This window comes from Paroedura picta, chromosome 16 (assembly GCF_049243985.1).
Source record: "Paroedura picta isolate Pp20150507F chromosome 16, Ppicta_v3.0, whole genome shotgun sequence".
NCBI lineage: Eukaryota > Metazoa > Chordata > Lepidosauria > Squamata > Gekkonidae > Paroedura > Paroedura picta.
In genome coordinates, this window is record NC_135384.1 from 10,575,268 (window position 1) to 10,647,356 (window position 72,089).

A 72,089-nucleotide genomic window follows, 5' to 3' on the forward strand; every position below is an offset into this window, starting at 1 on the left:
TACATCTTAACACTGAGACCCTAATGTGTGGCTTTGTTTCCCTTTTAAAATTAGGTTCACCCCTTCCTACAAGCCATTATGTTCAACAACTCAGCTGGAGAAAGAGTGTCTTTTAATGATAACTGGGAAATGGAAGGTGGATTTGACATAATGAACCTGATCACTTTTCCAAACACATCATTCCATCAGGCAAAAATTGGAAGGGTTAATCCTAATGCCCCTGAAGGACAAAGATTTGTCATTCATGAGGATTGGATTGTGTGGCAAGCCATTTTTAATGGGGTAACTATCTCAGTTTTCTTTTCTTTTTTTTAAGTTTACTAAATGGAATATTGAGGCTAGGGAGGAAGAGCTGTCCTGGGGAATAAATAACATACGAGCTGGATGTCCAACCTAGTAGATATATTTGATTGTACCAGAGCACAGATGCAGTTAAGATAGGTGATCCACTGACTGGTGTAGGGGAAGAATGGGACTTTGCGATCTGATGGAAATTTTAAGATTGTTTTAGTATTTTGCTGGGGATTAATTGAAGGGGGTTTTATGGCAATTGTATTTTATTATTTTATCTTGATGTAAGCAAGGCATAAATTAAAATATAAATAAATAAATGTGTATGCCTAATGCACATTCTTAATTATCAGCCTTGCATGTTTCTTTCCACCTCAGCTGCTGTGCTATAATGTCTAATGTCTTCATTCCCGAACTCCTTTCATCTCTTTTTCCCAAAAGGTGGCACCCCTTTCTGTCTGCAGTGATTACTGTACCCCTGGCTATCATAAGAGAAAGAAAGAAAGGGAGAAGTTTTGCTGCTATGATTGTGTGCCTTGCCCAGAAGGGAAGTTTTCAAGTCAAAAAGGTAAGTGACATCACATGTCCACATTAAGAGTCAGTTCAGATTATTGGATTCTTACATGTTGATGGAGCCGGAAGAAAAATTGTTCCCCATCAAAAACCTAGGTGGAACTCAGAACAAGATCTTGGGAATCTGACACCTTTGGGAAGTTTTGCAGCTCTAAAGATGCCATTTTCTCAAAAGCATCTGTGCCAGTCCCCAAGTGCTGATCAAATAATTTAGGAGCAAGTAGCGCACTGCAGGACAGTGTTTTTCAAGATGTTTAAGGATACTTTATCCCTGGGTTCAGCTGGGTAATCCCATATGACTGAAGCCCATCATCTCAATCTGTACCTTCCAAAACTGATATGGAAGGCACTCTTCCTACATGGAACTCTGCTGGCAAAATGTCTCCCAGAAAATCCAATGTGTTTCTAAAGCAGGGTTTTTCAGCTCGGGTACTGGGATACAACTGTGTAACTCAAGAGTCCCTCCGATGTACCGCAGCTTGGGAGATTTTGAGGAATGGCTTGTGAGAGGTTGGTAACAAAGCGAGGGGATTGAATGCCCATGTTTACAAGGTAATTGAACCCTTTAGAACTCAAGGCAGACAACAGATTGTAATAGTAAAATAGTGAGAAATCTTTATAAGAAAATAAAAAGAAATAGACAAACAAATATCAGGTACACTAATAGTCAATTGGATAGGAAATTCAAGAGGGAAAAGGGGTTTAAGTAAGTATATTTACCAGTCCTGGAGAGAAGAAAGGAAGAGAGATGACACAACCGGCCAGCAGCGGGAAGGGTGATCTGAATGGATCTGGATCAGAATCACCATTTGGCTTTGTAAAACCAGAGTTTTTTATATTTTTTTGAGAAAAGGGGTCATACTTCACACATGATGGGAGTATTGATGAGGGCATGGTAGAGGCATGATGGAATTTTCCAGGAGTGAGGCATTAGGAAATGCCCTCGTTGGGTCTGGAAATGGGTGAGGATGGGCTTAAAGAAAGGAAACCATCACGTCTCAATAGGTCTAGCTTTGGGGTGGGGGAGCATTTTCCCCTAGCAGATTAGCTTAGCTTGAGTCAGAAGCTAAGGAACTTGCTTAGAAGCCTCTAAGCAAACTCGACTCTGCCAGCCACTTAATGAGCAGTACAATGGGGGTGGGGGAGAATTATGATGTGTTTCAGACTGCAGCTGTCAGGTCGATCCTGTGGCTTTGGTCCAGGGCACCATGGGTCATTGAACAGACTGTGCCAGTCCATTGCTCAGAAGCTCTGCCACACTTAACCATTTCAAGATGGTTTCTGCAGAGAGCCAACAGCCAGCAGCACAGAAGTCCTGCTTCTTCGCCTGCAGCTGTGGTGAGTAGGCTCAGTGGGTCTCTTGTTTCGTGCTGGAGCTGTCCTGAGTGGGAGAAGGCATCTTTTTTTTTTAATTTCAATTTTTATTTTATTTTGCATATGAGGCATTGCCGGCAAAGTGTGGTAGGTTGAGGAGATGGAGTTGCTTTTTATGTTTCTTTGTGAAGAAAGCATCAAAAACTGTGCTGTCCAAGGCTTCCTACAAACGTGAAGAAGATTCATTGATGGCACGACTTTTTGTTATCTTTACTATCAATACTGTGATGACAAAATAGTCACCAACTTGTTAGATGCTTTAGAGTGGTATTATAATTTCCCTCGCTTTAGATACTGTTCTCCTAGCAATGCAGCCCAATATTGCTGCCATATTGTACTCCTGGTTGTCTCTGAGTTAAGAGGGTCTCCTCAGAGTAAAGAGGATAACAGAAAGTGAAAGAGGGATGAGTAAGTGTTTCTCTCACTTGCCATCATACAAGGGAAGAACTTGCAAGTTGCAATTCTCAACCAGGGAGCAACTTGGAGTAATATATTTAAATCCCCAGGCATATTGTACCAGCAAAAAGATAAAGGGAGCTTTGACTTCAGGAAGTGTGTGCCTGGAAGATATTGTTGGCCTTTAAAGTGCTCATGGTCTTGAACGTGGCTCACTGTGAAGACCAACTAGCTAAAATCATCTTGGGGGGGGGAACAATTGCAAGAAGAGTAAAAGTAGGAATTATAAGTCAGTGAAAGGTATTAAACAGGAAATTAGGAGTATCATCCATGTACCAGTAGAAGAAATTTAAAATGAAGAATGCTCTTCACATCACATAATTCCAAGTTTTTTTTTAAAGGGCCAGGAAACCTACATGAAATAACATATCAATTGCCAATGTGATTGTCTCACTTCATCTTTTTTTCCTCCCAGATATGGATGATTGCATAAAATGCCCAAGCGATCAATATCCTACCAAGAAACGAGATGGATGTATTCCAAAGACAAAGAACTTCTTATCTTTTGGAGAACCTTTAGGAATTGCTTTGGCTTTCATAGCTGCTGCTTTAGTTGCCATCACTACGTTTGTGTTAGGAATTTTCATCAAATTCAAAGACACACCCATTGTCAAAGCCAACAACCAGAATATCACCTACATCCTTCTCATTTCTCTCCTGCTCAGCTTCTTCTCATCTTTACTGTTCTTTGGCCAGCCAACAACAATCACTTGCTTCCTCCAGCAATCCACCTTCAGCATAATCTTCTCACTAGCTATATCTTGTGTGCTGGCAAAAACCATCACTGTGATTGTAGCTTTCATGGCCACCAAACCAGGGTCCAGCATGAAGAAATGGGTGGGGAAAAAACTGACCCGTGGTGTTGTGCTGTTCTGTTCCCTCATTCAAGTAGGCATTTCTGTGTTCTGGTTGGGAACCTCAGCACCATTCCCAGTTTTTGACTCGCACTCATTGATGAAAGAGATCATCATAGAATGCAATGAAGGATCTAAGACTATGTTTTATATTGTCCTGGGCTACATGGGATTTCTGTCCTTCACCAGCTTGATCGTAGCTTTCCTAGCCAGGAAGCTGCCAGACAGTTTCAATGAAGCCAAGTTCATCACCTTCAGCATGGTGATCTTTTGTAGTGTTTGGGTTTCTTTTGTCCCAACTTATCTGAGCTCCAAAGGGAAATATATGGTTGCTGTGGAGATCTTCTCTATTCTGACATCTGGTGCTGGGTTACTGTGCTGTATCTTTTCTCCGAAATGCTATATTATTTTGTTGAGACCTGAGCTGAACAGGAGAAAGGAACTCATAGGAAGAAAAACCCACTAGGGTTGTGATTCTAAATATCTGTCTTTCTTCATTCTTAGACACTGGGCCTATATTATCAGTTGGAAAGTCAAGAATTCTTTTCTTATTCAAAGGGAGGAAAACTGCACCATTTATTTATTTTTATTTTATTAGATTTTTATACTGCCCTCCCATAGGGCCCAGGGCAGTTTACATGATAATGTTGTGGGATACATAGACCATCATACATTAATAACAGTCATAACATATCAATAACAATTATAACACTAAATATAAGTATAACTTGCTGAGCAATTTCAGTAGAAAAACTTTAACAGAACCGCTAGGGAGGTCAGAAATGTTCAGATTATGGGGGGTATGACTTGAGGGAGACTACCAGATATTTTAGGTTGGAGTAACTTCAGTGGAATGCCTGGTGGAGGAGCTTCCTTTTTCATGCCCTTCAGAAGTCTGGGAGTTTGATCAGGGCCCTGATCAATTCAGGGAGCTCATTCCACCAGGTGGGGCCAGTACAAAGAAGGCTCTGGCCCTTGTTGAGGTCCGACATGTTTCTTTGGGTCCAGGGATTACTAGCCAGTTTGCAGTGGCAGAGTGTAGTGCTCTTTTGGGGGGTATAGGCAGAAAGACAATCTCTCAGGTACAGTAGGCCCAGACCACATATGGCCTTGAAGGTAATTACCAGAACCTTCAGCCTAATCTAGAATTCAACTGGGAGCCAGATGTGGGTTCTCCATGGTGTATTTGTGAGGATCCTGGGCATGGATTTTATTTATATTCTGAGGCCTCTGGGCAGACTACAGCGATAAAATAGAATCACATATGTAGATCTGAAAGATTGAATGGAATGGTGAGGTGGTGGTGGTGGTGGGTAACCCTGAGGAAATTAGCAACCAACTGACTCTAAGTAGACGTGAATTTTGATGGGAGAAGGGGGATCCTGGATTAGGTGGGGAGTCCAGTAGGGACTCTTATGTAAGATTTAATAGATCTGGGGTTTGGATGCCATTCCTCAATGCTAACTAATGAATGAGTTTACATCTGAAATGCTGACAGAACAAAGTGGTCACTGTTATGCATAATACACCTTTCTGCTCTTGTAACTGGGTCAGCTATTATTGTATTATTATAAACTAAGTTATTTGTAGATATTAAGGTGATAAAAATATAATAAAACAATGTTAAAAACAATGCATTGTTGGAAACAAATAGTATGTAATTGTAGATAGGGGAGAAAGGATTATAACTTGTAAAGAAGAAGTAGGGGGAAGAAACCTCAAGGTAGTTAACTGCAGGGACAAGGAATCAATACATCTTCTTGAACAGTCCATTAACCCAAGTGATAAGATGGCTTATCCATTACCTATCCATTACTATTGTTATTTGTATTGTTCCTGTTTGATGTAAACCACCCTGAGCCTATGATCATAAAATAAATAAAATATATTGTCAATGACAACAACTGGGATATCACCAGCACTGGTCTAAAATCTCTAACCAGTGCACTGATTTCAAATGCAGTGCACCTGCAACCAGTACAATGACTGGGATATCACTATCATTATAGATCAGTGCCAAAGAATCACCAGCACAACTCGGCCTTGGTTTTTGCTCTAAAAGAGATCAACGGGGACCCCAACATCTTAACAAACATCTCTTTGGGCTTTGATATTAGTCTGGTGGATGGAGAAGCAGTTAGAAGCAAAAGGAACATAATGTTAAGAGAGGTAGCCCAAGGGACAAGAGACTTTCATATGTTCATGTTGCAATGGTAGAAAAATAACCAGAGGCCGGACAAATCAAGGTACAACAGGGCAGTACTGTATAGGTCTAATGCCCAAGAACCAGGAGTTGAAATTCCCTGGTACTCATCACACCCAGCCTCAACTAAACACCTGGTGGAAGAGCTCCATTTTTGAGGTCCTGTGGAACATTGATAGTTTCGACAGGGCCCACAACTCTTCATGGAGCTCATTCCACCAGGTAGGGGGCAGGACTGAAAAGGTCCTGGCCCTGGTCATGTCTAGGCACACCTAGAGCCCTGGGACCATCTGCAGGTTCATATCCACAGAGCAAAGTGTCCTGCGGGGGAGGCATAAGGAGGTAAGCGGTTCCGCATGTAAGTAGGACCCAAGCCGTGTATAGCCTTGAAGGTGAAAACCAGAACCTTGAACTTTATCCAGAAACAGACTGGTAAGCAGTGCAGTTGCTTCAGCAGAGGCTGGACATGGGTCCTCCAAGATGATCTAGTGAGCACCCTAGCAGCTGCATTCTGTACCAGTTGTAATTTGTGGATCAAAGCCAAGGGTACGTAGAGCAAATTAATCTGAATACCAGATTTGGAGCGTTATGAATAAGATTTTCCTGAGGAGGCATCACTGACAGTTTAGCCTCTGCTAAAGTCAGGTTTCAAGTTCAACATAAAAGTTCAATTTTCCATCAGAGGACATTAGCCAATAGTAATGCTTTGATACCTTCCAGGACCTGTTTCACTTATAATTACAGACCAAGGGTCACTTGGGGACATACATCAGAAAAAACAGAAGTTGTCTAAATTAGCCACAATGAAAGGGTTTGATGTCTTCACAGACTTTCCCCCTCAATTTTTACAATGGCTTAAACATCAAAATAAATTGCAACCATTTCAAATTGCCATTTGAGACCAAGGCCAGGGCCATCAGCACCACTATAATTAGAAGAGTATGCCACAGTCATTACAGCACTTTCTTCTGCTTGACTAAACTTTTCCAGGGACTACTAGGAAAGATTCCCTGTATATAAAATCCCCATTAATGAGCAAGGTTTCGATGCATAGTAAGAGGGGGTTCAATCTGTAACGTTTGATCTAACGTATATTTATAAGTAAGGTAGTTTCACACTTAACCTGATCTTGATGGCCTAGACTAGCCCTGTCTTGCTTGTTCTCAGAAGCTAAGCAGAGTTGGTCTTTGTTTGTCCATGGATTGTACACCACCCAGAAAGTCCATGATTGTTCAGAAGAGGAAGGCAATGGTAAACCACCTCATGTCTTATCATGAAAACGCAATGGGATTCTCGGAAATTGTGTTCAGCTTGACTGCACCATCTTCCACCATTGTTTTAGATTGATTGCCTCACGAATATTAAACCTTCAAAATACTGGAAACAATTATGCTTGTATCCAACCAGAGTTCCTTCTGGTGAAACATATGGAGGCTTCATTTTTGACTACACATAAAGGTTATGTTGAGAGTCATGGGACCTACATGAATAAAAGCCATGTGAGCTTGGAGCTGTAGTACAGAAGGACCCTGTTAAGACTGAGTGCAGATTGGAGGGAGATTCAACATCTAATATCTTCTCTTTCCCTCATCCACTTCAGTTTGGAAACAAAGATCATAAAAGTTTACCACCCAACTGTAGTATGTTTTGTACTTTTGGAGCAGTGAGGAGAAATTAACTGCAACATTTTGGCCATACTCAGTCATCTACTCCTTAGGCCACCAAAGTTTGCTTTACAATTTACAATTTAGAAAGAGATTCCATTTCAGCCAAGGTATTGGGATAAAGCTGTTTAAGAGTGAGTCTGGACAAAGAAACAGCTTGTTCATCCAGGAATGAGAACAGGAGAGAACATAGTAATCCTATTGTACAAAGTCATGAAGGTCAAGGGACAGAGGCAAGCAACCACTACCTGAACTTTCTGTTCGTATTTCCAAATAGGTTAAAGGAACTCCAGTTGTACTTACATCTATTGATCACGGAAAAGTCGACTGATACTGATAACCCAGGAGAAAATGAAGGAAAAGATGTTCTCACGGAAGTTGCTGCTGCTTTTATTGCTGTGCCATGCGACGTGCAAGAAATATCCCATGCAGTGTGCCACAGGAGTTGATCTTCTCCCAATTCCTCATGCATTTTATCAGCCAGGTGACCTGATTGTGGGTGAGATTGTTTCTCAAGTCATGTACATATACAGCATCCCGTCATTTACTGGGCAGCCCACCAACTTATCCCTTTCTGAACCTATGTAAGTCTCACTTCCAAACTCTCTGTATCTTTTCTTTATTCAGCTAAATATCCAGGTTTAGATTTGAGCAAAGCAGCACCAAAGAGGCCAGCAACGGTTTAAGTGTATCTGCTTTTGAAAGCTCCCTTCGTGTATGGTTTTTTTTTTTTTTTTAAGACAGGGAAAATAAGGACTTGTTTTGTGGAATGAAATCTCTAATATAATAACTGGCAGCAGAAGGAGCAGAGGGAGGTGGAACCCAGAGCAAAAGAATGGGGGAAGGATGAGTTTTTTGAGCCATGATCTGGGTTTGGCTTAGTAATGATTTGAAGGGTCATGTCCATAATTTCACCGAAGAGGAGGATTTTGGAGATGCTTCTGAAGCAAGTGAAAGAGCTGACATAACTCTGGCGGGTCAGGGAAGCAGACAGAGGAAATAGGAACGTTATATTAAGAGTGGTAACCCAAGGCAGGGGTAGTCAACCTGTGGTCCTCCAGATGTCCATGGACTACAATTTCCATGAGCCCCTGCCAGCAAACGCTGGGAATTGTAGTCCATGGACATCTGGAGGACCACAGGTTGATTGCCCCTGACCTAAGGGACAAGATATAGTTGGATGGTTCCAGTTGTAAAGGTGTAAAAATAACCACTGGAGGCAGGATACACCACGGGACAGTAAAGCAGGGTAACGAGAGGTAGGGAAGCAATGAAAGATCCTAAAGGTCAAGAAGGCTTTCAACCACATCTGTAATTCTCATTGTAGATCAGTGCCAAAGAATTACCAGCACAACTTGGCCTTAGTTTTTGCCCTAAAGGAGATCAATGAAGACCCCAACCTCTTACCAAACATTACTTTGGGCTTTCGTATCTTCAATAGCTACTTCAATGCAAGGATGACCTCTAAAGCTACCTTGAGTTTGATTTCTTCACAGCACCAGTTTCTCCCCAATTTCAATTGTGAGACACAGGGCAGTCTCATTGCAGTCATTGGAGGGTTGACTTCACAAATATCTGCCCATATTGGCACCACACTCAGCATGTATAAAATACCACAGGTAGGTCATCCGTTCAGAGCTATGGAAATTCCACTGCTTCAACATATGTTTCAATGGTATATTTCATTCTATCTGAACAAAAATTATATATATTTTTTCCCTAGCTCACTTACGGATCATTTTCCCCCATGCAAGGAGACCAGTTGCTGCTGCCTTCCATGTATCAGATGGTCCCCAATGAAGCCACTCAATATATGGGGGTCATCCAGCTCTTTCGCCACTTCAAATGGACGTGGATTGCACTCTGTGCTATGGATGATGACAGTGGGGACACGTTCCTGGAGGTCTTGGTGCCAATGCTCTCTGAGAATGGCATCTGTGTTGACTTCACTGCAAGAATTCCAGCACATAATTATATTGCAAATGATGGGAATGACTTTTTAAGGCACAAAGAGTTCCTTACTTCTCACTTTAAAACCAAAGCCAATGTATGTTTTGTATATGGAGAGGACTCATCCATGTTATGTTTGAGAATATTGTTGCTTGTAGGTCCTATGATTTCTTTTCCTCCCATGCATAAGGTGTGGATAGTGACATGCCACTGGGACTTTGCATCAGTGTCTGCCCAAAGGGATTGGGATATAGAAACCTTCCATGGTGCCCTATCCTTTGCCATTCACTCCAATCAGCCACCAGGATTCAACAGGTTCCTGCAGTCCATAAGTCCCTCCTGGGCAGAACGAGATGGTTTTATCCAGGACTTCTGGGAGCAAGCATTCAGTTGTGCACTGAAATTGGCTACTGTTCAAGGGGACAGCAAGGAAATGTGCACTGGAGAGGAGAAGATAGATTCCATTCCAGCCATTTTGTTTGAAATGAACATGACTGGCCACAGCTATAATGTCTACAATGCTGTCTATGCTGTGGCACATGCTTTGCAGGCCATCTATGTATCCATATTTAAACACAGAAGAATGGAAGAGGGGAGGATTCTAGAGTTTTATGATGTGCAACCATGGCAGGTAATTCCTTCTGAAGGATTCCATTTCAAATAGATTCAAGTAGATCACCGTACTGGTCTGAATAGCACAAGAAAGGTATAGTTCAGTAAGACCAAAGATGATTTATTCAGGGCAAGAGCTTTCAAGTACATGCACGCTTCACAAAAACATGGGGACATAAAAGTGTCAAGGTTAGTAATTAATGGCAGACACTTTCCAGTTGTGGAAAGAAATAATTAAAATAGATGGAGCATGCAACTAGTCTTTTTTAATTATTTCTTTCCACAACAAAGAAAGTTTCTGCCATTAATTACTATCCTTCACACTTTCGTTTCTTCATTTTTTTAATTACAACTGAACCAAAAGGACTGATTCGCTTTTTTAGCAAAGAAGTATCGTATTGCATAATTTGAAATTTTAGACACAGTTTACTATTTTGCCCCTAATTTGCTTTTGCCTTAGGTCTGTACTCTCGTGACCCTGTTTTGTCTGAGGAAGAGTGCATGCACTCAAAAGCTCATTCCTTCAATAAATCTTTGTTAGCCTTAAAGATGCTATTGGACTCTAATCCTGTATTGCATTTGAAAGGAGCCTTGTTATTTCCACAACAGACTTCACTTGCTTATAAAGGCGGTGAAGACTTAACTGTAGCCGCCATTGACATGGCGGAGGAGCCAGTGGATGGAAGATGTGATGGGGAAAGAGCCCGGACTGTATGCGGGGGGGGGACCCCACTCATGCCCGTGTTAGGCTCATGGTGCTTAAAAGGCACCACATGTGAGGGACCTACCTCCTTGTGCCAGATGCACTGCCTGAACAGCTTTCCTTCCACCCACCATGTTTCGTTGGCTAATATGTTTACGTCTGAATGGCCACTGTAAAATTGCATTTCAACACAGCTGATGGTTTTGGCATGGGATGGAGCCATTTTGGGGAGAGTTCAGTTTGCGCATCAGACTCCCCAATTTTACAGTGCCGTTTGGCCTGGAGCGGTGCCAAGTGAAGTATGTGCTTCCTCTTGGCACGCTAGGTGGACACTTCCCTTTGGTGGGAATCCAGCCGAATAATTGTACAGAGCAGACCACCTAAAATCAAATTCCTGCAATAATTAAAACATCAGTATTGAAAGGAATATTGAGTTCCTTCATTGTGCAGAATAAATCCATTTTTTGCCCCAATTTGGTTAATATCATCTATTCATCTATTCATGAATGCCCACATTTGCTATTATTATTATTATTATTATTATTATTATTATTATTATTATTATTAATCCTCCAATCCCATAATAGGCTCAGGGCAGGTTACACAACAGAAAAATAATTATTAAAACCACCTCTTCTTTCTAAATCAGATATTACCCAGGCAGGGAGTCCATGTTGGATAGATTTCAGTTAATTGGATGGGTTCTCATGTGTCTACTTGATGCAATTTCCTGGCTTCAACCCAAATCCTGGTGGGACACTTCTATCTTACTGGCCCTACAGGAAATTACGGGCCCTGATCTCACTTGGAAGAGAATTCCACCAGGCTGAGGGCAGGGTCAAAAAACACTGGGCATGGTTGAAGCAAGTTGTACCTCCCTGTGACCCTTTCTTTCTCTGGTAGCTGCATCATTTTCTAAGGGGCATCAAGTTCAACAACAGTGCTGGAGAAACTGTGTGTTTTGATGAAAATGGGGAACTCAGTGTTGGTTTTGACGTTACAAACTGGGTAACATTCCAAAATGGCTCTTTTGCAAGAGTGAAAGTGGGAAGGCTGGATCCTCACGCTCCTCCAGGCAATGAGCTGACCCTTAATGAAGATCAGATTGTGTGGCACGGAACCTTTAACCAGGTAAGACAAAGGGGCAGATTCTTGAGTGCATGAAAAGTAGAAGATCTTATACATCATCCATTTTAGGCCTGTCAATTCAACCCCATTTTATTAGATCAAGGTGGCCCTTGATCTTGGACACATCATGCGATCCAACTCGCTAGAAAAATCATTAATGCTTGGCATGGTCAACGGCAAAAAGAAATGTAGTCACCAAAGGATCTGATGGCTAGACACGACAGGGGCGTGGTGTGCCTTACACGGATGTCAATTTTAGACATTGTCATTCCACATGTGGGGAAGGCACTGGCAAACCACCCCGTATTGAGTCTGCCATGAAAACGCTGGAGGGCGTCACCCCAAGGGTCAGACATGACTCGGTGCTTGCACAGGGGATACCGTTACCTTTACCTTTACATTCCACATGGGGATCTGTCATTCCAGTTTCAGAAAACATCTGCTACTCTTAGGAGATAACATTCCATTCTGGTGGCTGACATTTCAGTCCCAGAGCAAATCTGCAACACCAAATAATCTCCTTCCACTATAGGTGATGACAGTTACAATCCCAAAATACTTCTGTGACTACCAGGGACCATCATTCTACTGTGAGTGAGTGTGTGTGTGTGTGTGTGGGGGGGGGATGTCATCATGCCAGTCTCAGAATACTTCTGAAATGCCAAGATTCAGTAATTCTGCTACTGCAAGACATTATCATTCTACTTTGAGGATTGTTATTCCGAGCCCAGATTCCTTCTGCTACTCCCTGGGTCTGTTATTCTACTCTGGGACCTCTTATTGCAGTCTGAGGACAATTGCGCTATTCTCAGGGACCATTATTCGACTCTGTGGGCCATCATTCATAAAGGAGTCAATATGGGCCCAGAATCCATCATCCAAAATCCATTCTGCATTTGAACCGCAACTTTGTGTTCTATATTTTTCATAAACTATTTCAATGCAGCTGTTTTTTAATTTTATTTTAGTTTATTCATGAAAGGATAAAACTAGATACAGGGGTTGGCATACATTCATCTTTAACTTGCAAATAAATAAACTGAAGGGCACTATGATGGCTGCTGTATCAAGATTTGATCATTCATGCAATTCTTTTTTCTGAAGATTGTCAAGAAAGAAAGTGCTGTGAACCTCTTCTGGACAACTAGACCTCGGTGCTGCCATCTTTCTGTGCAAGGGTGGCCAGAATAACTTTGGTTCTCGGTGAATATGTACATGGTTCTAATATGGCTTTTGTATTATGGCCAGGTGGTGCCCCTTTCTGTCTGCAATGAACGTTGTCAACCTGGCTACAGCAAGAAAAAAAAGGAAGGGGAGAAATTTTGCTGCTATGATTGTGCTCCGTGTCCAGAAGGAACCATTGCGCAGGATCAGGGTAGGATGCATAACGCATGGAGATATCCTTCATAAGAGTATGTTCAACTAAAGGGTTATAATGAGAAGTTGTATAGCGCTGTGATATTGAAGGAATGGGAATGCCTGTCAGTTAAACATCTTCATTAGGATGTGTACTAATCTATTGTGCAACTTCAGCTTATAAGCATGAAATGGTAATTCCCATTTCATTGTGTCTGAAGAAGTATGCATGCACACAACAGCTTATACCTGAAATAAAATGTAGCTTGTATTAAAGTGGCCATTCAACTAAAATTTATGCTATATTACAGATGTAATAGTACAAAGGGAGAGTGTTGATTATGTCATTCCAAAGGCTGCTTAGAAAATGCTTGACAAAAAGAGATCTCAATGAAGGCCTTCATGGTTCTTTGGAAATAGTAATGATAATTCTTTGATGTTATATAATGCCATTCTATAACCTCTGTTCAAATTCATTAAATATCAACCTTCCTTTTCAGATATGGTTGCTTGTATTAAATGTCCACAAGATCAGCATGCCAACAACAAGCAAGATCAATGCATCCCCAAGGTCCTCAGTTTCCTCTCCTATGAAGAACTATTAGGAATCATCTTAGCTATGTGGTCTATTTCTTTCTCTCTGATCACAGCTTTGGTGCTTAGGATTTTCATCAAGCATCAGGAGACTCCCATCGTCAAAGCAAACAATCGGACCCTCACCTACATTCTCCTCATCTCCCTTCTTCTCTGCTTCCTCTGCCCCTTGCTCTTCATTGGAAGACCTTCCCAACTGACCTGTCTTCTCCGACAAACTACATTTGGCATTGTTTTCTCTGTGGCCCTGTCCAGTGTGTTGGCCAAAACCATCACTGTTGTTTTGGCCTTCATGGCTACCAAACCAGGATCCAGGATAAGGAGATGGTTTGGAAACAGAATGGCAACTTCTGTGGTCCTTTTCTGCTCCTCTATCCAAGCAGGCATTTGCATGCTTTGGCTAAGTACTTCCCCTCCCTTCCATGACATGGACATGCATTCAACTCCAGGGGAAATCATCCTGCAGTGTAACGAGGGCTCTGCTACCATGTTTTACTGTGTCTTGGGCTATATGGGACTCCTGGCCAGTGCCAGCTTCACTGTGGCTTTCTTTGCTAGAAAGTTACCTGACAGTTTCAATGAAGCCAAGTTCCTCACCTTCAGCATGTTGGTCTTTTGCAGTGTTTGGGTGTCCTTTCTTCCAACCTACCTGAGCACCAAAGGGAAATTCATGGTGGCTGTGGAGATCTTTTCCATATTGGCCTCCAGTACTGGCTTACTGGGTTGTATCTTTACCCCTAAATGCTACATCATTGTTCTGAGGCCAGAGCTAAATGTCAGAGATCAATTAATGAGAAAAAAGTGATAAGAATAGAAGAATATTTTAAATTTCATAATACGGTAGCCAACTGTGGGTTGGGAAATTCCTGCAGATTTAGAATTCTAGACTTGGAAGGGGCCATACAGACCAGTTAGTCCACCCTCTGTTCAATGTAGAATCAGCCTAAGGCATCCATGATAAGTGGCTGCTTGAAGGCTGCCTGCGAACGGGAGTTCACCATATATACTATACTATACTATATTACCTGAACATCTGAAGGAAGGAAGTGGAATGATTCAGTATCTTGAAAAATATCCCCTTCTGTTGCTGAGAACATCTTCTTTGATCACCCATGAAATCTTTGCTGTCATATGTTCTTCATGACCAAAAGCCACATTTTATATAGGTGGTCAAATAGAAAGGATTTAGTAAAGATTGAATTTAAAATGTCACTGGTTGAACCATGATGTCTATAACTGCGTATCTATCTCAACCAAGAATTGTCAATTCTGTTATCAGAGGGTTACTGGTTGGATGCCGTTATTGGTTTAGCTGCTAATGACATTGTGACATCACTTCTGGTTTTCCTAGACATTAGATCCATTCTCTCTAGAAATCAGTGGCCATCCTGTGGTTTTATCCATGGTAGATTGTGAAGTGAGATGTCTCATTAGTCTTCAAAAAAGTGACATTACAATGTTGTCAATGATGATTTTTCAAAATTTCGATTTCTGATCATATATGCCTAATAAATGCTGGAGGGCATCACCCGAAGGGTCAGACATGAAAAAGGGGATACCTTTACCTTTAACTTATGCCTACTATATGGGAAAGGTAGATGCTTGTGTACCTACAGACAAGAGAGGCATGGCAACCATCCATTCTGCATTCAAAATCCATAGTATAATGTGTTTCCACTGCATGCTGTACACTCAACACAGGAAGAGCTGGATATACCCTTGTAGCAAGAAATACCAACTGATATGCAGGCAACATCAGGGGCCCTTAATAGAATGTCTTTATGTTTATAGTTTTGGTCACTTTGTGTTTTCTAATATTTCAGGTTTGAAATATATGTTTCAAAATGGAAATGAAACATGCAACTTTATAAAGAGCAGAATGACTTAATTATTCAATAAGTCAATGGGAATGGACATATGCACTGTACGGAAACATTCTGCCTCATGTGACTGGGGGGAGTGTTAGGTGTTTGGTTGGGATCTTTCCTATTTTGTCTTGGAGTAGAAATATTATTCCAAGTACAATGTGCATCATTTTTTTCAGTTGTTGGAAGGTTAAGGCCTAGTAATTCTAATGCCTGATCTTATCCATTATGCAGAAAATGGCTTCAAAGGATGTAGATTCTGGTGGTTAGATTTTAAGTTCAACACAAAAGTTCAGTTTTCCATTGTAAGATATTGGCTTTGATCCCTCCCAGGACCTGCTTCACTTATGATTCCTAACCAAAGATCACTTGGGAAACTCAGAAGAACCAGAAGCTGCCCAAACAATCCACAATGAAATCATTGCAGATTTTCCCTTAAATTATTACAATTGCATGTATACATAACAATTTAAATGGTGACAATTTGAATGGCCATCTGTGACCAAGGACACCAGTATAATTAGAAAGGCATGCCATAATTATTAAAGTTCCTTCTTCTACTGGACAAAGCATTTCTGGAGGCTGTTAAATAACTTGTGCCTAATAAAATCCCCATCGATAAGTAGGTTTCCGATGCAGGTATAGAGGGAGTACTGTAAATTTTCTATATCATTATATGTATGATACATTTGTAAGTAGAGGTAGTTTCCCACTTGCCCTGATCTGGATGGCCCTGACTAGAATGCTGTCGTTAGTTCTGAGAAGCTCAGCAGAGTTGGCCTTTCTTACTGCTTAGTTTGTAGACCACTCAGAAATTCCACAGTTGCTCTGCAGAGGAAGGCAATGGTAGAACGCCTCTCTCCTTGTCTGGAAAACTCAGGGGGGTTCTCGGAAGTTTGTGCAGCTTGACTGCACTATCTACCACTATTGTCTTAGGCTGATGGCCTCACTAATGTTAACCCTTAAAATGTGCAGAGGCATGGCATCTCCAGGACCAAAAGCCATGTGAGCTGGAAGCGCAAAGGTAGAATGAACTAGGTGAGACTGAGTGAACACACAAGGAGGATTGAGCATCTGATCTCTTCTCTTTCCTCCTCTGTCTTTCACATCCACTTCATTTTGGGGAAAAAGGACCATGGCAGTTTCCCCACCAACTGTGGCATATTTTGCAACTTGGGAGGATTGAGGAGAAACACTCTGCAAGATCCTTCGTCAACTCATCTGCTACTTAGACCACCAAAGGTTTACTTTACAATTTACCTTATACATAATATATGTGTATAAGAAGAGGTAGTTTCCCACTTGCCATGAAAATCAGTTTCAGCCACGGGTTTGGGATAAAGCTTTTTCAGAGTGAGTCTGGACAAAGGAACTGCTTGTTCATCCAGGGATAAGAACATAGCAATCAAATTGTACAAAGTAATGAAGGTAAAGGGACAGAGATAAGCAACTACTACCTGAAAGTTCCGTTGGTATTTCAAAATAGCTTAAACAAACACAAGCAAAGTTGTGCATACATCTACTGATTGAGGAAAAGTCAGAGCAAAATTGATCCTCATAATCCAGGGAGAAAATGAAGGAAAAGATGGTGACAGGGAAGTTGCTGCTCCTTTTATTGCAGTACCATGCCAACTGCAAGAAGTATCCCTTGCAGTGCACTACAGCAGCTGATCTTCTCCCCATTCCTCATGCATTTTATCAGCCAGGTGACCTCATTGTGGGCGAGATGGTTTCTCAAGTCTTATATGTATACAGCATCCCGTCATTTACTGGACAGCCCACAAATTTATTCATTTCTGAACCTATGTAAGACTCACTTTCATACTCTTTGTTTCTTTTCTTTATTCAGTTAATTATCAATGTGTAGGTCTGGATTTAAATTCAGCAGCACTGTGTACAAATAACCACCAGAGACAGGATACATCAGGGGACAGTAAGGCAGGGTAACGAGAGGTAGGGAAGCAATGAAAGAGCATAAAGGTCAACAAGGCTTTCAGCCTCATCTATAATTCTCATTGTAGGTCTGTGCTAAAGAATTACCAAAACAACTTGGCCTTAGTTTTTGGCCCTAAAGGAGATCAATGAAGACCCCAACCTCTTACCAAACATCACTTTGGGATTTCATATCATCAACAGCTACTTCAATGCAAGGATGACCTCTAAAGCCACCTTGAGCTGGCTTTCTTCACAGCGCCAGTTTCTCCCCAATTTCAAGTGTGGGGCATTGAACAATCTCATAGCAGTCATTGGAGGGCTGAATTCACAAATATCTGCCGATATGGCCACCATACTCAGCATGTATAAAATACCACAGGTAGGCCATCCATTTAGATCTATGGAAAAGCCACTGCTTCGACATATGTTTCAATGGCATATTTCATTCTATCTGAACAAAATTTATATATATTTTCCCCTAGCTCACTTACGGATCATTTTCCCCAGTGCAAGGAAACCAGTTGCTGCTTCCGTCCATGTATCAAATGGTCCCCAATGAAGCCACTCAATATTTGGGAGTTATCCAGCTATTTCACCACTTCAGGTGGACGTGGACCACACTCTTCGCTCTGGATGATGATAGTGGGGACAGGTTCATGGAGGTCTTGGTGCCAATGCTTTCTGAGAATGGCATGTGCGTTGACTTCACAGCAAGATTACCAGCACAGAATTATATTTCAAATAAGCCAGAGGATTTATTTAGGCAGGCAAAGTTGTTTGCTGCTTATTTTGACAGCAGGGCCAATGTATGGTTTGTATTAGCAGAAGGCCTATCCATGATGGATTTGAGAGTCTTGCTGTTTGTAAGTCCCCTTTTTTTATTACCTCCCGTGCATAAGGTGTGGATTGTGACATGCCACTGGGACTTTGCATCAGTGTCTGCCCAAAGGGACTGGGATATAGAAACCTTCCATGGTGCCCTGTCCTTTGCAGTTCACTCCAATCAGCCACCAGGATTCAACAGATTCCTGCAGTCCTTAAGTTCTTCCTCGGCAAACGGAGATGGTTTTATCCAGGACTTCTGGGAGCAGGCATTCAGTAGCTCACTGAATATGTCCACTGTTCAAGAGGACAACAAGGAAATGTGCACCGGAGAGGAGAAGTTAGATTCTATTCCAGCCAATTTGTTTGAGATGAGCATGACTGGCCACAGCTATAATGTCTACAATGCTGCCTATGCTGTGGCACATGCTTTGCAGGCCATCTATGTATCCCTGTTTAAATACCCAGGAGTGGAAGACGGGAAGATTCGAGACTTGTATGATGTGCAACCATGGCAGGTAATTCTCAAGGCTTGCATTACAAGGACAACTTGCCACTTCCACAGCAGTCTTCAGTTGTTTATAATTTTCTTATTTCATTTCTTATTTCATTTGGAGTATCTCTACATGTCCATTCAAATGATTTTTCCAAATACATACTTCATATAAATGATAGATTCAAGCCGTATTGGTCTGAAGTATCACAACAGAATCAGAGTCCAGTAGCGCCTTTGAGACCAACAAAGATTTATTCAATAAATAAAAACTTTTATTTCTCCATTTTTAAAAACTACAATTGAACCAAAAGGACTGATTCGCTTTAATAGAAGAGAATTATCATATTGCCTAATTTGAATCTTATGACACAGTTTACTATTTTGCCCCTAATTTGCTTTTGCCTTACGTCTGTACTCTTGTGACCCTTGTTCTCTCTTGTCTGAGGAAGAGTGCATGCACTCGAAAGCTCATTCCTTCAATAAATCTTTGTTGGTAATAAAGATGCTATCATGTCACAAATCCCTTTTCCGAATTTGGTTAACATATACTAGCCAAAATAATCTATTCATACTTGTCCATCTTTGCTGCTGCTGCAGCTGCTGCTCTTCCTCTTCCTCCTCTTCCTCCTCCTCCTCCTCCTCCTCCTCTTCTTATTCTTATATCCACCGATCCCTTAATGGGCTCAAGGCAGGTTCCACAAAGTTAAGCAGTCAAGAAGTTTCCATTTATATAATAAAACATTTATAAATCAAAGGCTGAATAAAAATTTAAAATTATTTAAAACCTGGCCACTGAAATTTAAAAGATTTTAAATAAAAATAATTATTAAATTTATTTTTAAAACCACCTCCTCTTTCTAAATCAGGTATTAACCAGGCAGGTAGTCCATGTTGGATGGATTTCAGTTAATTGGATGGGTTCTCATGTGTCTACTTGGTGCTATTTCCTGGCCTCAACCAAAACCTTGGTGACACACCTTTGCCTTACTGGCCCTATGAGACATTATGGGCCCTGATCTCACTTTGAAGAACATTCCATCAGGCTGGGGGCAGGGTCAAAAAACACTAGGTATGGTTGAGACCAGTTGTACTTCTCTGTGACCATTTCTTTCTTTCGTAGCTGCATCATTTTCTAAGGAGCATCAAGTTCAACAACAGTGCTGGAGACACTGTGTATTTTGATGAAAAAGGAGAACTGAATGTTGGCTTTGATGTTACAAACTGGGTAACATTCCCAAATGGCTCTTTTGATAGAGTGAAAGTGGGAAGGCTGGATCCTCAGGCTCCTCCAGGCAATGAGCTGACCCTTCATGATGATCAGATTGTGTGGCACAGAACCTTTAACCAGGTAAGACAAAGGGGCAGATTCTTGAGTGCAGGAAGAGTAGAAGAACTTACACATCATCCATTTTAGGCCTGCCAATTCAATTCCAATTTATTAGATCAAGGAGGCCCTCGAGATAGTTATAAACACATAAAGCTTTCTTGGTGAAAAGATTGTTGTTTTTTTTCTGAGATGACTGTTGTTTCTGCTGCTTATTTCTTTCCATCAGACTTTGGTATACTTATCTCGGGAACCATTGACTTTTCTGTTTGAGGATAGAGGCTTTCTGAGGTTAAGAGGTATGACTTGACATGTTGGTAAGGATCGTAAAGATGGTTGTTACTAATGATCCTTTCGTATTATGGCCAGGTGGTGCCCCTTTCTCTCTGCAATGAACGTTGTCCTCCTGGGTATAGCAAGAAAAAGAAGGAAGGGGAGAAGTTTTGCTGCTATGATTGTGCTTCATGTCCAGAAGGAACCATTTCACAGGATGAGGGTAGGAAGCATAACACATGGAGATATCCATCATAAGAGTCTGTTCCACAAAATGGGTATAATGAGAAGTTGTATAGGTCTGTGATATTGAAGGAATGGGAATGCCAGTCATATGAGGGGGTGATTTTCTTTCCAACCTAAAAGCCAATGAAAATAAATTTAGGCAATTCCTAGTTTGTATCCACCTCTGATCAAGTGTATTACTGTACAGCCTGGGAATCTGTTAAACATCTTCGTTATGATGTGTACTAATTTAATGTGCAACCTCAGCTTAAAAGCATGAAATGGTAATTCCCATTTCATTGTGTCTGAAGTATGCATGCACACAACAGCTTATACCTGAAATGTAGTTTGTATTAAAGTGGTCATTCAACTAAAAAATATGTTATTTTACAGATGTAACATTACAGATGGAGAGTTTAGATTATGTCATCCAAAGGCCGCTTAGAAAATGCTTGACAGAAATGAGATCTGAATGGAGGCCTTCATGGTTCTCCTGAAATAGTAATGATAATTCTTTGGTGTTATATAATGCCATTCGATAATTGCTGTTCAAATTCATTAAATATAAACCTTCCTTTTCAGATATGGTAGCTTGTATTGAATGCCCACAAGATCAGCGTGCCAACAACAAGCAAGATCAATGCATCCCCAAGGTCCTCAGTTTCCTCACCTATGAAGAACTATTAGGAATCATCTTAGCTATGTGGTCTATATCTTTCTCTGTGATCACAGCTTTGGTGCTTGGGATTTTCATCAAGCACCAGAAGACTCCCATTGTCAAAGCCAACAACCAGACCCTCACCTACGTTCTCCTCATCTCCCTTCTTCTCTGCTTCCTCTGCTCCTTGCTCTTCATTGGAAGACCTACCCAAGTGACCTGCCTTCTCCGACAAACTGCTTTTGGCATTGTCTTCTCTGTGGCCCTGTCCAGTGTGTTGGCCAAAACCATCACTGTTGTTTTGGCCTTTATGGCTACCAAACCAGGATCCAGGATAAGGAGATGGTTTGGAAAGCAAATGGCAACTTCTGTGGTCCTTTTCTGCTCCTTCATCCAAGCAGGCATTTGCACTATTTGGCTAAGTACTTCCCCTCCATTCCATGATGTGGACATGCATTCAGCTACTGGGGAAATCATCCTGCAGTGTAACGAGGGCTCTGCTGCCATGTTTTACTGTGTCTTGGGCTATATGGGCTTCCTGGCCAGTGCCAGCTTCATGGTCGCCTTTTTTTGCTAGGAAGTTACCTGACAGTTTCAATGAAGCCAAGTTCCTCACCTTCAGCATGTTGGTCTTTTGCAGTGTTTGGGTGTCCTTTCTTCCAACCTACCTGAGCACCAAAGGGAAATTCATGGTGGCTGTGGAGATCTTTTCCATCTTGGCCTCCAGTACTGGCTTACTGGGTTGTATCTTTACCCCTAAATGCTACATCATTGTTCTGAGGCCAGAGCTAAACACCAGAGATCAATTAATAAGGAGAAAAAAGTGACAAGAATAGAAGATTATTTTTAATTTCATAATACGGTAGCCAACTCTGGGTTGGGATATGCCTGCAGATTTAGAATCCTAGACTTGGATGGGGCCATATAGGTCACTTAGTCCTCCCCCTGTTCAATGTAGAATCATCCATGATAAGTAGCTGCTTGAAGGCTGCCTGCAAAGAGGAGTTCACCATCTCCTGAGGCAGTAAAAGGTAAAGGTAAAGGTATCCCCTGTGCAAGCACCGAGTCATGTCTGATCCTTGGGGTGACGCCCCCTAGGGTTTTCATGGCAGACTCAATACGGGGTGGTTTGCCAGTGCCTTCTGCAGTCATTACCGTTTACCCTCCAGCAAGCTGGGTCCTCATTTTACCAACCTCGGAAGGATGGAAGGCTGAGTCAACCTTGAGCCGGCTGCTGGGATTGAACTCCCAACCTCATGGGCAAAGCTTTCAGGCGGCTGCCTTACCACTCTGCGCCACAAGAGATTTTAAATATAGCCTGGGGATAGTGTGGTTTGTGGACAGGCATGACCTTAGTGAGGTACAATACCATAATTCCACCATCAGAGCTGCCATTTCCACCAGGTAAACTCATCTTTCTTGTCTTGAGAACAGTTACAAATTAGGGAGCTCTTCAGCCCACACCTAGAGACTGGCTTCCCTAATTCTGAATTATTCGTACAAAAGCTCAAGAAATCACCCATCCATTTGAGGCTTGTAAATAAATATGTAAATAAATATAATAAATTATCCCCTTCTAAATTAAAATATAAGCTATAAAAATTAAAACATCCCCTTCTATTGCTGAGAAGGTCTTCTTTGATCACCCACGAAATCTTTACTGAGTGTCATAAGTTCTTCAAGACCAAAAACCACATTTTATATGGGTGGTCAAATAGAAAGGATTTAGTAAAGGTTGAATTTAAAATGTCACTGGTTGAACCATGATGTCTATAACTGCGTATCTATTTCAACCAAGAATTGTCAATTCTGTTACCAGAGGGCTACTGGTTGGATGGCGTTATTGGTTTGGCTGCTAATGACATTGTGACATCACTTCTGGGTTTTCTAGACATTAGATCCATTCTCTCTAGAAATCAGTTGCCATCCTGTGGTTTTCATCACAATGTTGTCAATGATGATTTTTCAAAATTTCGATTTCTGATCATATATACCTAGTAAATGCTGGAGGGCGTCACCCTAAGGGTCAGACATGAAAAAGGGGATACCTTTACCATTACCTTATGCCTACTATATGGAAAAGGTAGATGCTTGTGTACCTACAGACAAGAGGGAGCATGACAACCATCCATTCTGCATTCAAAATCCATAGTATAATGTGTTTCCACTGCATGCTGTACACTCAACACAGGAAGAGCTGGATATATCCTTCTTGGAGAAATACCAACTGATATTCAGACAACATCTGGTGCCATAAATACAATGTCTTTATGTTTGAAGTTTTGGTCACTTTGTGTTTTCTAATACTTCAGATTTGAAATATATGTTTGTTTCAAAATGGAAATGAAACATGCCACTTTATAAAAAGCAGAATGACTCAGTTATTCAATAATTAAATGGGAATGGACATATGAACTGTACGGAAACATTCTGCCTCATGTGACTGGGGGGAGTATTATGTGTTTGGTTGGGATCTTTCCTATTTGTCTTGGAGTACAAATATTATTCCAAGTACAATGTGCATCATTCTTTTGCAGTTGCTGGAAGGTTAAGGCCTAGTAATTTTAACGCCTGATCTTATGCATTATGCAGAAAATGGCTTCAAATGATGTAGATTCTGGTGGTTAGATTTTAAGTTCAACACAAAAGTTCAATTTTCCATTGTAAGATATTGGCTTTGATCCCTCCCAGGACCTGCTTCACTTACAATTCGTGACCAAGGGTCACTTGGGAAATTCAGAAGAACCAGAAGCTGCCCAAATCATTGCAGATTTTCCCTTAAATTATTACAATTGCATGCATACATATCAATTTAAATGGTGACAATTTGAATGGCCATCTGTGACCAAGGACACCAGTATAATTAGGAAGGCATGCCATAATTATTACAGTTCCTTCTTGTACTGAACAAAGCATTTCCGGAGGCTGTTAAATTAGCTTGTGCCTAATAAAATCCCCATCGATAAGTAGGTTTCTGATGCAGGTAGAGAGGGAGTTCTGTCAATTTTCTATATCATTATATGTAAGATACGTTTGTAAGTAGAGGTAGATCCCACTTGCCCTGATCTGGATGGCCCTGACTAGAATGCTGTTGTTAGTTCTGAGAAGCTGAGAAGTTGGCCTTTGTTACTCCTTGGATTGTAGACCACCCAGAAAGTCCACAGTTGCTCTGCCGATTGCCTCACAAATGTTAACCCTTAAAATGTGCAGAGGCATGGCATCTCCAGGGCCAAAAGCCATGTGAGATGGAAGCTCAAGTGTAGAAGGAATTAGGTGAGACTGAGAGAAGACACAAGGAGAATTGAGCATCTGATCTCTTCTCTTTCCTCCTCTCACATCCACTTCATTTTGGAAAAAAGGATCATGACAGTTTACCATCCAACTGTGGCATATTTTGCAATTTGGGAGGATTGAGGAGAAACACTTTGCAAGATCCTTCATCAAGTCATCTGCTGCTGAGACCACCAAAGGTTTACTTTACAATTTACATTATACATAATATATGTGTATAAGTAGAGGTAGTTTCCCTCTTGCCATGAAAATCAGTTTCACCCACGGGTTTGGGATAAAGCTTTTTCAGAGTGAGTCTGGACAAAGGAACTGCTTGTTCATCCAGGGATGAGAAGATGGCAATCAAATTGTACAAAGTAATGAAGGTAAAGGTTCAGAAGCAAGCAACCACTACCTGAACTTTCTGTTGCTATTTCCAAATAAGTTAAACAAACACAAGCAAAGTTGTGTATACATCTACTGACCGAGGAAAAGTAAAAAAAAAATTGATCTTGATAACCCAGGGAGAAAATGAAGGAAAAGATGGTCACAGGGAATTTGCTGCTCCTTTTATTGCAGTGCTATGCCAAGTGCAAGAAGCATCCCTTGCAGTGCACTACAGCAGCTGATCTTCTCCCAATTCCTCATGCATTTTATCAGCCAGGTGACCTCATTGTGGGCGAGATGGTTTCTCAAGTCTTATATGTATACAGCATCCCGTCATTTACTGGACCGCCCACGAATTTATTCGTTTCTGAACCTATGTAAGACTCACTTTCGTACTCTTTGTCTTTTCTTTATTCAGTTAATTATCAATGTGTAGGTCTAGATTTAAATTCATCAGCACGGTGTACAAATAACCACCAGAGACAGGATACATCAGGGGACAGTAAGGCAGGGTAACGAGAGGTAGGGAAGCAATGAAAGAGCATAAAGGTCAAGAAGGATTTCAACGTCATCTATAATTCTCATTGTAGGTCAGTGCTAAAGAATTACCAAAACAACTTGGCCTTAGTTTTTGCCCTAAAGGAGATCAATGAAGACCCCAACTTCTTACCAAACATCACTTTGGGATTTCATATCATCAACAGCTACTTCAATGCAAGGATGACCTCTAAAGCTACCATGAGCTGGCTTTCTTCACAGCGCCAGTTTCTCCCCAATTTCAAGTGTGGGGCATTGGACAATCTCATAGCAGTCATTGGAGGGCTGACTTCACAAATATCTGCCAATATGGGCACCATACTCAGCATGTATAAAATACCACAGGTAGGTCATCCATTTAGATCTATGGAAAATCCACTGCTTCGACATATGTTTCAATGGCATATTTCATTCTATCTGAACAAAGATTATATATATTTTCCCCTAGCTCATTTACGGATCATTTTCCCCAGTGCAAGGAAACCAGTTGCTGCTTCCGTCCATGTATCAGATGGTCCCCAATGAAGCCACTCAATATTTGGGAGTTATCCGGCTATTTCAACACTTCAGGTGGATGTGGACCACACTCTTCGCTCTGGATGATGATAGTGGAGATAGGTTCATGGATGTCTTGGTGCCAATGCTTTCTGAGAATGGCATCTGCGTTGAATTCACAGCAAGATTACCAGCACAGAATTATATTGCAAATAAGCCAGAGGATTTATTTAGGCAGGCAAAGTTGTTTGCTGCTTATTTTGACAGCAGGGCCAATGTATGGTTCGTATTTGCAGAAGGCCTATCCATGTTGGATTTGAGACTATTGCTGTTTGTAAGTCCCCTCCTTTTATTACCTCCCGTGCATAAGGTGTGGATAGTGACATGCCACTGGGACTTTGCATCAGTGTCTGCCCAAAGGGATTGGGATATAGAAACCTTTCATGGTGCCCTATCCTTTTCAATTCACTCCAATCAGCCACCGGGATTCAACAGATTCCTGCAGTCCTTAAGTCCTTCCTGGGCAAAAGGAGATGGTTTTATCCAGGACTTCTGGGAGCAAGCATTCAGTTGCTCACTGAATATGTCCAGTGTTCATGGGCACAACAAGGAAATGTGCACTGGAGCGGAGAAGCTAGATTCTATTCCAACCCATTTGTTTGAGATGAGCATGACTGGCCACAGCTATAATGTCTACAATGCTGCCTATGCTGTGGCACATGCTTTGCAGGCCATCTATGTATCCCTGTTTAAATACCCAAGAGTGGAAGACGGGAAGATTCTAGACTTGTATGATGTGCAATGATGGCAGGTAATTCTCAAGGCTTGCATTACAAGGACAACTTGCCACTTCCACAGTAGTCTTCACTTGTTTATAATTTTCTTAATTCATTTCTTATTTCATTTTGAGTATCTCTACAGGTCCATTCAAATGATTTTTCCAAATACATACTTCATACAAATGACATATTCAAGTGGGTAGCCGTATTGGTCTGAAGTATCACAACAGAATCAGAGTCCAGTAGCGCCTTTGAGACCAACAAAGATTTATTCAATAAAAAAAACTTTTATTTCTCCATTTTTAAAAACTACAATTGAACCAAAAGGACTGATTCATTACGCCAGTTTGGTGTAGTGGTTAGGAGTGCAGACTTCTAATCTGGCATGCCGGGTTCGATTCTGCGCTTCCCCAAATGCAACCAGCTGGGTGACCTTGGGCTCGCCACAGCACTGATAAAACTGTTCTGATCGAGCAGTAATATCAGGGCTCTCTCAGCCTCACCCTCCCCACAGGGTGTCTGTTGTGGGGAGAGGAATGGGAAGGCGACTGTAAGCCACTTTGAGCCTCCTTCAGGTAGGGAAAAACGGCATATAAGAACCAACTCTTCTTCTTCTTCTTCTTCTTCTTCTTCTTCTTCTTCTTCTTCTTCTTCTTCTTCTTCTTCTTCTTCTTCTTCTTCTTCTTTTATAGAAGAGAATTATCATATTGCCTAATTTGAATCTTATGACACAGTTTACTATTTTGCCCCTAATTTGCTTTTGCCTTACGTCTGTACTTTTGTGACCCTTGTTCTCTCTTGTCTGAGGAAGAGTGCATGCACTCGAAAGCTCATTCCTTCAATAAATCTTTGTTGGTAATAAAGATGCTATCAGGTCACAAATCCCTTTTCCGAATTTGGTTAACATATACTAGCCAAAATAATCTATTCATACTTGTCCATCTTTGCTGCTGCTGCAGCTGCTGCTCTTCCTCTTCCTCCTCTTCCTCCTCCTCCTCCTCCTCCTCTTCTTATTCTTATATCCACCGATCCCTTAATGGGCTCAAGGCAGGTTCCACAAAGTTAAGCAGTCAAGAAGTTTCCATTTATATAATAAAACATTTATAAATCAAAGGCTGAATAAAAATTTAAAATTATTTAAAACCTGGCCACTGAAATTTAAAAGATTTTAAATAAAAATAATTATTAAATTTATTTTTAAAACCACCTCCTCTTTCTAAATCAGGTATTAACCAGGCAGGTAGTCCATGTTGGATGGATTTCAGTTAATTGGATGGGTTCTCATGTGTCTACTTGGTGCTATTTCCTGGCCTCAACCAAAACCTTGGTGACACATCTTTGCCTTACAGGCCCTATGAGACATTATGGGCCCTGATCTCACTTTGAAGAACATTCCATCAGGCTGGGGGCAGGGTCAAAAAACACTAGGCATGGTTGAGACCAGTTGTACTTCTCTGTGACCATTTCTTTCTTTGGTAGCTGCATCATTTTCTAAGGAGCATCAAGTTCAACAACAGTGCTGGAGACACTGTGTATTTTGATGAAAAAGGAGAACTGAATGTTGGCTTTGATGTTACAAACTGGGTAACATTCCCAAATGGCTCTTTTGATAGAGTGAAAGTGGGAAGGCTGGATCCTCAGGCTCCTCCAGGCAATGAGCTGACCCTTCATGATGATCAGATTGTGTGGCACAGAACCTTTAACCAGGTAAGACAAAGGGGCAGATTCTTGAGTGCAGGAAGAGTAGAAGAACTTAAACATCATCCATTTTAGGCCTGCCAATTCAATTCCAATTTATTAGATCAAGGAGGCCCTCGAGATAGTTATAAACACATAATGCTTTCTTGTTGAAAAGATTGTTGTTTTTTTTCTGAGATGACTGTTGTTTCTGCTGCTTATTTCTTTCCATCAGACTTTGGTATACTTATCTCGGGAACCATTGACTTTTCTGTTAGAGGATAGAGGCTTTCTGAGGTTAAGAGGTATGACTTGACATGTTGGTAAGGATAGTAAAGATGGTTGTTACTAATGATCCTTTCGTATTATGGCCAGGTGGTGCCCCTTTCTCTCTGCAATGAACGTTGTCCTCCTGGGTATAGCAAGAAAAAGAAGGAAGGGGAGAAGTTTTGCTGCTATGATTGTGCTTCATGTCCAGAAGGAACCATTTCACAGGATGAGGGTAGGAAGCATAACACATGGAGATATCCATCATAAGAGTCTGTTCCACAAAATGGGTATAATGAGAAGTTGTATAGCTCTGTGATATTGAAGGAATGGGAATGCCAGTCATATGAGGGGGAGATTTTCTTTCCAACCTAAAAGCCAATGAAAATAAATTTAGGCAATTCCTAGTTTGTATCCACCTCTGATCAAGTGTATTACTGTACAGCCTGGGAATCTGTTAAACATCTTCGTTATGATGTGTACTAATTTATTGTGCAACCTCAGCTTAAAAGCATGAAATGGTAATTCCCATTTCATTGTGTCTGAAGTATGCATGCACACAACAGCTTATACCTGAAATGTAGTTTGTATTAAAGTGGTCATTCAAATAAAAAATATGTTATTTTACAGATGTAACATTACAGATGGAGAGTTTAGATTATGTCATCCAAAGGCCGCTTAGAAAATGCTTGACAGAAATGAGATCTGAATGGAGGCCTTCATGGTTCTTTGGAAATAGTAATGATAATTCTTTGGTGTTATATAATGCCATTCGATAATCGCTGTTCAAATTCATTAAATATAAACCTTCCTTTTCAGATATGGTAGCTTGTATTAAATGCCCACAAGATCAGCATGCCAACAACAAGCAAGATCAATGCATCCCCAAGGTCCTCAGTTTCCTCACCTATGAAGAACTATTAGGAATCATCTTAGCTATGTGGTCTATATCTTTCTCTGTGATCACAGCTTTGGTGCTTGGGATTTTCATCAAGCACCAGGAGACTCCCATTGTCAAAGCCAACAACCGGACCCTCACCTACGTTCTCCTCATCTCCCTTCTTCTCTGCTTCCTCTGCTCCTTGCTCTTCATTGGAAGACCTTCCCAAGTGACCTGCCTTCTCCGACAAACTGCTTTTGGCATTGTCTTCTCTGTGGCCCTGTCCAGTGTGTTGGCCAAAACCATCACTGTTGTTTTGGCCTTCATGGCTACCAAACCAGGATCCAGGATAAGGAGATGGTTTGGAAACAGAATGGCAACTTCTGTGGTCCTTTTCTGCTCCTCTATCCAAGCAGGAATTTGCATGCTTTGGCTAAGTACTTCCCCTCCCTTCCATGACATGGACATGCATTCAACTCCAGGGGAAATCATCCTGCAGTGTAATGAGGGCTCTGCTACCATGTTTTACTGTGTCTTGGGCTATATGGGCTTCCTGGCTAGTGCCAGCTTCATGGTCGCGTTTTTTGCTAGGAAGTTACCTGACAGTTTCAATGAAGCCAAGTTCCTCACCTTCAGCATGTTGGTCTTTTGCAGTCTTTGGGTGTCCTTTCTTCCAACCTACCTGAGCACCAAAGGGAAATTCATGGTGGCTGTGGAAATCTTTTCCATATTGGCCTCCAGTACTGGCTTACTGGGTTGTATCTTTACCCCTAAATGCTACATAATTGTTCTGAGGCCTGGGCTAAACACCAGAGATCAATTAATAAGGAGAAAAAAGTGACAAGAATAGAAGATTATTTTTAATTTCATAATACGGTAGCCAACTCTGGGTTGGGATATTCCTGCAGATTTACAATCCTAGACTTGGAAGGGGCCATATAGGTCACTTAGTCCTCCCCCTGTTCAGTGTAGAATCAGCCTAAAGCATCCATGATAAGTAGCTGCTTGAAGGCTCCCTGCGAAGAGGAGTTCACCATCTCCTGAGGCAGTAGATTTTAGATATAACCTGGGGATAGTGTGGTTTGTGGACAGGCATGACCTTAGTGAGGTTCAATACCATAATTCCACCATCAGAGCTGCCATTTCCACCAAGTAAACTCATCTTTCTTGTCTTGAGAACAGTTACAAATTAGGGAGCTCTTCAGCCCACACCTAGAGACTGGCTTCCCTAATTCTGAATTATTTGTACAAAAGCTCAAGAAATCACCCATCCATTTGAGGCTTGTAAATAAATATAATAAAATATCCCCTTCTAAATTAAAATATAAAATATAAAAATTAAAATATCCCCTTCTATTGCTGAGAAGGTCTTCTTTGATCACCCACAAAATCTTTACTGAGTCATAAGTTCTTCAAGACCAAAAACCACATTTTATATGGGTGGTCAAATAGAAAGGATTTAGTAAAGGTTGAATTTATAATGTCACTGGTTGAACCATAATGTCTATAACTGTGTATCTATCTCCACTAAGAATTGTCAATTCTGTTACCAGAGGGCTACTGGTTGGATGGTGTTATTGGTTTGTCTGCTAATGACATTGTGACATCACTTCTGGGTTTTCTAGACATTAGACCCATTCTCTCTAGAAATCAGTGGCCATCCTGTGGGTTTATCTGTGGTAGACTGTGGAGTGAGATGTCTCATTAGTCTTCAAAAAAGTGACATCACAATGTTGTCAATGATGATTTTTCAAAATTTCGATTTCTGATCATATATGCCTAGTAAATGCTGGAGGGCGTCACCCTAAGGGTCAGACATGAAAAAGGGGATACCTTTACCATTACCTTATGCCTACTATATGGAATAGGTAGATGCTTGTGTACCTACAGACAAGAGAGAGCATGACAACCATCCATTCTGCATTCAAAATCCATAGTATAATGTGTTTCCACTGCATGCTGTACATTCAACACAGGAAGAGCTGGATTTTTGCGAGAAATACCAACTGATATGCAGGCAACATCTGGTGCCATTAATACAACGTCTTTATGTTTAAAGTTTTGGTCACTTTGTGTTTTCTAACCCTTCAGATTTGAAATATATGTTTGTTTCAAAATGGAAATGAAACATGCAACTTTATAAAGAGCAGAATGACTCAATTATTCAATAATTAAATGGGAATGGACATATGCACTGTACGGAAACGTTCTGCCTCATGTGACTGGGGGGAGTGTTATGTGTTTGGTTGGGATCTTTCCTATTTGTCTTGGAGTAGAAATATCATTCCAAGTACAACGTGCATCATTCTTTTGCACTTGCTGGAAGGTTAAGGCCTAGTAATTCTAATGCCTGATCTTATCCATTATGCAGAAAATGGCTTCAAAGGATGTAGATTCTGGTGGTTAGATTTTAAGTTCAACACAAAAGTTCAATTTTCCATTGTAAGATATTGGCTTTGATCCCTCCCAGGACCTGCTTCACTTACAATTCGAGACCAAGGGTCACTTGGGAAATTCAGAAGAACCAGAAGCTGCCCAAATCATTGCAGATTATCCCTTAAATTATTACAATTGCATGCATACATATCAATTAAAATGGTGACAATTTGAATGGCCATCTGTGACCAAGGACACCAGTATAATTAAGAAGGCATGCCATAATTATTACAGTTCCTTCTTCTACTGGACAAAGCATTTCCGGAGGCTGTTAAATTAGCTTGTGCCTAATAAAATCCACATCAATAAGTAGGTTTCTGATGCAGGTAGGGAGGGAGTTCTGTCAATTCTCTATATCATTATATGTAAGATACGTTTGTAAGTAGAGGTAGATTCCCACTTGCCCTGATCTGGATGGCCCTGACTAGAATGCTGTCGTTAGTTTTGAGAAGCTGAGAAGTTGGCCTTTGTTACTCCTTGCATTGTAGACCACCCAGAAAGTCCACAGTTGCTCTGCCGATTGCCTCACAAATGTTAACCCTTAAAATGTGCAGAGGCATGGCATCTCCAGGGCCAAAAGCCATGTGAGATGGAAGCTCAAGTGTAGAAGGAATTAGGTGAGACTGAGAGAAGACACAAGGAGAATTGAGCATCTGATCTCTTCTCTTTCCTCCTCTCACATCCACTTCATTTTGGAAAAAAGGATCATGACAGTTTACCATCCAACTGTGGCATATTTTGCAATTTGGGAGGATTGAGGAGAAACACTTTGCAAGATCCTTCATCAAGTCATCTGCTGCTGAGACCACCAAAGGTTTACTTTACAATTTACATTATACATAATATATGTGTATAAGTAGAGGTAGTTTCCCTCTTGCCATGAAAATCAGTTTCACCCACGGGTTTGGGATAAAGCTTTTTCAGAGTGAGTCTGGACAAAGGAACTGCTTGTTCATCCAGGGATGAGAAGATGGCAATCAAATTGTACAAAGTAATGAAGGTAAAGGTTCAGAAGCAAGCAACCACTACCTGAACTTTCTGTTGCTATTTCCAAATAAGTTAAACAAACACAAGCAAAGTTGTGTATACATCTACTGACCGAGGAAAAGTCTAAACAAAATTGATCTTGATAACCCAGGGAGAAAATGAAGGAAAAGATGGTCACAGGGAATTTGCTGCTCCTTTTATTGCAGTGCTATGCCAAGTGCAAGAAGTATCCCTTGCAGTGCACTACAGCAGCTGATCTTCTCCCAATTCCTCATGCATTTTATCAGCCAGGTGACCTCATTGTGGGCGAGATGGTTTCTCAAGTCTTTTATGTATACAGCATCCCGTCATTTACTGGACTGCCCACGAATTTATTCTTTTCTGAACCTATGTAAGACTCACTTTCGTACTATTTGTCTTTTCTTTATTCAGTTAACTATCCATGTGTAGGTCTAGATTTAAATTCCTCAGCACTGTGTACTGTTACCCAAAATCCTATAAAAACTGTGGCTTCACACAGCCACTCTGAGTGTCTTCCAACCTGGGACCTCCCACGCTGGTTCGTGCTTCTTCCTCTGACCCACCACTCCTCGGACAGGTAACTATCAAGCCTTCCACTCTTCCTCCCCTTCTCTATATGACTGCTTGTATGTCTGTTAGCTATTTGTGTGTCTTTTTGTTATTTTCCTTTCAATAAAAGCTTATATTAATATTTTACCTTTTAAATCTGTATTTGCCTTGAGTTCCCATGGGTGTAATAAACCCTCGTAGACATAGGTAACGATCCGATAAACGCTAAGTTACCCCCCTCTCGCAGCATTTGAGCTAATATTCCCCACAAGCTCAAAGATACCTGTTTTTAGGACACGTGTTCAGCAATTTGGGTAACAGATTATGGTGCATCACGCGGGCAATTGCCCCAGGCTTACTCGGGAGTAAAGTGGACGCACTGCACTCTCCAGTAACCCGGACGTAAGGCAAAAAGCCCGTTTGAACTCTTGGCATAAGTGTGTGAATGTGCTCTTGGAAGTGTGCTTTCTAAAAGGGTTGGCCTTTCTCTCCTTTCTACCCTTTTGCTATTGTTTTGGTCCTGCTGGAGATTAGTTTCCTTTAAGGCTAGGAACACCGAGGCAAGGTTTTCTTAGGCTTAGACGGGCGGGTGGACGACACGCACCCAACAACAGTTTTCTTAAGGCTAGGAACACCGAGGCAAGGTTTTCTTAGGCTTAGACGGGCGGGTGGACGACACGCACCCAACAACTAGGGATTAGCCAAGTGTAGGAAGGCGTTAGGCAAAATTCCTCTTAGCTGTAGGAAGGACTAGAAAAATCCCCCTACCGCTACTACTCGTGCAAGCAGTGTCGCTCTCTGTAGCACCAAATTGCCCTGCGGCCGCAGGAGTTGGAGTTTCGAGTGTCAGGAGTGGCACGAGAACTCAAGCGGGCTTTGCGAAGCTCAGATGATCCAGGTTTTGGTAATTTTCCCCGTGTTTAGGAAAGCCAGGGCGATCCTAACCAAATAAATTAGCCGTTACCCTCAGGTTTTCTTGGTAGTTTTGTCCCTGAATCGAGAGAGCCCCGGCCATCCCGGTACAAAATAAGAAAACCAGCCAAACCCCGTAAGGACGTGCCTTGACGGGAGCCCTTCCCCCTTTTCCCCTTGCCGCTTTGAAGGATATAGAAGCCGCAAGAAAATCCCCCAGTGATTTCTTCCCTAAAAATACCTTCAGGTTTTCGGTGGTTTTCCCAAGGATCAAGTGCGCTCCGGCAACCTTGATTGGAAAAATCAGCCATCTGCTTAAGAGGTTAAACTCCATGGGATCCTTTTCCCTCTCTCCCCTGCTGTTCAAGAGACGAGCAGCAGCTGCCCCTAAACTCATCCCCTCTGTGCTTGCTTGCCCAGCGACAAGAAGCCAGAAAACCAAGCCCCGTCCCCTTTAAGATCTTGGAAATTAATAGGAAGAAATGGCATCCAGATTCAATCTGACTAGCCTGATTGCCCGTAAGGAACCGGCAGACAGACTGACACTCTGGGTGACCAAGAACGGCGGCCAGAACCCCTGGTGCCCGGGAGCTTTCAAAAGCTCCAACCCCCTGGAAACCCTTACCGAGGCTTTCCAAGAATGGTGTAACACCAGGAAGCTCGGGGATGGCAGTAAAGACTCTTATGCCACTTGGGGTATGTTTGTTGCACTTCAGGACAGTGTAGCCCAGATTGCTGAGCTGCAACATGCCCTAGAGGAGAAGGATGCCCTATTGAAGGAGCAGGAAGCTCAACTAACTGACCGTCTCGAACAACGGGAGGCCCAGTTAGCTGATCTCCTGGAACAGCGTGAGGCTCATATCATCCACCTCTCTGATGAGATGGAGGACATGAGAACTGAGCGCTTGAGTGCACGGGTGGAGAAGGCTCATAAGCTTCAGACCATCCAGGAACTAGAAAGTCAGCTCCAAGCCACAAGGCAGAGAGCTGAGGTAGCAGAGGCTCGCATTCTCGAGCTAGAAGCAGAGCTAGTTAAGATCAAGGGAGCTGCACAGTTCCTAGTGGAGAACAATGTGGCCAAGCATGCACAAGTAAGCCATGAGACATGCCATAGAAAAATGCAGAAACTTGAAAAGCAGTTAGAGCTCCAAAGGGCTCTAGTTGCCACAATTCATACAGAGACTCTTCCCCTTCTACCTTCTGAGCCTCTGCCAGAAGAAATAACCCCCAAAATGTTCATAGAACCCCAAGGGGAAAATTCAGCTCCCTTCCACCCAGTTCTAGTTACAACCCTTGCAGATAGAACTGAGAGGCAGGAAATCCAGAAACAGCTCCCCATTGCAGGCCAGCTTAGAGAATCAGTTACTCTTGAATTTCCCACTAACCAGGACTCCAAAAATTTAAACATTCAGGCAAACAGTGGTCTCCACTCTCAGTACAGGATCAAGAGGGAGAACCGCTTTAATCAGAATCACCCCAATTCTAATTGGAATAGAGACAATCGCTCCCTGCAGCCACCTAATGGCTGGAGCAAACAAAAGCGAGGAGAAAGGAGTAAGCCACAAAATGGTTTCCCTTCAAATAATTTCCCCCAAAATACTCTCAAACCTAAATACTTCCAGACTAGAAATTCTGCCCATCAGCAGCGCAATAAAAGAATCAGTAACAGGACCTTTCTGTGGCAGGAACTTAGAAATACTGGAGCAGACATGTCCCAGTATCATGACCAACCCACATCTGTACTCATGTGTGGTTTTGTAAAGGCCATTAGAGAGAAAAGGAACAGAGACAGATGTGAGCTACACAAAACTAGCCCCATAGAAATTTCTTCAGAACCCTCTAAGTACTGTCAGAAGGAAATAGAGAAATTTAAAACTCTTACCCAGAAACAAGATTTGGAAATTAAGGATCTTGATAAGAAAAACAAAGAATTCCAGGGTGAACTTTTAAATGTAAAAACCCATTTGCAAAATGTCCTGGATTTCCAAAGCCACACAGATAATAAATTGAAAAGAAAATACAGCAGATCCAGTAACCCAGCTTCATCTCTTGTCTTTAAAGAAGAGAAAATATTCTCAGTTCCCCCATCACAGAGTCAGGAAGGAAATCTTGCCTCTGAACGTGTTCCAAAATCCAAGTTGACAACAATTGTTTTAACAGGGAAGAATTTGTTGCAAGGACAGCATTCTTTTTCAATTTTCTCTTAGCTTCCCTCCTCCCAGTAAATGTTGCAAGTAAAGTTAACAGATTTCCAATTATTTTCTCAACTTCCACAAATAGTTTCTGTGCCACTGAGTTAATTTACACAGGAAAATAAATTGTTTAACATGTGTGCTTCCATTTTTACTTTTTAAATTTTCAAATTTTAAATTGGGCTGCAATTGGTAGAGCCTCCAGCTATAGTTGCAGTCACACTGAAACAGGCACTATTTTGCAATCTTAAAACAGACTCTTTTTGTCTAACTGCCTTCCTAGGCACTCAGCCCCATGACTTATGCCTTGCTTTCCCCCATCCAGGCAACTAATTTACACAACTAAGGAACAGCACAGAAAGTTTTCTTTCTTCCCAAATCAGTAATGGAAGAAGTTTTGTTTCTTTAAAGACTGACTCCTATCTCAGAGAGAATCTAAGGGGGGAGAGTACAGTAAAATAGTTCTTTTCTAAAATATGTTTTGTTTTAGTTTTTATTTTAAGACAATTTTGGCCGCTTTTAGTATTTGAAATATTTTCTCTTTGAGAAAAAGCATTCCCTCCATAGCTTTTCCCTCTGACATTTTTGCTTCCTATTTTAAATCTTAATTGTCAGTTAACACTTTTCCCCCCTTTTTCATAAGACCATTTTGTTTAAAAATCTGTTTTTGCAATTTTGCTTTTGTTTTGAATATGTTTAGAAAGTTTCAGACCTTTAATTTGGGTACTCAGGCTTCCACTCAGCCTGACTCCTATGAAAAGGAACTCTGTGTATGTACAGAGGAACAGCCTTTCCTCCTTAAAAACACAATTCTTTTGACACACTATTGTGTAATGGGACTCTTCATGTTCTCCTCATTCATTCTTTCCCACTCATATCCTCAGCAGTACTCCAATGTAACTTTTAAAAGAAGCAATTGACATCTAATCAGCCTGGCCTACCAGCAGGCAGATCTCAATCTGAAAAATAAGTTTCTATACCTCAACCTTTAAATTTTATTTGAAGTTATTGGTTTTATTCATTTTTATAAGAAACCTTTGCTTTTAGATTTGTGCTTATGTGCTCTAACTTTTTAGATTGTTTATGTCAATCCACAATATTTTGCAAATTCTTTTGCCATGTTTTTGAGTCCTCTTTTATTAGGTGTCCTTTCTTCTGTTCTCTATAGCAAGGAAGAGATCACAATCCCAGTTTTGGTTTCTGAAGCTTTCTTTGTGTGTTTTGAGTTACCTACTGCATAGAGCTTTCTTTTTGTGTTTATTAACTGGAAAACAGAAGAGCCTCTTGTGGCGCAGAGTGGTAAGGCAGCAATATGCTGTCTGAATCTGTCTTCCCATGAGGTTGGGAGTTCAATCCCAGCAGCCGGCTCAAGGTTGACTCAGCCTTCCATCCTTCCGAGGTTGGTAAAATGAGTACCCAGCTTGCTTGCTGGGGGCTAAACGGTAGTGACTGGGGAAGGCACTGGCAAACCACCCCGTATTGAGTCTGCCATGAAAACGCTAGAGGGCGTCACCCCAAGGGTCAGACATGACTCGGTGCTTGCACAGGGGATACCTTTACCTTTACCTTTTAACTGGAAAACAACTGACCAGATTCTACCTAGCAATTCTTATCTTTCCCCTTCATATACATATTTGTATTTGAGCTGCTAATCTATTCATTCATAGACCATTTGCAACATGTTTGCAGGAACGTTTAACTTTGGCTCTTTGATTCTTTTTCTGAATGCTTCTTTTTACACAACAGTGCAGCGGGCATGCACATGTCCAGTAGACCTAGCCTCCAAATACTATCTTCTTCTTCCAGGACTTCCAGGACTTTCTCTCCTCTTGTGTATTTCTACAAAGCATCTTGCTTCAGTCACCCATAGTAATCTATCAGTTTTCTCTCAAATTCCCAAACTCACCAGGAGTTTGGCATCCTCCTTCTCTTGACTTATAATTTCGCTCTAATCTCCCTCTCCCTCCCTGGAGATGGCATCTAGCTCCTCTTAAATTCTATTTTCAGTCTCTGTAAGGTCATGGTGGGCAACCACCACAGTGGATCTTTTTGACAGTCACTTATGGGGGCACCCCTCTGCTCCAATCTTTCATTTGAGTTCATTGTCTTCAAAGCTCTAAATTTTTGAGTATTTTTCCTAATCTGTATATCCATCAGGCTGTGTGCCCACTTGAGCCCAGCCTCAGCAGACTTTGCAGCCTCACTCTTTGCAGCTGCACACACTTCTCCATTAAACATAAATCTTTGTCCTTCTCTGCCTTCTCCCTCAATTGGGTGTCTCCCCCCTTGAGCTCTTCAGCTCCATTGTACTGTTGATGCTCTGGGTCGCTCAAATATTCTTGCAACCCACGTCTGCCAAGTCTGCCCTAAGGAGGCTCCAGGCTTGTGCATCACAACCAATTTCTGATGGTCCTGCCTGCATGCTGTTCCTGCTCGCCAACCTCCAGACCTGACCTGGTCAAAGATGACAGCAACCCTCTGCCTGCGTTTGCTATGGATGTGTTCTGTGACCTGCTGTTCTGCGCTTTCTGCCCCAGCCTACTTGCTGGTGAACTTACTGATGCTTGCTGTTTACCCCAGCTCCTGCTCTAGGAAGCCTCACTGCCCAGCCGGCCTGCTTCTTCTTCTGTATGCTACCTCTGACCCTGCGTACGCTCTGACAACCTGGATTAGTGCCTTCACCGCCTCTTCCCCTGCCATTTCAGTCAGGAGGGGGGGAAGAAGATCGACTTGCAAGCTAACCCGGACCTGCACACATCTCCATCTATTTGCTTGTTGCCACAACCTCTTGCCAGTGGCTCTCTCATAAAATGGATCCTCGCCAAAGTTGCTTTTTACCCCCATGGAGGAACCTCCTTTACCATTCTATGTGTTTGCAAACATCACCCAGCAATGTCTTATATATATATGCATATATATATCAACATCTTCCTGTATTTCAACTCACTGTCTATTGCATTGTGCCTGTATCAGTTTTAAATAGTTTGCTAGTTTATGTATATAAGTTTGGCTAAATTGCTTAGCTTTACTTTGTTCTTATTGCATTGCTGATGAGAAGCCATTGCTTAGTTCATTGTCTAACTTTTTAGTTTCTACCACTTTCTGCCTGCTTCATAGTAATTGCTTGATATTCATTGCCAGCATTTTTAGGATTGCCTAATGCTCGCATTCTAAAATATTGCTCAGGTACTGCCCACAGTTTCCTGCCTGCGTAGAATTTGGTTTTCACTGCATTTGCTTTTTGTCTGTTGTTTGCTAGATTGCCTCGCTCAACGTATTTGTTTGCATCGGTTCATTGCTTTATTCATATGGTGGAGACCTCACGCTTAGCTAGTTCATAGTTCATGTATGTTACATTTAGTTTTGAGTGGTTGTGGTAAAGAGGAACGGCAACTTCACAGCTTTCCTTAAGTCGCCCAAACCCCTCCTATGGGGAACTCAAGGCAAATACAGATTTAAATGGTAAAATATTAATATAAGCTTTTATTGAAAGGGAAATAACAAAAAGACACACAAATAGCTAACAGACATACAAGCAGTCATATAGAGAAGGGGGAGGAAGAGTGGAAGGCTTGATAGTTAGTGGGTCAGAGGAAGTGGTGGGTCAGAGTGGTGGGTCAGAGGAAGGAGCACGAACCAGCGTGGGAGGTCCCGGGTTGGAAGGCAGTCAGAGTGGCTGTGTGAAGCCACAGTTTTTATAGGATTTTGGGAAGGGGGCTATGGAACAAGGCTCAGGTAAGCATGTGCTGGAAGTTTCCAGGGTCCCCAGAGATTAGGACAATACCTGGCCAAGTGGAGGGTGATGGCCGTAAATGGATTTGGATTAAGGTATTAATGGCTCTGAGGAAGAGAGCCATCAGGTCTAGCTGGCAGGATGTGGGGAGGAGATTTCCCCTGGCAGAGGGGCCAAGTGTGAAAAATATTGCAAGACAAAGGATTTTCCTAGGAGCCCTTAGGCAAACAGGAGGAAGCCAGTCCACTTGCTTAGAAATACAATGGGGGGGGGGGGTGAGCTGATGCAAGGTTGAGTCCAGAGGTACCTCCGGGCCAGGCAAAGGCTGTCATTCCCAACCTAAGGCAGAGAGCAAGATTTCTAAGATGGAGTCTGGCCTGGCTTGGCTGACCCTAGCAGTGTCGTCTTGGCTTTAGTTTAAGCCTAGACTATTGTGAGGTGCCATTGGTTGTAGAAGACAGTGTGCCAAGGCATAAGGCAGGGATCCTGCCATGCGTAACAGTACAAAAAACCACCAGAGACAGGATACATCAGGAACAGTAAGGCAGGGTAACGAGAGGTAGGGAAGCAATGAAAGAGCCTAAAGGTCAAGAAGGATTTCAACGTCATCTATAATTCTCATTGTAGGTCACTGCTAAAAAATTACCAAAACAACTTGGCCTTAGTTTTTGCCCTAAAGGAGATCAATGAAGACCCCAACCTCTTACCAAACATCACTTTGGGATTTCATATCATCAACAGCTACTTCAATGCAAGGATGACCTCTAAAGCTACTATGAGCTGGCTTTCTTCACAGCGCCAGTTTCTCCCCAATTTCAAGTGTGGGGCATTGGACAATCTCATAGCAGTCATTGGAGGGCTGACTTCACAAATATCTGACAATATGGGCACCATACTCAGCATGTATAAAATACCACAGGTAGGCCATCCATTTAGATCTATGGAAAATCCACTGCTTCGACATATGTTTCAATGGCATATTTCATTCTATCTGAACAAAGATTATATATATTTTTCCCTAGCTCATTTACGGATCATTTTCCCCAGTGCAAGGAAACCAGTTGCTGCTTCCGTCCATGTATCAGATGGTCCCCAATGAAGCCACTCAATATTTGGGAGTTATCCGGCTATTTAACCACTTCAGGTGGATGTGGACCACACTCTTCGCTATGGATGACGACAGCGGAGATAGGTTCATGGAGGTCTTGGTGCCAATGCTTTCTGAGAATGGCATCTGCGTTGACTTCACAGCAAGATTACCAGCACAGAATTATATTTCAAATAAGCCAGAGGATTTATTTAGGCAGGCAAAGTTGTTTGCTGCTTATTTTGACAGCAGGGCCAATGTATGGTTTGTTTTAGCAGAAGGCCAATCTATGGTGGATTTGAGACTCTTCTTGTTTGTAAGTCCCCTCCTTTTATTACCTCCCGTGCATAAGGTGTGGATAGTGACATGCCACTGGGACTTTGCATCAATGCCTGCCCAAAGGGATTGGGATATAGAAACCTTCCATGGTGCCCTATCCTTTGCCATTCACTCCAATCAGCCACCGGGATTCAACAGATTCCTGCAGTCCGTAAGTCCTTCCTGGGCAAAAGGAGATGGTTTTATCCAGGACTTCTGGGAGCAGGCATTCAGTTGCTCACTGAATATGTCCAGTGTTCAAGGGGACTACAAGGAAATGTGCACTGGAGCGGAGAAGCTAGATTCTATTCCAGCCATATTGTTTGAGATGAGCATGACTGGCCACAGCTATAATGTCTACAATGCTGCCTATGCTGTGGCACATGCTTTGCAGGCCATCTATGTATCCCTGTTTAAATACCAAAGAGCGGAAGATGGGAAGATTCTAGACTTCTATGATGTGCAACCATGGCAGGTAATTCTCAAGGCTTGCATTACAAGGACAACTTGCCACTTCCACAGCAGTCTTCACTTGTTTATAATTTTCTTATTTCATTTCTTATTTCATTTTGAGTATCTCTACAGTTCCATTCAAATGATTTTTCCAAATACATACTTCATACAAATGATAGATTCAAGTGGGCAGCCGTCCTGGTCTGAAGTATCACAACAGAATCAGAATCAACAGAAAGATTTATTCAATAAATAAAAACTTTTATTTCTCCATTTTTAAAAACTACAATTGAACCAAAAGGACTGATTCACTTTTATAGAAGAGAATTATCATATTGCCTAATTTGAATCTTATGACACAGTTTACTATTTTGCCCCTAATTTGCTTTTGCCTTACGTCTGTACTCTCGTTACCCTTGTTCTGTCTTGTCTGAGGAAGAGTGCATGCACTCGAAAGCTCATTCCTTCAATAAATCTTTGTTGGTAATAAAGATGCTATCAGGTCACAAATCCCTTTTCCGAATTTGGTTAATATATACTAGCCAGAATAATCTATTCATACTTGTCCATCTTTGCTGCTGCTGCAGCTGCTGCTCTTCCTCTTCCTCCTCTTCCTCCTCTTCCTCCTCCTCCTCTTCCTCCTCCTCCTCCTCCTCCTCTTCTTATTCTTATATCCACTGATCCCTTAATGGGCTCAAGGCAGGTTCCACAAAGTTAAGCAGTCAAGAAGTTTCCATTTATATAATAAAACATTTATAAATCAAAGGCTGAATAAAAATTTAAAATTATTTAAAACCTGGCCACTGAAATTTAAAAGATTTAAAATAAAAATAATTATTAAATGTATTTTTAAAACCACCTCTTCTTTCTAAATCATGTATTACCCAGGCAGGTAGTCCATGTTGGATAGAATTCAGTTAATTGTATGGTTTCTCATGTGTCTACTTGGTGCTATTTCCTGGCCTCAACCAAAACCTTGGTGACACATCTTTGCCTTACAGGCCCTATGAGACATTATGGGCCCTGATCTCACTTCGAAGAACATTCCATCAGGCTGGGGGCAGGGTCAAAAAACACTAGGCATGGTTGAGACCAGTTGTACTTCTCTGTGACCATTTCTTTCTCTGGTAGCTGCATCATTTTCTAAGGAGCATCAAATTCAACAACACTGCTGGAGAAACTGTGTATTTTGATGAAAAAGGAGAACTGAATGTTGGCTTCGATGTTACAAACTGGGTAACATTCCCAAATGGCTCTTTTGATAGAGTGAAAGTGGGAAGGATGGATCCTCAAGCTCCTCCAGGCAATGAGCTGACCCTTCATGATGATCAGATTGTGTGGCACAGAACCTTTAACCAGGTAAGACAAAGGGGCAGATTCTTGAGTGCAGGAAGAGTAGAAGAATGTGCACATTTTAGGCCTGCCAATTCAATTCCAATTTATTGGATCAAGGAGGCCCTCGAGATAGTTATAAACACATAAAGCTTTCTTGGTGAAAAGATTGTTTTTTTTCTGAGATGACTGTTGTTTCTGCTGCTTATTTCTTTCCATCAGACTTTGGTATACTTATCTCGGGAACCATTGACTTTTCTGTTTGAGGACAGAGGCTTTCTGAGGTTAAGAGGTATGACTTGAGATGTTGATAAGGATCGTAAAGATGGTTGTTACTAATGATCCTTTCGTATTATGGCCAGGTAGTGCCCCTTTCTCTCTGCAATGAACGTTGTCCTCCTGGGTATAGCAAGAAAAAGAAGGAAGGGGAGAAGTTTTGCTGCTATGATTGTGCTTCATGTCCAGAAGGAACCATTTCACAGGATGAGGGTAGGAAGAATAACACATGGAGATATCCGTCATAAGAGTCCGTTCCACAAAATGGTTATAATGAGAAGTTGTACAGCTCTGTGATATTGAAGGAATGGGAATGCCATTCATATTGGGGTGTTATTTTCCTTCATTATGATGTGTACTAATTTATTGTGCAACCTCAGCTTATAAGCATGAAATGGTAATTCCCATTTCATTGTGTCTGAAGAAGTATGCAGGCACACAACAGCTTATACCTGAAATATAGTTTGTATTAAAGTGGTCATTCAACTAAAAATATGTTATATTACAGATGTAATATTACAGATGGAGAGTTTAGATTATGTCATCCAAAGGCCGCTTAGAAAATGCTTGACAGAAATGAGATCTGATTGAAGGCCTTCATCGTTCTTTGGAAATAGTAATGATAATTCTTTGATGTTATATAATGCCATTCTATAATTGCTGATCAAATTCATGAAATATCAACCTTCCTTTTCAGATATGGTAGCTTGTATTAAATGTCCACATGATCAGCATGCCAACAACAAGCAAAATCAATGCATCCCCAAGGTTCTCAGTTTCCTCTCCTATGAAGAACTATTAGGAATCATCTTAGCTATGTGGTCTATATCTTTCTCTGTGATCACAGCTTTGGTGCTTGGGATTTTCATAAAGTACCAGGAAACTCCCGTCGTCAAAGCCAACAACCGGACCCTCACCTACATTCTCCTCATATCCCTTCTTCTCTGCTTCCTCTGCTCCTTGCTCTTCATTGGAAGACCTTCCCAAGTGACCTGTCTTCTCCGACAAACTGTTTTTGGCATTGTCTTCTCTGTGGCCCTTTCCAGTGTGTTGGCCAAAACCATCACTGTTGTTTTGGCCTTCATGGCTACCAAACCAGGATCCAGGATAAGGAGATGGTTTGGAAAGCGGATGGCAACTTCTGTGGTCTTTTTCTGCTCCTTCATCCAAGCAGGCATTTGCACTATTTGGCTAAGTACTTCCCCTCCATTCCACGATGTGGACATGCATTCAGCTACTAGGGAAATCATTCTGCGGTGTAACGAGGGCTCTGCTGTCATGTTTTACTGTGTCTTGGGCTATATGGGCCTCCTGGCCAGTGCCAGCTTCACGGTCGCTTTCTTTGCTAGGAAGTTACCTGACAGTTTCAATGAAGCCAAGTTCCTCACCTTCAGCATGTTGGTCTTTTGCAGTGTTTGGGTGTCCTTTCTTCCAACCTACCTGAGCACCAAAGGGAAATTCATGGTGGCTGTGGAAATATTTTCCATATTGGCCTCCAGTACTGGCTTACTGGGTTGTATCTTTACCCCAAAATGCTACATCATTATTGTGAGGCCTGGGCTAAACACCAGAGATCAATTAATAAGGAGAAAAAAGTGACAAGAATAGAAGATTATTTTTAATTTCATAATACAGTAGCCAACTCTGGGTTGGGATATTCCTGCAGATTTAGAATCCTAGACTTGGAAGGGGCCATACAGACCAGTTAGTCCACCCCCTGTCCAATATAGAATCAGCCTAAGGCATACATGATAAGTAGCTGCTTGAAGGCTGCCTGCGAAGGGGAGTTCACCATCTCCTGAGGCAGTACATTTTAGATATAGCCTGGGGATAGTGTGGTTTGTGGATAGGCTTGACCTTAGCGAGGTACAATTCCATAATTCCACTATCAGAGCTGCCATTTCCACCAGGTAAACTCATCTTTCTTGTCTTGAGAACAGTTACAAATTAGGGAGCTCTTCAGCCCACACCTAGAGACTGGCTTCCCTAATTCTGAATTATTTGTACAAAAGCTCAAGAAATCACCCATCCATTTGAGGCCTGTACAAAATTTGGATGGCTACACTATGTTACCTGAACACCTGAAGGAAGTGGAGTGATTCAGTATCTTGAAAAATATCCCCTTCTGTTGCTGAGAACGTCTTCTTTGATCACCCACGAAATATTTGCTGTCATAACTTCTTCAGGACCAAAAGCCACATTTTATATGGGTGGTCAGATAGAAAGGATTTAGTAAAGGTTGAATTTAAAATTTTACTGGTTGAAACCAGATGTCTATAACTGCCTATCTATCCCAACCAACAATTAAAAGTTATCCCCTGTGCAAGCACCGGGTCATGCCTGACCCTTGGGGTGACGCCCTCTAGCGTTTTCTTGGCAGACTCAATATGGGGTGGTTTGCCAGTGCCTTCCTCAGTCATTACCGGTTAGCCCCCAACAAGCTGGGTACTCATTTTACCCACCTCGGGAGGATGGAAGGCTGAGTCAACTTTGAGCCGGCTGCTGGGATTGAACTCCCAGCCTCATGGGCAGAAAGCTTCAGATAGCATTTCTGCTGCCTTACCACCCTGGGCCACAAGAGGCTCATTAACCAACAACTGACAGACTCAATTCTGTTACCAGAGGATGACTGATTGGATGGCGTAATTGGTGGTGTCTGCTAATGACATTGTAACATCACTTCTGCGTTTTCTGGACATGAGATCCATTGTCTCTAGAAATCAGTGGCCATTCTGTGGTTTTATCCGTGGTAGATTTTGAAGTGAGTTGTCGCATTAGTCTTCGCAGAAGTGACATCACAATATTGTCAATTATGATTTTTCATAATTTGGATTTCTGACCATAAATGCTACTATAGGGGAAAGGTAGGTCCTTGTATACCTACAGACAAGAGAGGCATGACAACAATCCATTCTGCATTCAAAATCCATGGTATAATGTGTTTCCACTGCATGCTGTACACTCAACACAGGAAGAGCTGGATATAGCCTTGTAGAGAGAAATACCAACTGATATGCAGGCAACATCTGCTGCCCTTAATAGAATGTCTTTATGTTTAAAGTTTTGGTCACTTTGTGTTTTCAAAATGAAAATAAACCATGCAATATTATAAAACCGCATAATGACTCAGTTATTCAATAGGCAAATGGGAATGGACGTAAACACTCTATGGAAACGTTCGGCCTCATGTGACTGGGGGGAATGTTGTGTGTTTGGTTGGGAATTTCCCTATATTGTCTTGGAGTAGAAATATTATTCCAAGTACAATGTGCATCATTCTTTTGCAGTTGCTGGAAGGTTAAGGCCTAGTAATTGTAACGCCTGATCTTATCCATTATGGAGAAAATGGCTTCAAAGGACGTAGATTCTGGTGAAGATAGATTTCCAGTTCAACACAAAAGTTAAGTTTTCCATTGTAAGATATTGGCTTTGATCCCTCCCAGGACCTGCTTCACTTACGATTCCTGACCAAGGGTCACTTGGGGAACACAGAAGAACCAGAAGCTGCCCAAACAAGCCAAAATGAAATCATTGCAGATTTTCCCTTAAATTATTACAATTGTATGCATACATATCAATTTAAATGGTGACAATTTCAACGACCATCTGTGACCAAGGCCACCAGTATAATTAGGAAGGCATGCCATAATTATTACAGTTCCTTCTTCTACTGGAAAGTCCACAATTGCTCTGCAGAGGAAGGCAATGGTAGAACACCTCTGTTCTTGTCTTGAAAATCCAGGGGGGGTTTCCGAAGTTTGTGCAGCTTCACTGCACTATCTATTACCATTGTCTTAGGCTGATGGCCTCACAAATGTTAACTCGTAAAATGTTCAGAGTCATGGCATCTTCAGGACCAAAAGCCATGTGAGATGGAAGCTCAAGTGTAGAAGGAACTAGGTGAGACGCAAGGAGGATTGAGCATCTGGTCTCTTCTCTTTCCTCCTCTGTCTTTCATTCATATGGGGGAAAAAATTATGACAGTTTATCCCCCAGCAGTGGCATATTTTGTAATTTTGGAAGAGTGAGGAGAAACACTTTGAAACATTTTTGGCCTTCGTCAACTCATCTACTGCTTTTACCAGCAAAGGTTTGCTTTACAATTTACATTTTAGAAAGAGAATCATGTTCAGCCATGGGATTGGGATGGATTTGTTTTAGAGTCAGTCTGGACAGAGGAACAGCTTGTTCATCCAGGGATGAGAACAGAAGAGAGAAAGGCAATCCTATTGTACAAATTAATGAAGGTCAAAAGACAGAGACAAGCAACCACTACCTGAACTTTCCGTTCTTCTTTCCAGATAGGTCAACTCAAAGTTCTACATACGTCTACTGATGCAGGAAAAGACAGACCAAAACTGACACTGATAACCCAGGGAGAAAATAAAGGAAAAGATGATCACAGGGAAGTTGCTGCTGCTTTTATTGCTGTGCCATGCGACGTGCAAGAAATATCCCATACAGTGTGCCACAGCAGCTGATCTTTTCCCAATTTCCAATGCATTTTGTCAGCCAGGTTACCTCCTTGTGGGCGAGATTGTTTCTCAAGTCATGTACTTATACAGCATCCCTTCATTTACTGGAGAGCCCACCAATTCATTCATTCCTGAACCTATGTAAGTCTCACTTTCATACTCCTTGTAGCTTATCCTTATTCAGCTAATTATCAATGTGCAAGACCTAGATTTTAATTCAGCAGCGCTGTGTACAAATAACCACCGGAGGCAGGATACACCAGGGGACAGTAAGGCAGAGTAACGAGGGGTAGGGAAGCAATGAAAGAGTATAAAGGTCAAGAAGGCTTTCAGCCTCATTTATAATTCTCATTGTAGGTCAGTGCTAAAGAATTACCAGCACTACTTGGCCTTAGTTTTTGCCCTTGAGGAGATCAATGGGGACCCCAACCTCTTACCAAACATCACTTTGGGCTTTCGCATCTTCAACACCTGCTTTGATGCAAGGATGCCCTCTAAAGCTACCTTGAGCTTCCTTTCTTCACAGCACCCATTTCTCCCCAATTTCAAGTGTGGGGCATTGGACAATCTCATAGCAGTCATTGGAGGGCTGACTTCACAAATATCTGCCAATATGGCCACCATACTCAGCATTTATAAAATACCACAGGTAGGCCATCCGTTCAGAGCTACGGAAATTCCACTGCTTCGACATATGCTTCAATGGTATATTTCATTCTATCTGAACAAAGATTATATATATTTTTCCCTAGCTCACTTACGGATCATTTTCCCCAGTGCAAGGAAACCAGTTGCTGCTTCCTTCCATGTATCAAATGGTCCCCAATGAAGCCATTCAATATATGGGGGTTATCCGGCTCTTTCACCACTTCAGATGGACATGGATTGCACTCTGTGCTTTGGATGATGATAGTGGGGACAGGTTCATGGATGTCTTGGTGCCAATGCTTTCTGAGAATGGCATCTGCGTTGACTTCACAGCAAGATTACCGGCACAGAATTATATTGCAAATAAGCCAGAGGATTTATTTAGGCAGGCAAAGTTGTTTGCTGGTTATCTTGACAGCAGGGCCAATGCATGGTTCGTATTTGCAGAAGTCCCATCCATGTTAGATTTGAGACTCTTGCTGTTTGTAAGTCCCCTCCTTTTATTACCTCCCGTGCATAAGGTATGGATAGTGACATGCCACTGGGAATTTGCATCAGTGTCTGGCCAAAGGGATTGGGAAATAGAAACCTTCCATGGTGCACTATCCTTTTCAATTCACTCCAATCAGCCACCAGGATTCAACAGATTCCTGCAGTCCGTAAGTCCTTCCTGGGCAAAAGGAGATGGTTTTATCCAGGACTTCTGGGAGGAAGCATTCAGTTGCTCACTGAATATGTCCAGTGTTCAAGGGGACTACAAGGAAATGTGCACTGGAGAGGAGAAGCTAGATTCTATTCCAGCCATTTTGTTTGAAATGAACATGACTGGCCACAGCTATAATGTCTACAATGCTGCCTATGCTGTGGCACATGCTTTGCAGGCCATCTATGTATCCCTGTTTAAATACCGAAGAGCAGAAGATGGGAAGATTCTAGACTTCTATGATGTGCAACCATGGCAGGTAATTCTCAAGGCTTGCATTACAAGGACAACTTGCCACTTCCACAGCAGACTTTAGCTGGCAAAAATTTTGAACAAATAATCAAATACTCTGTCCTTGAGCAGCTGGAACTGAGAGCTGTGATTTCTAACTCTCAGCATGGGTTTAACAAGAATAAATTATGTCAGACCAACCTTATATCTTTTTTTGAGAAAGTGACTACCTTGCTAGATCAGGGGAATGCCATGGACAGCTTTTGATAAGGTTACACATGATATTCTTGTTCACAAATTGGTAAAATGCGGAATGAATCCTAATTCTGTCAGGTGGATCAATAACTCGTAGACAAATCATGCCCAGAGGGTACTTGTTAATGGTTCAGCATCTTCTTGGAAAAGAGTGACAAGTGGAGTACCCCAAGGATCTGTCCTGGGGGCTGTGTTATTCAACATATTTATAAATGATTTGGATGAGGGATTAGAGGGTATACTTATTAAATTTGCAGATGATGCTAAACTGGGAGGGGTAGCAAACACAACTGAAGATAGCAAGAGAATACAGGATGATCTTGATAGGCTTGAGCAGTGGGCTAAACTGAATAAAATGAAGTTCAATAGGGACAAATGTAAAGTTCTGCATTTAGGTAGGAAAAACCAAATACACCAATATAAGATGGGGGAGACTTGTCTTGGCAGTAGCATGTGCGAAAAGGATCTAGGAGTCTTAGTAGACCATACATGGAACATGAGTCAGCAGTATGACTCAGTGGCTAAAAAGGCAAATGGGATTTTGGGCTGTATCAAAAGGAGTATCATGTCCAGACCACGGGAGGTGATGGTACCGCTTTACTCTGCTCTGGTTCGGACTCACTTGGAGTACTGTGTTCAGTTTTGGGCACCCCAGTTGAAGAGGGATATTGACAAACTGAAATGTGTCCAGAGGAGGGCAATAAGGATGGTGAGGGGTTTGGACACCAAGACATATGAAGAAAGGTTGGGGGAGCTTGGTCTGTTTAGCCTAGAGAGGACTGAGAGGGGATCTGATAACCATCTTAAAGTATTTAAAAAGGTGCTATATGGAGGATGGAGAAAAATTGTTCTCTCTTGCCCCAGAGGGACAGACCAGAATGAATGGGATGAAATTAATTCAAAAGAAATTCCATCTAAACATCCGGAAGAAGTTCCTGACAGAGTGGTTTCTCAGTGGAATAGGCTTTCTTGAGAGGTAGTGGGTTCTCCATCTTGGGACATTTTTAAACAGAGGCTAGATGGCCATCTGACAGAAGGCTAATTCTGTGAAGGCAAAGGGGTGGCAGGTTACAGTAGATGCAGGGGATTGGACTAGATAACCCATGAGGTCCCTTCAAACTCTATTATTCTATGATTCTATGATTCTATGTGACCACTTGATGCAATTTCCTGGCCTCAACCAAAACTCTGTTGGGACCCATCTGTCTTACAGGACCTACAGGAAATTACAGGCCCTGATCTCACTTGGAAGAGCATTCCCCTAGGCTGGGGGCAGGGTAAAAAAACACTAGGCATGGTTGAGACCAGTTGTACCTCTCTGTGATCATTTTTTTCTCTGGTAGCTGCATCATTTTCTAAGGAGCATCAAGTTCAACAACACTGCTGGAGAAACTGTGTATTTTGATGAAAAAGGAGAACTGAATGTTGGCTTTGATGTTACAAACTGGGTCACATTCCCATATGGCTCTTTTGATAGAGTGAAAGTGGGAAGGCTGGATCCTCAGGCTCCTCCAGGCAATGAGCTGACCCTTCATGATGATCAGATTGTGTGGCACAGAACCTTTAACCAGGTAAGACAAAGGGGCAGATTCTTGAGTACATGAAGAATAGAAGAACTTACAGACCATCCATTTTAGGCATGTCAATTCCATCCCATGTTACTAGATCAAGGTGGCCCTCTAGATAGTTATAAACAGATAATTTTTTTCTCTGGTGAGAAGATATTTGGCTTTTCCTGAGGTGATTGTTTTTTCTGCTGCTTATTTCTTTCCATCAGACCTTGGTCTACTTTTCTCTGGGTACCATTGACTTTTCTGTTTGAGGACAGAGGCTTTTTGAGGTTAAGAGGTATGACTTCAGATGGTGTTAAAGATCATAAAGAGGGTTGATAGAATCATAGAATCATAGAGTTGGAAGGGGCCACACAGGCCATCTAGTCCAACCCCCTGCTCAACGCAGGATCAGCCCTAAGCATCCTAAAGCATCCAAGAAAAGTGTGTATCCAATCTTTGCTTGAAGACTGCTTGAAGACTGATGTGTTTTTATATGAGACAAATGTCTATTTCGCACATCTATTTCCAGTAGTTTACCTCTAAGATGCCTCTCTTAAGAAGTAATTACAGTTTGTTCAGTTTGTCCAACCTTAGATAAGTTTCCAAACAAATGAAGGAGGTCTTCCTCAATTAAGTCATCCAAAAGTGATGATCTGCTGATGGCTACTTTTATCTCCAATGTATCTTTGGGTTGCTCTTTTATGGCCAGTTCTCTAGGAGCTTGTTCTAGAGACTCTCTGAAGTATGTCTGGGGTTAAAAGGGGGGTTATGATGCTATAACAAGATACAACCCAAGGGAAATCCCTGTCTACTTCAGTCTCTCTGGGTGCTGGAAACTACCTGCTAGATATTCCTTCAGCTTTTCCTTAATCAGCTGTATAACTATCAAAGTAAAATTTCTTACTTCATCCCTAATATCAATTGAGTCAAAAGACTTTGAACTTTAGAAGGCACATTCTTATATTTTCCAACTAATAGTATTTATCAAATTAGGACAGTTTCAGATGCAAAGGAACCACAGAAAAGTCATAGAATTCAAAGGAGTGAAGACTCCAGTAATGGCTTTATTTAAAGTCATTTCATGTTTAGATGCTTTCAAATTATGGAGTTGGACACAAATGCTGCGAATACCATGGACAGCCAAAGTTACCAACAAGAGAGTTTTAGAGAGGAGCAAACCAACTATGTCATTAGAAGGGAAGATATTATGGCTAAAGCTCACTTACTTTGGACACGTCATGCTATCAAACTCGCTAGAAAAATAATTAATGCTCGGCATGGTCAATGGCAAATAGAAACGTGGTCGACAAAGGATCTGCTGGCTCGACACGATCAAAGCTGACACAGGGATGACCATGAACCAACTAAAAGAAGCAGTCAGAGACAAGGGTGCATGGCGAAGACTTTCCTTTAGAGCAGCGGTCCGCAAGCTTCTGCTTGCCGCGGACCGCTGCGGAGTGGTGAGCGGATTATTCTGCTACTCCCTGGGGCTGTTATTCTACTCTGGGACCTCTTATTCCAGTCTGAGGACAATTGTGCTAATCCCAGGGTCCATTATTCCACTCTGTGGGCCATCATTCAGATCAGAAAGAAGTCTATCTGGGCCCAGAATCCATCATCCAAAATCCATCCTGCATATGAATTGCAACTTTGTGTTCTATATTTTTCATAAACTATTTCAATTCAACTCTTTTTATTTTAGTTTAAAAAGCTAAATAAACTGAAGGGCACTATGATGGCTGCTGTATCAAGATTTGATCACTCATGCAATATTTTTTTTCTGTCAATTTATTTCTTACAATTGCTGCGAACCTCCTCTGTACAACTAAAACTCTGTGCTGCCATCTTTCTGTAACTAGAGTGCAACGGTAGCCAGAATAACTTTTGTTCTCAGTTAATATGTACATATTAAAATGATCCTTTCGTATTATGGCCAGGTGGTGCCCCTTTCTGTCTGCAATGATCGTTGTCCTCCTGGCTATAGCAAGAAAAAGAAGGAAGGGGAGAGGTTCTGCTGCTATGATTGTGCTCCATGTCCAGAAGGAACCATTGTGCAGGATGAGGGTAGGAAGCATAACATGTGGAGATATCTGTCATGAGAGTCAGTTCCACAAAATGGTATAATGAGGAGTTGTATAGCTCTGTGATATTGAAGGGATGGGAATGCCAGTCATATGAGGGGGTGATTTTCTTTCCAACCTAAAAGCCAATGAAAATAAATTTAGGCAACTCGTGGTTTGTATCCACCTCTTATCAATTGTATTACTGTATAGCCTGGGAATCTGTTAAACATCTTCATTATGATGTGTACTAATTGATTGTGCAACCTCAGCTTATAAGCGTGAAATGGTAATTCCCATTTCATTGTGTCTAAAGAAGTATGCATGCACACAACAGCTTATACCTGGAATAACTTGTGGTTTGTATAAAACTTGTCATTCAGCTAAAATGTTTGTTTTATTATAAGATGTAATATAACAGATGGAATGTTTAGATTGTCAGTCCAAAGGCCATTTAGAAAAGATTGACAGAAATGAGATCTGAATGAAAAGCCTTTCATGGTTCTTTGGAAATAGTAATGATAATTCTTTGATGTTATATATTGCCATTCTATAATCGCTGTTCAAATAGGCAAAATATTTAATCTTCCTTTTCAGATATGGTTGCCTGTGTGAAATGTCCACATGATCAGCATGCCAACAACAAGCAAGATCAATGCATCCCCAAGGTCCTCAGTTTCCTCTCCTATGAAGAACTATTAGGAATCATCTTAGCTACGTGGTCTATATCATTCTCTTTGATCACAGCTTTGATGCTTGGGATTTTCATCAAGCACCAGGAGACTCCCATCGTCAAAGCCAACAATCGAAGCCTCACCTACATTCTCCTCATCTCCCTTCTTCTCTGCTTCCTCTGCTCCTTGCTCTTCATTGGAAGACCTTCCCAACTGACCTGTCTTCTCCGACAAACAGCTTTTGGCATTGTCTTCTCTGTTGCCCTGTCCAGTGTGTTGGCCAAAACCATCACTGTTGTTTTAGCCTTCATGGCTACCAAACCAGGATCCAGGATAAGGAGATGGTTTGGAAACAGAATGGCAACTTCTGTGGTCCTTTTCTGCTCCTTCATCCAAGCAGGCATTTGCACTATTTGGCTAAGTACTTTCCCTCCATTCCACGATGTGGACATGCATTCATCTACAGGAGAAATCATCATGCAGTGTAACGAGGGCTCTGCTGCCATGTTTTACTGTGTCTTGGGCTATATGGGCCTCCTGGCCAGTGCCAGCTTCACTGTCGCTTTCTTTGCTAGGAAGTTACCCGACAGTTTCAATGAAGCCAAGTTCCTCACCTTCAGCATGTTGGTCTTTTGCAGTGTTTGGGTGTCCTTTCTTCCAACCTACCTGAGCACCAAAGGGAAATTCATGGTGGCTGTGGAAATCTTTTCCATATTGGCCTCCAGTACTGGCTTACTGGGTTGTATCTTTACCCCTAAATGCTACATCATTGTTTTGAGGCCAGAGCTAAACACCAGAGATCAATTAATAAGGAGAAAAAACTGACAAGAATAGAAGATTATTTTCACTTCCATATTATTGTAGCCAACTGTGGGTTGGGAAATTTCTGCAGATTGAGAATCCTAGACTTGAAAGGGTCCATACAGTCCATCCACCCCCTGTTCAATGTAGGATCAGCCTAAGGCATCCATGATAAGTATCTGCTTCAAGGCTGCCAGGGAAGGGGAGCTCACCACCACCTGAGGCAGTAGATTTAAGGTAAAGCCTGGGGACATTGTGGACATCCATGACCTTAGTGAAATACAATGCCATGAATTTCACCTTCAAAGCTTCCATATATCTCGGGGAAACCAATTTTACTTGTCTGGAGAACACTTACAAATCTCTCAATAGGATACGATACAAAAACGTTTATTGTACATAGCCAAAGGCAATATGGTATATATAAGAATAAAACAATATTTCTCCAATATTTTATTTATTTGTTTGTTTGTGTGTTTGTATGTTTGTTTGTTTATTTATTTGATTTTTAGTACATCTGTGTACATAAAATTATAATCAGGGGCTACTGGTTTACAATAAGGATAAAAAGTGGTGTATAAAGGTGAAGACTCCTGTAAAAATTCTTTGGCTCGTATCTTCCTGGCGGCCAAAGTGAAAAGGGCCACCCTATATGAGAAATAGGGGTCGACATCTGATAACAGATAGGTGATTTTGTCAGAATCCGAAGTGGAGTATGAGTTTGGTAATACTTGGCAAGGAATTTGCCCCTGGGTTCAGAGTACAGGGGACAAGAGAAAACATAGTGGGGCAGGTCCTCTACTGATGTATTTCCACATATGCACAGGCGTTGGGCTGTGGGTATTCGGAGATATCGCCCAGAGAGCATGGCCGGTGGCATCATTTCATACCGCAAAGATGTGAAGGCCATTCTAAGATTACGTGTTGTTATGTTTGCTAAATATGATGCTCTAGAGTGGTCTTTTTACATTGTTTTATACCATGGGGCTGATTGTGATAGCAGAATTGAAGAGTGATCAATCAGTGAATCAGCTTTGAGCACCCAATCACGTACATCAAAAATATTGGCTGATGTGTGCAGTAAGTCATCTGGTATGGTATAGCGTGAAAGGATGGAGCCTTTTCAGTCCTGGCCCCTACTTGGTGAAATGAGATCCTAGAGGAGCTGCGGGCCCTGCGGGAGCTTTCAGCATTCAACAGGGCCTGTAAGACAGAGCTCTTCCGCCAGGTCTTTAGTTGAGGCCGGCGCGCAATGGAAGATCTGTTTGACCCACCTCAGGATAAAGACATCGGTATTTGAATGGCGGACTTGGGGTTATCTGCTCTTCCTTGCTTTCTTTCATGGGGCCAGAATTGGGAATGCAATGGTTTTCCATATCTTGTTGTTTTATCTGATGTATTTTTGGTCTGTGGGTTTAAGGGGTATTTTATTGGAGTTTTTATACAGACATTTGTAAGCCACCATGAGCCACTTGAGAGTGGCGGGTAAGAAGTCTAAGAAATGAAATAAAAATAAATTTAAAAATCGGACTTTGTCCTGTCTTTGCTCAATTAAAAATTAGGGAGCTCTTCATCCCCACCTAATGGTTCAGGCTTATTTGTGCAAAAGATCAATAAATCATAGGTCCATATGAGGCTTGTACACAATTTGGGTGGCTCCACTATATTAACTGAACCTCTGAAGGAAGAGAGTGAAAAATATCCCCTTCCCTCACAAACAAAAATTAAATAGGAACCATTTCACTTTTCTGTCACTGAGAAGTAAGAGAGCATCTTCTGTGATCAACCACGAAATCTTTGCTGAGTATCATATGTTCATCAGGCCCAAAAGCCACATTTGATATGGGTGGTCAGATAGAAATGATTTAGGAAGGGCTGAAATTAAAATGTGACTGGTTGAAACAAAATGTCTAGAATTGCATATCCCCCCCAACCAAGAATTGCCAGACTCTGTTCTGCTACCAGAGGGAGACTGGTTGGATGGTGTCATTGGTGATGGTGTGACATCACTTCTGGGTTTTCTGAACATTCTCTCTAGAATTCAATGACCATTCTATGGTTTTCCACTCATTCACTGAAAAGCAAGGTGTCTCTTTAGAGTCTTCCAGGAAGTGACATCATAATGTTGTCAATGATGATTTTTCAAAATTTGGATTTCTGATCATATATGCCTGCTACAGGGGACAGGTTGATCCTTGCATACTTATAGACCAGAGAGGGGTGACAACCATTCAATCTGCATGTGAAACCCATAATGTGTTTCCACTGCATGCTGTACGCTCAACACAGGAAGAGCTGGATATACCCCTGTAGTGAGAAATACAAACTGATATGCAGGCAACATCAGGTACCATTAATACATAGAATCATAGAATCATAGAGTTGGAAGGGGCCATACAGGCCATCTAGTCCAACCCCCTGCTCAACGCAGGATCAGCCCTAAGCATCCTAAAGCATCCAAGAAAAGAGTGTATCCAACCTTTGCTTGAAGACTGCCAGTGAGGGGGAGCTCACCACCTCCTTATGCAGCCTATTCCACCGCTGAACTACTCTGAGATACACTATCTTTATGTTTAAACTTCGGGCCAATTTGTGTTTTCTAATACACTAGGTATGAAATATATGTTTGTTTCAAAATGAAAATGAGTCTCTCGACTTTATAAAACTGCAGAACGACTCAGTTATTCACTAGGCACATGGGAATGGACATATACACTCTACGGAAACTCTCCGCCTCATGTGACCAGGTGATTACTGTTTGTTCAGCTGGGATCTTTCCGATTTTGCCTTGGAGTAGAAATATAGTTCTACAATATCCATCATTCTTTTTCAGTTGGAGGGTTAGGTCCTAGCAATTGTAACACCTGATCTTATACATTATGCAGAACATGACAATATGCATCCTTCTTTTTGGGTTGTTGGATGGTCAAGGGCTTCCACTTAATTGTAACACTTTATTTTATGCATTATGCATAAAATGACATCATAGGATGTAGTGGCATCATCATTGACAGTTTAGCCTCCGGTAAAGTCATATCTCAACACAGAAGTTCAGTTTTCCATTGTCAGACATTGCCTTGGATCCCTCCCAGGACATGCTTGATTTACAATTCCTGACCAAGGGTCACTTGGGGAATTCAGAAGAACCAGAAGTTGCCTAAACAAGCCACAATTAATGGGTTTGATATCATCACAGATATTGCCTTAAATTATTAGAATTGCAGGTATACATATCAATTTAAATGGTGACAATTTGAACGGCCATCTGAGACCAAGGCCACCACCATAATTAGAAAGGCATGCCATAATTATTACAGTTCCTTCTTCTACTTGACAAAGCATTTCCTGCAGCTATTTTAAAAGAATTGTGCATAATACAATCCCCACCAATGAGCAGGGTTCTGATGCAAGGATAGTGGGGGTTCTGTCAATCTTCTGTATCAATATACGTAATATACATTTTTAAACAGAGGTAGTTTCAGACTTGCCCTGATCTGGATGTCCCTGACTAGAACAGACTCGTTAGTTCTGAGAAGGTCAGCAGAGTTGGCCTTTGTTAAAACCTAGATTGTAGACCACCCAAAAAGCCCGCAATTGCTCTGCAGAGGAAGGCACTGGTAGAACACCTCTGTTCTTCTCTTGACAACCAAGGGGGTTCTTGGAAGTTTGTGCAGCTTGACTGCACTGTCTACCACCATTGTCTTAGGCTGATGGCTTCACAAATGTTAACCCTTCAAAAGGTAGAGACGCATGGCATCTACAGGACCAAAAGCCATGTGAGCTGGAAGCTAAAGTTTAGAAGAAATTAGGTGAGACTGAGTGAACACGCAAGGAGGATTGAGCATCTGATCTCTTCTCTTTCCTCCTCTGTCTTTCACATCTACTTCATTTTGGAAAAAATGATCAGGACAGTTTACTCCCCAACTGTGGCATATTTTGTAATTTTGGAAGAGTGAGGAGAAACACTTTGCAACAGTTTGGCCTTCGTCAACACATCTGCTGCTTAGACACCAAAGGTTTGCTTTACAATTTACATTTTAGAAAGAGAATCAGGTTCAACCTTGGGTTTCGGATGCAGCTGTTTTAGAGTTAATCTGGAGAAAGGGATGAGAACAGGAGAGAGAATGGCAATCCTATTGCACAAAGTAATGAAGGTCAAGAAACCATTGCCAAAACTTTCTGTTCGTTTTTCCAAATAGGATAAATTAACACAAGCAATTAAATTAACTCTACTGATCAGTGAAAAGTAAGAACAAAACTGATACTGATAACCCACGGAGAAAATGAGAGAAAAGATGGTCACTGGGAAGTTGCTGCTGCTTTTATCACTGAGCCATGCAACATGCAAGAAGTATCCTGTCCAGTGCTCCACAGCAGCTGATCTTCTCCCCATTCCTCATGCATTTTATCAGCCAGGTGACCTGATTGTGGGTGAGATTGTTTCTCAAGTCATGTACTTATACAGCATCCCGTCATTTACCGAAGAGCCCACCAATTTATTCATTTCTGAACCTCTGTAAGTCTCACTTTCAAACTCTCTGTATCTTGTCTTTATTCAGCTATCAATGTGTAGGCTTAGAATTGAGCAAAGCAGCACCAAAGAGGTCAACAGGAGTTTGCGCACATTTGCTACTGAAAGCTCCCTTCGTGTGAGTTTTTTTTTTTAGAAAAAAAGGAAAAATTGGGTTTTGTCTTGTAGAACAAAATATGATCAATGTATGGCAGCAGAAAGAGCAGAGGGAAGTGGGACCGAAAGAAAGAGAAAGGGGGAAGTATGACTTTTCTATCCATGATCTGGGTTTGGCTTAGTAATGATTTGAAGGTTCATGTATAAAACTTCATTGAAGAGGAGGATTTTGGAGATGGATCTGAGGCCAGTGAAAGAGCTGACATCACCCTGGGGGTCAGAGAAGCTGATAGAGGTAATAGGAGTACTATATTAAAAGTAGTAGCCTAAAGGAAAAGAGACATTTGGATAATTCCTGTTGTGATGATGTAAAAATATCTACCAGAGGCAAGATATATCAGGATACAGTAATGCAGGTTAATGAGAGGTAGGGAATATGAAGGTCAAGAGAACTTTCAACCTCATCTCTAATTCTAATTATAGATCAGTGTCAAAGAATTACCAGCACAACTTGGCTTTAGTTTTTGCCCTAAAGGAGATCAACGAAAACACCAACCTCTTACCAAACATCACTTTGGGCTTTCGTATCTTCAATAGCTACTTCGATGCAAAGATGACCTATAAAGCTACCTTGAGCTTCCTTTCTTCACAGCACCAGTTTCTCCCCAATTTCAAGTGTGGGGCGTTGAACACTCTCATTGCAGTCACTGGAGGGCTGACTTCCCTAATATCTGCCCATATTGGCACCACACTCAGCATTTATAAAATACCACAGGTAGGCCATCCATTCAGAGCTATGGAAATTCCACTGCTTCAACATATGTTTCAATGGTATATTTCATTCTATCTGAACAAAAAAAATGTTTTTTCCTAGCTCACCTATGGATCATTTTCCCCAGTGCAAGGAAACCAGTTGCTGCTTCCTTCCATGTATCAGATGGTCCCCAATGAAGCCATTCAATATATGGGGGTTATCCGGCTATTTCACCACTTCAGATGGACTTGGATTGCACTCTTTGCTCAGGAAGATGACAATGGGGACAGATTCGTGGAGGTCTTGGTGCCAATGCTTTCTGAGAATGGCATCTGTGTTGACTTCACTGCAAGGTTACCAGCAAAGAATTATATTGCAAATGATGGAGATGACTTTTCAAGGCACGAAGAGTTTTTTGCTGCTTATTTTGACCACAAATCTAATGTGTGGTTTGTATATGGAGAAGACTCATCCATGTTAAGTTTGAGACTAGTGTTGCTTGTAGTTCCCTTCTTTTCATATCCTCCCATACATAAGGTATGGATAGTGACATGCCACTGGGACTTTGCATCAGTTCCTATCCAAAGGGTGTGGGATATAGAAACCTTCCATGGTGCCCTATCCTTTACAGTTCACTCCAATCAGCCACCAGGATTCAACAGATTCCTGCAGTCCATAAGTCCTTCCTGGGCCAAAGGAGATGGTTTTATCCAGGACTTCTGGGAGCAAGCATTCAGTTGTGCCCTGAAAATCTCCACTGTTCAAGGGGACAACAAGGAAATGTGCACTGGAGCAGAGAAGCTAGATTCTATTCCAGACATTTTGTTTGAGATGAGTATGACTGGCCACAGCTATAATGTCTACAATGCTGTCTATGCTGTGGCACATGCTTTGCATGCCATCTATGTATCCATATTTAAACGCAGAAAAATGGAAGAGAGGAGGATTCCAGAGTTCTATGATGTGCCACCATGGCTGGTAATTGCTTCTCAAATATTGCATATCACATAGATGCAAGTAGATTGCCATGTTGGTTTGAATACCAGAAATAAATTAGAATTCAGTAGGATCTTTAACACCAACGTTGATTTATTGCATGCACTCTAAAGATCATTCCTTGAATGAATCTTTGTTGGTCTTCAAGGTGCAATTGGACTCTAATATCGTATTACTTTTCAGAGGCACCTTGCTAATTCCTTAGCAAACTTCACTTGCTTATAGTTTAATCCTTTCACTTATTACTTCATCTTGAGTATTTCTTCATGTCTCTTTGAAATGATTTTCCTAATACATACCTCGTAAAAATACAGTATCATAGAAACAGCATCTACATGAATGATAGAGAGCAAGGGAACAGTTAATACATCAATATGCATGGAAACCTTGAACCAGAATAATTGTTCAGAGCCTGGCGCTACATGAGAAAAGAATCAATAACTGTCAACAAGAATGGCATATGGAAACTTATCAATAGCCTTCAGTCTTTCATTGAGGGCTTGCAGGACAGGCCATATTCAAGGTAGTAAAGCTTAGTCAGTTTGATGGAATATCATGTTCAGGTGTTTGGTAATCTACTATTTGGATAACCTTGGCTAATAACTGGGGGCTTTATAGGTAAGAAAAACAGCCCATTGTATTCTACTTCAATCCAACTCAGCCAGTGCAGATCCCTCTTATCCTCTATGTCTAGAGTCCCACTAACTTTTGGGGAGCAGAGGAAATATCTGGTCACTATATCTAGCCAACCTGCAATAAATCAAAATCTAGATAATCATGATCAAGTGAAGGCTCTACAGGCACGATGACACCTGGAGAATTCATCAAAATTGAGAAAGAGAATGATGAACTACAGAGTTCTAAGGCTTAATCCAGTTACACATCCAAGACAGGACACAAAATCCTTGAGGAGGACTGAAATCCAATTCTGAAAAGGCCAGATCTTTTGTTCCAAATTATCCCATCATCACTGAATTACAATTGTAATCCATAGATTGAAAATCATTTTTATAGCATTCAATGATCTTAGCTTCCCCACAATTTCACTCAGGTCACAGACAATGACCCTTTCCCAAGTTTGGTTAATATGTACCAGCCAGAATAATCTATTCATACTTGCTGCTATTATTACTGTTGTCATTGTCATTGTTATATTGCACAATTCAATAATGGGTTCAGGGCAAGTTACAAAAAATTAAGCAACCAATATAAAATGTATAAATTTATATAATGAAACAATCAATTAAAGGCTGGATAAAATTTAAAAATTATTTAAAATCTGTCTTCTAAGACTTTTTAAAAAACAATAATTATTAAAATTGTTTTTTAAATCGCCATCCCTTTCTAAATCAGCCAAAACCCTGGTGGGACACCTCTATCTTACAGGCCTTATGGGACATTAAAGGCCCTAATCTCACTTGGACGAGCATTCCATCTGGCTGATGGCAGGATTTTAAAAAACCCAGAAATGGTTGAGACCAGTTGTACCTCTCTGTGACAATTTATTTCTCTGGTAGCTGCATCATTTTCTTAGGAACATCAAGTTCAACAACAGTGCTGGAGACACTGTGTGTTTTAATGAAAATGGAGAACTGAATGTTGGTTTTGATGTTACAAACTGGGTAACATTCCCAAATGGCTCTTTTGCAAGAGTGAAAGTGGGAAGGCTGGATCCTCAGGCTACTCCAGGAAATGAGTTGACCCTTAATGATGATCAGATTGTGTGGCACAGAACCTTTAACCAGGTAAGACAGAGGGGAAGATTCTTGAGTGCATGGAGTGTAGAAGAACTTACACATCATCCATTTTAGGCCTGCCAAATCAATTCCAACTTATTAAATCAAGGAGGCCTCTAGATAGTTATAAACACATACATTTTTCTCTGGTGTGAAGATATTTGGCTTTTCCTGAGGTAATTATTGTCTCTGCTTCTGTTTATTTCTTTCAGATTCAGAGTTATTGTAAGTAAACTTTATGCCTAAATACTTGTAGTGATTGACCTGTTCTATATGTTTACCACTTATTATCCAGAGAAACTTATATCGGGTCTTTGTGAATACCATGATCTTCCTTTTTTCAAAGATTATTTTTAGTTGATTGTCACTACAGTAATCTCTCAATGACTGGAGATAGCATATAAGGTCAACTCGAATTCTAGATAACTGTGTCATCCATGTATAAAAGAAGTGGAGTGGGTCTTTTCCCAAGAATGGGGGGATGACCATTAACTTTGTCAAAATAGAAAAGTAAGTCACTTAAGAAAAGGTTAAATAACTGAGGGACAAGAATACAACCTTGTTTCACTCCTATGTTTATTTGGATTTTTGGTGTTAAATTTCCCTCAGCAGAATATTTGACTTGGCTGTGGTTGTTATGATGGAGCTGTTTGAATAGAAATAGTAGACGCTGGCCTATGTATAGATTGTCTAATTTTATCCAGAGTTTCTCTCTGGAAACTGAATCAAAGGCTGCTTTTAGATCAACAAAGGCAACAAATAATTTACCCCTCTTAGGTTTGACGTATTTCTGGCTTTAAAAAGCTAAAATAGTACAATGATCTAAGGTAGTGTATCCCTTCCTAAACCCTATTTGCTCTGGCCCTATGATGTAATTGTTGAATGTTCAGTTTAAAAGTTTAGTGGCTAGATATTTTGCAAAGAGCTTACCTACAGCTGACAATAAACTGATGGGGTGGTAGTTACTAGGAAGGTCAATTTTTCCTTTTTTATATATTGGGGTTATGCTAGAATTTAGCCATGAATCTCGTATCAGTCCTGTTTGGTTGACTTTTGTAAACAGATGTGCTAGCGGCACAGCCCACCAATCAGCATAATAAATAAACAAGTCTGGAGGAATCCCATCTGGACCAAGTGACTTGTGAGGTTTTAGAGATTTTATCAGGTCAGAAATCTCAGCAGGTTCAATGTTTGGCCAACAGGGAAAGGAAGAGGATTGTCCAATAGACAGTTGAGAGTCTAGTGAAGACGGTAATGTGAACAATGTGGAAAAATGGTCCATCCATTTGGAAGCTGGAATAAGTCATACAGTTTTATTTGACTTGTATGTTAAGGCATTGGTCACAATTCTCCAAAATATCCAGTTATCAGATGAATTTAGTGCTTTGTTTAATGATTCCCAGTTTCTGTTGTGGAACTCGGATTTTTTTTTTTAGAAACAAGAGACTGGTATTCAGCTTTAGCTCTGAGATAGTGGGATTGGTTATCAAGAGATCTTGATTTATGGAAGAGCATGCAATAGTGCCATGTAAGCCTTGACTTATTTCTTTCAATCAGAAACCATTGGCTTTTCTGTTTGAGGACAGAGGTTTTTCAAGGTTAAGAGGTATGATGGCGGTAAAGATCGTAAAGAGGGTTGACATGGTTTTGTATGATGCAAATCTCTGTCTATTTTGCACTTACCTATTTCCAGTAGTTTACCTCTGCTTCTGTCAAGAAGTAATTACAGTTTGTTCAGATTTAGGAAAGTTTCCAAACAAATGATGGAGGTCTTCGTCAACCAAGTCATCCTATAATGACGATGTGCTTTTATCTCCAATGTATCTTTGGGTTGCTCAGTTATGGTCAGTTCTATGGAGCTTGTTCTAGAGCCTGTCTGAAGTAAGTCTGATACTAAAAGGGGGGTTATGAGGCTATAACAAAATACAAAGCAAGGAAAATCCCCATCTCCTTCAGTCTCTCTGGGTGCTGTGAACTTTTGGTGAGATATTTCTGCAGCTTCTCCTTAATCAGTGGTATAACTATTAATGTAAAATTTCTTACCTTATTCCTAATATCAATTGAGTCAAAAATTTTCTGAACTCTAGAAGGTAGATTCTTATATTTTCAAACTAATATTATTTTAAAAAATTAGGACAGTTTCAGAAGCCAAAGAACCACAGAAAATTCAAAGCATTCAAAGGAGTGAAGACTCCAGTAATGGCTTCATTTAAAGTCACTTAATGCCTCTTGCGCATTAAGTCCATTAGTACCCTTAAGACAAATAAAGATTTATTCAAGGCGTGAGCTTTCAAGTGCACGCCCTCTACGTCTGACAAAGAGTGCTTGCACTTGAAAGCTCATGCCTTTAACAAATCTCTGTTGGTCTTAAACATGCTACTGGACTCTGATTTTATATGAATATTTTCCATAATCCCTTAGCCACTCCAAGGACCATTGGGGCCAAGCCAAGCAGAGGTCTGTGTGAACACAAAAGAGCCAGGCCTTCTAAGCCTAGCTCCTCCCTGCCTATAGCATGCCGGAAAATGCCTGACATCACTTTGCAGCATTTCAGGGCAAAAAGTGGCAATTTTTAAAAATAGAACATAATTTAACTTAATTTGTATTAGAACAAAACATCATATATATATATTATTTTCCTATTTATTCATTTACATGCCACCCTCCCTTGCAGCTCAGGGCAGTTTACAATGAATGCATTATGATAAAATACAAAGAAAGCTTGGAGAAGTTATAATATTTTTATCACTAGAACTTACGGTGTACCTTACACTGATCTCAATTTTAGACATCGTCATTCCTCATGGGGATCTGTCATTCCAGCTCCAGAACACATTTGTTACTCTTAAAGGTAAAGGTAAATGTATCCCCTGTGCAAGAACCGAGTCATGTCTGACCCTTGGGGTGACGCCCTCCAGCGTTTTCATGGCAGACTCAATACAGGGTGGTTTGCCAGTGCCTTCCCCAGTCATTACCGTTTACCCTCAGCAAGCTGGGTACTCATTTTACCAACCTCGGAAGGATGGAAGGCTGAGTCAACCTTGAGCCGGCTGCTGGGATTGAACTCCCAGCCTCATGGGCAAAGCTTTCAGACGGCTGCCTTACCACTCTGCGCCACAAGAGGCTCTATTGTTACTCTTAGGGGATAACATTCCCTTCTGGCGGCTGACATTTCAGGCCCAGAACACTATAATTGCTGCTGTATCAAGATTTGATCACTCATGCAATTCTCTTTTCTGATAATTGTCAAGAAAGTGCTCTGAACATCCTCTTTACAACGAGAACTCTGTATCTAGTGTTCAAGCATGATGAGACTAGCATTTATTCTCAGTGAATATGTACATGTTATACTAATGATCCTTTCGTATCATGGCCAGGTGGTGCCCCTTTCTATCTGCAATGAACATTGTCCTCCTGGCTATAGCAAGGAAAAGAAGGAAGGGGAGAAGTTTTGCTGCTATGATTGTGCTCCGTGTCCAGAAGGAACCATTGCGCAGGATGAGGGTAGGAAGCATAACACGTGGAGATATTCTTTATAAGAGTATGTTCCATAAAATAGGTATAATGAGAAGTTGTATATCTCTGTGATATTGAAGGAATGGGAATGCCAGTCAGACACACTTTTTCCTCCTTGAACAATGAGATTGTCGTGTTTTTTTCAAGAATTCAGAAGTGCTCGTGGGGCATGGGCATGTTATAACCTATGGTATTGATCTTTTCCTCTTTCCCAAAGTTGGATAGCTGTGCTGATCATAAGACTCCAAACAGCAGTAGTCAGTCAGGTGTTTGTATCCTGAAGCTTTATATTTGGATGTGTGCTTCCAGACTGTATATACAGGGAGGGAAATGGGCAACACGTGGGTTTTCATCTTTGGTACATGAGAACTTAAATCCTAAAAGATGAATGTTTTGTGTAGCAAGCACAAAGAGTGCTGTGTGACCGATCCTCCCCAATTGCAATCCTCTGTCCTTGACCCTAGAGAAAGGAGGTAATTCATTGAAAGACAGTTTCTTATATTTCCCTGGCGATGAGTAAGAACCTCATGTTCTTCTTTGTCAAATGCTGGTGAGGTCAAGCACACCACCCACACTGACCTGCCTTGGTTCTTCAGTAATGGCAGACCATCCATAAGGGTGAAAAGATTGTTGATGAAGGACTGAGAATCCTGGGGAACAAGCTCCTTGAGTGTAATTGTTTCACTAGGTCTTCGTTAAACACACTAGGTCCAACTTTAACACTTCAAAATAGGTTTGTAGAGTTAAGGTCTTATTGTTGACAGCCATACATGCATGCATAAATTGTAGCTGATAGACACCATGTTGTATAACACCATGTTGCGGCCTCACATACTCTGTTTCTTGGGATGGGATGGAGTTTATAAAGGCAGTTCCTAGTGTATACCCACCTCTTGTCAAGTGTATTAATGTATAGCCTGGAAATCTCTTAAACATCTTCATTATGCTATGTCCTAATATATTGTGCAACCTCAGCCCAAAGGTGTGAAATGGTCATTCCCATTTCATTGTATCAGAAGAAGTATGCATGCACACAAAAGATTATACCTAGAATACAATATTGCCATTCAACTAAAATTGTGTTATATAACAGATGTTATATAATACTATTCTTAGTTAATGATCAATTTTACGAAATATTCAATCTTCTTTTTCAGACATGGTTGCCTGTATGAAATGTCCACTAGATCAGCATGCCAACAACAAGAAAAAGGAATGCATCCCCAAGGTCTTCAGTTTCCTGTCCTACAAAGAAATATTAGGGATAGGCTTAGCTTTGTTGTCTATTTTTTTCTCTGTGATCACAGCTTTGGTGCTTGGGATTTTCATAAAGCACAAGGAGACTCCCATCGTCAAAGCCAACAATCGGAGTCTCACCTACATTCTCCTGATCTCCCTTCTTCTCTGCTTCCTCTGCTCCTTGCTCTTCATTGGAAGACCTTCCCAAGTGACCTGCCTTCTCCAACAAACTGCTTTTGGCATTGTCTTCTCTGTGGCCCTGTCCAGTGTGTTGGCCAAAACCATCACTGTTGTTTTGGCCTTCATGGCTACCAAACCAGGATCCAGGATAAGAAGATGGTTTGGAAACAGAATGGCAACTTCTGTGGTCCTTTTCTGCTCCTCTATCCAAGCCGGCATTTGCACTCTTTGGCTAAGTACTTCCCCTCCGTTCCATGACATGGACATGCATTCAACTCCAGGGGAAATCATATTGCAGTGTAACGAGGGCTCTGCTACCATGTTTTACTCTGTCTTGGGCTATATGGGCCTCCTGGCCACTGCCAGCTTCACCATGGCTTTCTTTGCTAGGAAGTTACCGGACAGTTTCAATGAAGCCAAGTTCCTCACCTTCAGCATGTTGGTCTTTTGCAGTGTTTGGGTGTCCTTTCTTCCAACCTACCTGAGCACCAAAGGGAAATTCATGGTGGCTGTGGAGATCTTTTCCATCTTGGCCTCCAGTGCCGGCTTGCTGGGCTGTATCTTTACCCCTAAATGCTATATCATTGTTCTGAGGCCAGAGCTAAACACCAGAGATCAATTAATAAGGAGAATAAAGTGACAAGAATAGAAGATTATTTTTAATTTCATAATACAGTAGCCACCTCTGGGTTGGGATATTTAAGAGATCAATTAATAAGGTGAAAATTATTTTCACTTTTATAGTATGGTAGCTACCTCTGGGTTGGGAAATTCCTACAGATTTAGAATCCTAGACATGGAAAGGGATCATACAGACCAATTAGTCCACCACCTGTTCAATGTAGTATCAACCTAAAACATCCATGATAAGTATCGGTTTGAAGGCTGCCAGGGAAGGGGAGCTCACCACCTCCTGAGGCAGTAGATTTAAGGTAAAGCCTGGGTATTGGGTGGTTTGTGGAAACTCATGACATTACTGAGGTACATCGCCAGGAATTCCACCTTCAAATCTGCCATTTCCCCCATGGGAACAAATTTTTCTTGTCTTGAGAACAGTTACAAATTAGGGAGATTTTCCGCCCCCACTTCCAGGCTGACAACCCTATTTCAGGCTTATTTGTGCAAAAGCTCAAGAAATCATAGGTCCATATGAGACTTGTAAAAACTGGCATGGATACATTTTATTACCTGAGTGGAGTGGTTCAGTATCATGGAAAATATCCCCTGCTGTTGCTGAGAAGTAAGAGAGCAACGTTTTCAATCACCCACTAAATCTTTCCTCTGTATCATAAGTTCTTCAGGACCAAAAACCACATGAGATTTGGGTGATCAGGGAGATTTACAATTTAGAAAAGATTGAATTCAAAATGTGACTGGTTGCCAGACTCAGTTCTGTTACCAGAGGGTCATTGGTGATGGCTGCTAATGACATTGTGACATCATTCAGGGGTTTCTGGACATGAGATCCTTTCTCTCTGGTAACCAGTGACCATACTGTGGTTGTATCTATGAGTTTCCAGTGATTCATTGTGAAGCAAGTTGTCTCTTTAGAGCCTTCCCCAGAGTGACATCACAATGTTGTCAATGATGATTTTTCAAAACTTCGATTTCTGATCATATATGCCTAATATATGGGAAAGGTAGATCCTTGTATACGTACAGACCAGAGAGACGTGACAACCATCCGCTATGCGTGAAAAACCAATAGTGTAATGTGTTTCCACTCCATGCTGTATACTCAACGCAGGAAGAGCCGGATATAATCTTCCAGCTAGAAATACAAACTGATATGCAGGAAACTTCTGGTACAATTAATACAATACCTTTATGTTTAAACTTTGGGTCACTTTGTGTTTTCTGATCCTTTAGGCTTGAAATACATGTTTGTTTCAAAATTAAAATGAACCTGGCACCTATATAAAACAACAGACTGACTCAGTTATTCAATACGCAAATGAGAATGGACATATATGCTCTACGGAAATGCTCCACCTCATGTAACTGGGGGGAGTGTTGTTTGTTTGGTTGGAATCTTTCCTATTTTGTCTTGGAGTAGAAATGTAGTTCCACGGACAATATGTATCATTCTTTTTCAGCTGTTGGAGGGTTAAGGGCTCCCACTTAATTATAACACCTGATTTTATGGATTTTGCAGAATATGACATCATAGGATGTAGCGGCATCATCACTGACAGTTTAGCCTCCGGTAAAGTCATATCTCAAGTTTAACACAGAAGTTTAGCTTTCCATTGTCAGTCATTGGCTTTGATCCCTCCCAGGACCTGCTTCATTTACAATTCCTGACCAAGGGTCACTTGGGGAACTCAGAAGAACCAGAAGCTGCCTAAACATGCCACAATGAATGGGTTTGACATCATCCCAGGTTTTCCCTTAAATTATTACTATTGCAGGCATACATATCAATTTAAATTGTGACAATTTCAATGGCCATCTGAGACCAAGGCCACCACCATAATTAGGAAGGCATGCTACAGTCATTACAGTTCTATCTCCTGCTTGACAAAACATTGCCAGCGGCTATTTAAAAAAATCGTGCATATTAAAATCCACATCAATGAGCAGGTTTCCAATGCAAGGATAGAGGGGGTTCTGTCAATCTTCTATATCATGATTATACGTGATATACGTTTATAAGTAGAGGTAGTTTCCCACTTGCCCTGATCTGGATGATAAGAACAGTCTCGTTAATTCTGAGAAGCTCAAAAGAGTTACTCCTTTGTTGGCTTTTGCTACTGCTTGGATTGTATGCCACTCAGAAAGTCCACAATTGCTCTGCAGAGGAAGGCAATGGTACAACACCTCTGTTCTTGTCCTGAAAACCAAGGAGGGTTCTCGGAAGTTTGTGCAGCTCAATTGCACTCTCTACCACCATTGTCTTAGGCTGATGGCCTCACAGATGTTAACCGTTAAAATGTTCAGAGACATGGAAGCTCAAGTGTAGAAGAAACTAGGTGAGACTGAGTACAGACACGATCTCTTCTCTTTCCTCCTCTGCCTTTCACATCGACTTCATTTTGGGAAAAAAAGGATCATGACAGTTTACCCTCCAACTGTGGCGTATTTTGTAATTTTGGAAGAGTGAGGAGAAACACTTTGCATCATTTTGGCCTTCGTCAACTCATCTGCTGCATAGACCACCAAAGGTTTGCTTTACAATGTGCATTTTAGAAAGAGAATCAGGTTCAACCTTGAGTTTGGGATGCAGCTGTTTTAGAGTAATTCTGGACAAAGGGATGAGAACAGGAGAGAGAATGTCAGTCTTATTGTACAAAGTAATAGAGGTCAAGGGACAGAGACAATCAACCACTACCTGAATGTTCTGTTCGTATTTCCAAATAGGTTAAATGAATTCAAGCAAAGTCATATATACATCTACTGATCCAGGAAAAGTCAGAACAAAACTCATATTGATAAACCAGGGAGAAAATAAAGGAAAAGATGTTCACACAGAAGTTGCTGCTGCTTTTATTCCTGTGCCATGCCACATGCAAGAAGTATCCATGCCAGGGCTCCACAGCAATTGATCTTCTCCCGATTCCACATGCATTTTATCAGCCAGGTGACCTGATTGTGGGTGCAATTGTTTCCCAAGTCATGTACTTATACAGCATCCCTTCATTTACTGGAGAGCCCACCAATCTGGTCATTGCAGAACCTCTGTAAGTCTCACTTTCAA

The 72,089-nt window shown here is 41.4% G+C and overlaps 3 protein-coding genes and 2 pseudogenes across 3 annotated transcripts; all 5 read left to right on the forward strand.

Annotated features, from left to right (window-relative positions):
* Positions 1-17,196: 17,196 nt before the first annotated feature.
* On the forward strand, positions 17,197-22,183 carry LOC143825176 (vomeronasal type-2 receptor 26-like; annotated as a pseudogene).
* Positions 22,184-24,982: 2,799 nt separating this feature from the next.
* Positions 24,983-30,489, forward strand: LOC143825177 (vomeronasal type-2 receptor 26-like; annotated as a pseudogene).
* A 2,565-nt stretch (positions 30,490-33,054) lies between these two features.
* Positions 33,055-45,543, forward strand: LOC143825179 (vomeronasal type-2 receptor 26-like). The gene is made up of 7 exons (XM_077313203.1): positions 33,055-33,084; positions 33,278-33,462; positions 41,106-41,397; positions 41,501-42,358; positions 43,468-43,695; positions 44,031-44,157; positions 44,642-45,543. Exons 1-7 carry the CDS (start codon positions 33,055-33,057, stop codon positions 45,541-45,543), a joined length of 2,622 nt encoding a protein of 873 aa, XP_077169318.1.
* Positions 45,544-47,065: 1,522 nt separating this feature from the next.
* Positions 47,066-55,368, forward strand: LOC143825180 (vomeronasal type-2 receptor 26-like). The gene is made up of 8 exons (XM_077313204.1): positions 47,066-47,101; positions 48,246-48,407; positions 48,589-48,698; positions 48,777-49,068; positions 49,172-50,029; positions 51,600-51,827; positions 53,747-53,873; positions 54,467-55,368. Exons 1-8 carry the CDS (start codon positions 47,066-47,068, stop codon positions 55,366-55,368), a joined length of 2,715 nt encoding a protein of 904 aa, XP_077169319.1.
* An 11,394-nt stretch (positions 55,369-66,762) lies between these two features.
* Positions 66,763-69,032, forward strand: LOC143825181 (vomeronasal type-2 receptor 26-like). Its single transcript, XM_077313205.1, has 2 exons — positions 66,763-66,961; positions 68,131-69,032. The coding sequence occupies exons 1-2, from the start codon at positions 66,763-66,765 to the stop codon at positions 69,030-69,032; spliced, it is 1,101 nt and encodes a 366-aa protein (XP_077169320.1).
* Positions 69,033-72,089: the final 3,057 nt, after the last annotated feature.

What these genes read in the sequence shown, in the direction of transcription:
- LOC143825179 (XM_077313203.1), top strand. Translation starts at nt 33,055, where the DNA reads ATGGCAATCAAATTGTACAAAGTAATGAAG. An exon ending in ATGATGTGCAACCATGGCAG is followed by an intron (nt 42,359 to 43,467) that starts GTAATTCTCAAG and finishes TTTCTCTGGTAG; the next exon opens with CTGCATCATTTTCTAAGGAG. An exon ending in AACCATTTCACAGGATGAGG is followed by an intron (nt 44,158 to 44,641) that starts GTAGGAAGAATA and finishes CTTCCTTTTCAG; the next exon opens with ATATGGTAGCTTGTATTAAA.
- LOC143825180 (XM_077313204.1), top strand. Translation starts at nt 47,066, where the DNA reads ATGACTCAGTTATTCAATAGGCAAATGGGAATGGAC. An exon ending in TGCAAGAAATATCCCATACA is followed by an intron (nt 48,408 to 48,588) that starts GTGTGCCACAGC and finishes TACTCCTTGTAG; the next exon opens with CTTATCCTTATTCAGCTAAT. An exon ending in AACCATTGTGCAGGATGAGG is followed by an intron (nt 53,874 to 54,466) that starts GTAGGAAGCATA and finishes CTTCCTTTTCAG; the next exon opens with ATATGGTTGCCTGTGTGAAA.
- LOC143825181 (XM_077313205.1), top strand. Translation starts at nt 66,763, where the DNA reads ATGATGAGACTAGCATTTATTCTCAGTGAATATGTACATGTTATACTA. An exon ending in AACCATTGCGCAGGATGAGG is followed by an intron (nt 66,962 to 68,130) that starts GTAGGAAGCATA and finishes CTTCTTTTTCAG; the next exon opens with ACATGGTTGCCTGTATGAAA.